This window comes from Motacilla alba, chromosome Z (genome assembly GCF_015832195.1).
Source record: "Motacilla alba alba isolate MOTALB_02 chromosome Z, Motacilla_alba_V1.0_pri, whole genome shotgun sequence".
NCBI lineage: Eukaryota > Metazoa > Chordata > Aves > Passeriformes > Motacillidae > Motacilla > Motacilla alba.
The window spans coordinates 42,613,185-42,679,572 of record NC_052046.1 but is presented as its reverse complement, the minus strand read 5'-3'; the positions used below and the strand labels follow the sequence as shown (position 1 = coordinate 42,679,572).

Below are 66,388 nucleotides of genomic sequence, written 5' to 3'. Positions count from 1 at the left end.
CTAAAGCTGCTGAGGTCATGGTTTTTCCCTGTGCCTGCAGGTGCAGCCTGTTCTTGCTGTACTCAAGTCCAGCCATATGATGCAGCTTATCATAAGATAACTTTTTCATAATGGACTATTTCTTCAGAGTGGGGTGGCTGTTTGTGGCTGTGGCTGGCACAGTATGAATATGCTAGTCCCCTAAATGGATATGATCAGAAGGTGAACATATGAATTCCTGAGGTCTTGATGGCAATTAATTATTATTATTATTGAGCCTTTTTTACTCCCTGTGTCTCTCTCCTGATTCCTAGATGAACAGCATACTTCATCTCAAAAGCTACAGCAGCATCTGGAAACATTTGCACTCCAGTACATCTGCTATTGTCACTAATCTGACAAACTTGAGCATATCATCATGATGTCCCCCTATTTTTCCTGCCACAAGAAACCTGATCATAAATTTAGAAACCCTGTGCTGGGCTTTCCTAACTACTTGTCCAATGCCATATGAATGAATTACCAGGTGACCACATTTATAAGGAAAAATGCTTTCCAACAGCATACTGGGCATGTCCATCTACTTCCAATATAATTCATTAATCTCTTGTAATACCATTGTGAAAAATGCTATAGAGAAGCCTTGCAAAAAATTGGAAAGCTTAGGAGGGAAAGTCCAAGGATGCTCAGGACAGGTTTTAAAAGGAGATTGTTAAAGGCCTCAGGAATCCCCATGCATTGCTGAAGATCACAACATGTGTCTTCCCATAGAGGGAAGTATTTGCACTTCAGCACAGAAGACAGTGCTGGGTGATATGGATCAGGATCAGCCAGGATGCCAGTGGTTTGCTTGGCCATCTGAGCACAGTCCTGGCTCATGTTCAGCCAGCTGTCAACCAGCACCTTGAGGTGCTTTTCCATCAGGCAGTTCTCCAGCCACTCTTCCTCAAGCCTGTGGCACTGCATGGGGTTATTTTAACCCAAGGGCACAACCCAGGACTTCACCTTGTTGAACCTCATACAGTTGGCTCCAGCCTATCCAGCCTGTCCAGATCCTTCTTCAGAGCCTTCCTGCTCTGCAGCAGATCAACACTTCTGCCCAATTTGGTGTCATCTGTAGGCTGACTGAAGAAACACTTGTTCCCTTGTCCAAATCATTGATAAAGATGTTAAACAAGAGTGCCTGAATACTGAGTCCTGGGGAAAAGTGCTTGCCAGCAGCTGCCAGCTGGATATAACTCCATTTGCCACCACTCTCTTGGTCTAGCTCTTTAGCCAGATATTTACCCAGCCAAGAGTGCACCAATCCAAGCCATGAACAGCCAGTTTCTCCACGAGAAAGCTGTGAGAGATGGTGTCAAGGGCTTCATCAAAGTTCACAGAGACAGCATCCACAGCCTTTCTCTCATCCACTAAGTGGGTCATCCTGTTGGAGAGGGAGATCAGGTTGGTTAACCAGGACCTGCTTTCCCTAAACCTTTGCTGGCTGGGCCTGATCCCCTGGTTGTCCTGTATGTCCTGCATAATGGTACTCAACATGATCTGCTCCACGTCCTCCCTTGGCACCGCTGTCAGACTGACTGGCCTGCAGTTCCCTGGATTGTCTCTACAGCCCTTCTTGGAGATAGGTGTCACACTGACTAACTTCCTGGGACCTCCCTCTTTAGCCATGCCTGCTGGTAAATGATTGAAAATGACTCAGTGACTCCACCAGCTCCCTCAGCTCCTTGGGTGCGTCCCATCTGGTCCCACGGACTTGTGCATGTCTAAGTGGTAAATCAGCACATGCTGGATACTCAAGAAGAAATTATTTTTATCCCTTTTTCTAAATGTTCCTTTCTCCTGTAGCCTGCTCCTCTTTACAGACTTCTGGCTTACTACTTCTGCTTTTAATTTTGTACAGGTTGCATGGAAGCATATCTGAAACTGAATTGCTGGAATTTAAGTATTGATGTTTGTGATTTGTACTTGTGTAGTCAATCAGCTAGTGCTCTTGTCAGTGTTCAATCTGGCATACTAGAGCCAAATTAAAATTGATAGTCATTAAGAAGTCAGGAAGGTAAGCACCAGTCAGGAAGAGAACTTCCTCCTCAGTTTCAATGCAATATCTGTAGATGACAGTCACAGGGACAACACATTGCCTTGCACAATGCAGTCGACTGCTGATAACTTTTCTCTTACTGGAGGAAGCTCCAGGTTCTGAGAACAGAATATCCAAGATGCAGAACTCCTGGGAACTGAGCAAGAGTTTCTGTTTTGCTTCTCCCTGCTGCCCCCTGTCCTCAGTATAAATTTCATCATTTAAAAGTAAGTATATTGCTAAAGCTTTTTTCTTTAAAATCCAGATCCTTGAAGGGAACTAATCTGTATTTATGTAAGTAATTAGTGGCAAAAGATTCTTATTTTTTGAGTCACTAAATCCCTCGCTATTTCCACTTTTGCATCTAATGCTCATCTTTGAAACATTAAGAGGTTTTCTGGTGAGGAAGACTTTATAACCAGAAGTTTCTAATTGCTAGCTAACAGTTACATGCTCTGGCAAGATCATTAATCTTTCACTTACCAGTGGAAATATTTGTAAGTCTAGAGATACTTAAATGTCCGGTATTTGCTTTTTCCTCTTTTACAAATGATTGCTGAATCAGTTTGTCTCGTACAGTTGAGTGGATTTGACTAGAGAATGAACTTGATTTATTTGACATTGAGACCAGAAAGAAAATGAAGGATTTTTTTTTTCTGTGGGAAATGGAGGATCTTGAAAACCAAATAACAGTGAAGATTGAACAGCTCAAGTGGGTTGGAATGATTGAAGGTACAGTTAAATATTTATCATTTGGGTTTAAACCTCTCTGAATTTTATAGTATCCTTAATTCATAAAAAACAATTATGCAGATCAGTTTAGGAATAAAACTGTTTAGCTAGAGACTCAGAGAATGCTTTATCAATTCTTTAGCAAGGACAACAGGGAGAAAGATATCAACTCACCAAACCCAAAATATTAAAGGCTATTGAAAGAAACAGGAATTTCCTACTATTCTCTAGATGCAGGAGGTTGCATAACAGTTATGGTTTTAAAAACTTATAGCTATTATGCTTATGCTCAGGTAACATCTATAACAAAATGCTGAACCATATTTCAGAATGTCAGAATTTGGGGAGCAGTGAACCTCCAAATAGTCTCTTGTCTGCTGGTTGATTGGCCTGTTACCTATGCAGCTGTGTCCATATGGGGTGGTAGCTCATAGCTCCTCTTGTAAAGGACCTTGAGGTCCTTATTTTTAGTTCAGAGTTCTATTAATAGACCATATCTCTGAAGGCAGAATGTAGCTGTGATGAAATTGACATTCAAAAGACTGTTTTCCAGTGGTTCCTGGGCAAGAGTGAAGTTATCATTCAGTCCTTAGGATGACCATGCAGAATCTACAATGTAAGAATGGCAGTGCTTGGTCTGGTGATAACTGACCAAGCAGCGATAAGTGACCAGCAGTGACACTGCTGCTCTACCTTATCCTCCTTTGTGCAGGGAGACTGTCCTGAGTGATCTCTAAATGCCATTTCCAACCTCACACATTCTGTGTGTGAGTTCTGATAATGCCCATTTCTTATAGACTGGCCCATTAGAATATGGTGCTTAAATAATTTGTGCCTGATATATCTGTGTACAAGAAATAAGCCGGTCAATGCTTGAGCTCTTTGGTTCTAGGCTGCAAGATGTTTGAGCCCAGCTCTGAGATCTTTGATTTCTCCATGATTGTCAGGGACCAAAGTGAAGCTGTAGTTCTCAAAATTATCTTTCTTACTGTTTTCAAAGACAGGGAAAATATTTACTATTCTCCAGTACTGGGGGACTTGCCTGGTCACCATGATCTCAAAAGGGCAATAGTTAGGGAGTAGCCTGCAATGGCATCAACAGACTTTCTCAGCATTTGCAAACAGTCTCATTCACAGACCTACAGAATCAATGTAGCTCTTGTGCTCTGAGAAACTACTGGAAATATTAGTTCTCAATGTTTCTGTTTCTAACCACTTTATCATAGTAAGTCTTAAATTAGAGTAATTTTGTGCTTTATTTTCCTACTTTGTGCTTTATTAATTTTATTTACTATTTTTCTGCTTTGTTTATGAAAATGTGTTGCTTTGTTGGGTTTCTAATAATTTCTTTGTTTATACCATTACTATTAATGTTCTCATGCTGACCAGTTCCTTTTCACTGTTAGAAGATCTAAAGAAGATAAAAAACCTTCCTTTACCTGAGATGTTTGTGGTTCTTTTCTGTCAAGAAGTTCTCAGATTCTGTTCCATGAATTGTTTCAGTGAGGAAATACATGTTTCTGGAAGCTAGATATTCAATTTACCCATGTTCACAGCATGCTTTTATTTGAGTGAAAATTGTGAAGACTAATGCATGTAAAGCTAACTTCAAGACTCTTTTAAATGCAGTTTCTAGTTCTCCTCAAGTCACTCTCTGAAATTCTGTAGTTTGACCACAGCTCACTGACTGCAATGCAAACAAAAAGTTTCACTTCTCTTCTAATATCCAATGTTTTATTTCAGAAAAGGCACTCTAATTGTGATATTAGATGCTGTAGTCACTGGCAAAGCTTATATTTCAGAAACATCACTTGTGGCTGACACACACTTTAATGGTATTGCCGAAAGCATTAGAACTGATGTTAGGTGATGAAGCTGAGTAGAGAGCAAACCACTGCCTGTGCTCTGAGGGTCACAAATCTTGTCGTAGTGGGTCTATTACAGTAGATTGTTGTGGTAGGCATGGTTGTAGCATCTTGCTTAAGGTGCCATCTTCTAAAAAAATTCTATAGTAAGAGAAAGTCAACACCTATACACCATGGCCTTAATGGTTTTCCCAATTTGTAGTGCTTGGTCTGGAAACACTCGGAAAAAACAAGCCTACCAAACAGGAAAAGAAGGCATATAGCTTATAATTTCATGTACATTCTTATAGTTTGTTACTTTTTCTTCTGGCTACTTGAACCCCAGTTCCAGGGGTCAGATAGGAAGTCCCATTACTTTCTACAACACACAACAAAGCAATTTGTGGTTAAACTGGAAAAAGAATTTATATTTCAGATAGACAAGATGCACTCAAGTAACTACATAACCCTTGAACTGAAACAAAGCAAATCTAAAATGCTGACATATTTTCCATTAACTCAGGCTTAGCATCTGGAAAACATAGCTCCCAGAGCCAAGCACAGCCCCTGTCTTGGCAAATAATAAAAGCTCAGTAGTTTGTAGGACATGGAAGGCTTCTGCCATATCAGATAGCCCATTTCCAATGGCATTTTTAGACAAGGTGGAAGATTGTCTCATGGCTCATTTTTTTGTTGGAAAGGAAGAAAGAAAAGAGGGAAATATGCAGGTATTTTAAAGGATTACATTGAAAATATATGCCTATTTGGGAAGGTAAAGATTGGTTTGGTGTCTTTAGTCTTTGGACAGGTGAATTTTTAAGTACTTTTCTTTGCAAGTTAAACATTCAGCTATTTGGTGCAAACTTGAACTTGGCATGGGCTTCCCAAGCTTTATGCATGCTCTTTGACCTATGACTTCACACCTTCAGGAAGACAGGATTTTTGTCATGTCGTCGGTCAGTAGTGTTTTGAGCCACCTACAGTTTGATAGTGTGTCTTACGACCAGCTCTCTTATTAAAGCTTCCTCTTCCACCCAGCTCCTACTCACGTTTCCACTCTCATCAGTTGGAAAGGCACCTGTGCGCTTTTGAGGAAAACCTTTCAGTGAGAAGCGGTGGCTTGGAGCAATGCACAGGCACATCCTGCCTAAAAGCCAACCGCCTTTGCTGATCTCACTTTCCTGCTCACAAGTTGCATGAGTTTTTCAGGGTCGGGCACCCAGCCTCTACTCCTACCTCTTCTCTCGGCTGGTGTGCCTTCACCTTGAGTCTTATGTACAGTTCTAGGCACCTCATGTAAGAAAGGTATTAAGCCATTAATGTCAAAAGGAGGGCAGTGAAGACAGCAAAGACAGCTTTGAGGGGAAGCCATTCAAGCAGTGGCTGAGATCAGTTTGTCTGTTCAGCCTGGAGGAAACTTTGAGGGGGGATTGGAGTTTCCAACATCCTCACCAGGGGAGATGGATAGGCAGGAACTGATCTCTTCTCGGTGGTGACCAGTGACATGACCCGAGGGAATGGCCTTAAGTTGCCTCAGAAGTGCTTTAGGCTAGGTATTAGGAAAAGGTTCTTCACCCAGCGGGTGTTTGGGCACTGGAACAGGTGCCCCAGGGAAGCGGTCAGCGCACCAAGCCTGACAGAGCTCAAGAAGCCTTTGGACAATGCTCTCAGGCACATGGTGTGATTCTCAGGGGTGTCCTGTGCAAGGAGAAGAGTCGGACTCGATGATCCTGATGGCTCCCTTCCAACTCAGCGTACTCTGCGGTTCTGTGACCAGGACATGGCTCGGGCCCAGGCCTGTCGGGGGCTCCGGACCCCCTTTCGCCGGCCCCGCTGCCCGGGGGAGGGAAGGAGGGGGCGGCCGGCGCCGTGCCCGGGTGAGCTCCCCGCGCGCATGCGCCGCGAACGCGGCGCCCCCGCTCGGCTCGGCTCGGGCCGCGCTCGGCTATTTCCGCCTCTTTGTTTTAAACTCCGGGCCGAGCCCTTTAAATCCTCCTTTTTTTCTTTAAAAAATTTTCTTGGGAAAGGGAAGAGGGGCCGGTGTTTCCCTCCGCCTCGCGTTTCCGACTCCTCTGCCCTGCGGTGGCGCTCGGAGAAGGACGGGCCGGGGAGCGAAGGGTCGGCGGCGGCGGGGGAAGCCCCCGCTGTAGCCCCGAGCGGCGGCCGCGCCACCCCCCCCCCCCCCCCCCGTCAGGTCAGTGTGGGGCCGGGGCGGGCGTGGGGGTCCCGGCCTTGCCCCGCCGAGGGGCTGGGGGGCGGCCGAGGGGCTCGGGGGCGGGGCAGGCCCGCCGCCCTCCCGCCCGCCTGCGGGGTGTTTGCGGTGTGGGCTGCGGGGCGAGAGGAGGGGGCGCGGGGCGTGCGGCCCGAGGGTCTTCTCGGCTCCCACGGCTGAGGGGGCTGCGGAGGAGCGGGCCGGGGCTGGGGGGGCCGCGCTGGAACTTTCGGGGCGGGCGTGGGGTGGTCACAGGTGGGGTGGCGGTTTTGGGGGGGTTCCTCTCCCGAAACTGTCGGGGAGTCTCCGTGGGCCAAGGGAGCGTCTATCCCTGTCTTGGTGCGTGTGGCCACCACGGGGGAAGGTGGCTCTCGGGTGCTGGGGGAAAGGAAACCCGCACACCCCCGCCCCACCCGTTCCTACCCTCGGGAGGAGTTGCCGCTTGTGTGGAGGGGCCTGGGCAGGGGACAGAATCCCCCGGCTCGGGGAGAAAGGGTCTCTTTGAGTGGAGGGGTGAAGATGGCGTTTCCAGTAAGGTGGAGATAGAGGGGACACGTCCCTTGGGTGTGAGACTTCAGTCGTGCAGGTATGTGGTTCCAGTACTGTGTATCTATGATATGAAGTTGTGAGAAATAGGAAATGAATTGGTATCCATACGTAAAGTACAGGGGCTTGAAGTGTTTTACTGCCTAAAGTCTGTAGTCTGTTTTACAGTCTAGAGACAAATATACGTATATGTGCACACACACACGCATACATGTGTATGTGTTCGATATTAGGAAATTTGGAAAGTTTTCTAAACCACTGAGTTCTAATAACTTGTGGTGTCACATTTGGCCTTTTAAGTTCTCACTTCTAGCCTGAAAGTGTTGAGTGTTACTTCAGTGTCCTGTGCGGAAAGTTTTGTGTGTCCCAAAGTTAATAGGGTTCAAAGGAGGTTTGATTATTGAGGGTTATCAAGTGCTTGAATGTTCTTTTGCTGCTTCACATATTTGCAATTTCTCCTTTTTTTTTTTTTTTTTTTTTTTTTTTTTTTTTTTTTTTTTTTTTTGTTACAAAACTCTGCAGGCTTTCTGTCAGAGCAGTTTAGGCTATTAGGCTCTTCCTGCTTTCTGTATGAGATGCATGACTCTGAGAAACCAGTTCAAGAAATTCTGGTTTATTACCTCTACATCCTCTGGAATGTTCTGAAAATATTTTCTTTGGTGTTTTTCAAAGTAATGATGTATATTTTCTTCCAGAGTATCACAGAAGAATTAAGTCTGTGGATGAAAAGCTTTGAATTAAAAAAAAAAAAAAAAAGAAAGTTGAGATGAGCCTTTATGTTTAAGGAGCATCCCATGTATGCGTCCTCCGTTATAGATTGGTTTTGTTTATACAGAATGAACAATTAAGCATGTGGTAGCTATGTTGTTAGGAGTTGTTTTAGTACTAGGTACTGTGCTGTTAAAAGATTATTATTAGTTATTTTGGGGTAGGATACTTGTAAAGTTTTGTGTTCGTTCTTTTAGTGGCAGATCAGATTAGAATCTCAGCTGTGGTACTCATCATGTGGCTCGTAAAGGTGCTCTGAAATTCACAATATTCTTTCATGACAAGGGGAATAGAAACAGAAACTTTGTACCCTTTGAGTCGCATTACTATTTCTTTTGAGGCTATACTTGTAGACCGTTTATAATGTGTTTAAGGGAATACAGAAGCTGTGCAGAACCCAAGATTCGTGGTGGAAACACATTGGATACATTAGAAGAGGGTCAGGCAACTTTCTATAGAAAGCTTGGAAATAAAACATTTCATAAACCAGTTTTTGAGGAAAATCTATTGGATTTGTTTCTATGGGCTGATCTGGGTGATTTGATCTTGTTACTCTGCTGTCATCATAGAAAATCAAGACTGAACACTTGTAAATATTATAATAAAGTCGACTTAGAGTTTTTAATTATCCTAGCCTAATAGTAATGTCAAGAATGGCAGAAATTAATTACTATGGTGTGAAAGATTTCTGCTACTAAGAGTAGTATGGCATTTAAGTAGTACAGCATTTCAAGTACAGCATTTAGTCACTGCAGCTGTCCTGCTCTTACATCTCCTGTCCACTTACATGATTTAGAGGGGGTCATCTCAAAGCTTTTTATTTGAGATACAGGTAAGTTTTCTTGTCAAGAACCATTCTACATTTAATTTAATAGCTTTCATTTCTTTTTTGCCCCATATGGCCATTTAATCTAGGTAGCATGGTCTTTTTAGCTTTTGTCATGTAGTGAACTCCCAGGACTGAAATAATTCTGGATTAAATTCCTGAACTCCTAAGGTGACACGGTGAGAAGTGGAAGCATTTCCATTGAAACTCCTAAGTGGAGCTGCTAAGCTCTAAGCGACAGAGTGGATGTGGACATGATGCTTTGAAATGCATGCATGTCGATAGCCTTTCACTCTACAAGTACTGTTCTAAATTACGATACTGGCTTACGAGAAAGTGTAAGGACATCTTGTCTTTTAGAAAAGAAATATTTTCTCTACTTCTTGCTTTGGAACTATTGTCGTTTGGTACATGTATGTAGTAAGTCAGTAGTTACTAAGTGGAAGTTTCTTTTGATAGTAGCATTTGGAGATGCAGTTGATTTAAGACTGTCAGCACTCCTGAGAGTTTATTTATCTAAACCCTGGTCTCTTTTTGTCAGTGCTGCTAAAGATGTTTAGTGATGTTTAAACTTCTCTGATTTGCTGGGATAGGTTTGCTGTCATATTTAAAGGAAATGGGGAGGAAAACCTTCTCAGGTCAGTTTGACTGCAGTAGGTTAGAAGCCAGGCAGAAGGTGCCCATGTCTTCTGGCTTACACAAGACTTACTTGGAAGCTCTGTCTTGAAGTAGTTTTGGGTTACTTACACCACCCTTTTTAAAACACAAGCTTTCTGTATTAGATTGCAAGTTTAGGTAGTATTTGAAAGTCTTACATGCAGTGCAAGAGAAGAAAGAATCAGGCTATTCTGTGTTAAAAGCAATCTTACCTATTGTGATATGTAGCACATTTTCATTCCAAACTGAAGAAACACTATAAATAGTGGTTTGTTCTATAATTGCTCTGAAGAGCCTAGAGAAAACTTGCTGCTTTTATCAAAATTCATAGAAACATAGGATGTTTGGGTTGGAAGAGACCTTAAACATCATTTTGTTCCAACTTCCTTGCTGTTGGCAGGGGCACCTCCCACTAGAACCAGTTCTCAGGGCAGCGTCCAAATTGGCCTTGAACACCTCTAGGGATGGAGCATCCACAGCTTCTCTGGTCACCCTATTTTGGTGCCTCACCACCCTTACAGCAAAGAATTTCCTTGCAGTATCTAATCTAAACCTCCTGTCTTTCACTTTAAAGCCATTCCACGTTGTCCTGTCAGTAAATGCTCTTGAAAAAAAAAAAATCCTTCTCTTTTCTTGTAGGCTCCCTTCAAGTACTGGAAGGCTACTATTAGGTCACCCTAAAGCTTTCTCTTTTCCAGGCTGAGCAACCCCAGTTTGCTCAGCCTTTCCTTGTAGGAGCAACAGGTCCATGTCCTTCCTGTGCTGAGACCCCAGAGCTGGATGCTGGTTAGACCCATGTGGGGTCTCCCCAGAGCAGAGCAGAGGGGCAGAATCCGCTTCCTTGCCCTGCTGGCCACTACCAGCAGCCCCAAGTCCTTCTCCCAAGGGCTGCTCTCCCATCTGTTCATCTGCTGGCTTGATTGGCTCACCAAGGCTTCCAGATCGGGATGCAGCTCTGAGCTCTTGCTCGGGAGTCCCTGAGCTTGGGAATCCCCCTGTACATCTTGATCTAGTGCTCACCCTGACACTTACCTCAGTCACTGCTGGTGATGCTGCCTCATTATCTGACTGAAAATTGACTTTTCTCAAGTTAATTTTACTGAATAAGTGCATCTATACTTAACAGAATATGAAATTGAAACACTCAGTGTGGTGGGAACTAATTGGACTGAAAACGTTATGTGCTACTGATAGTTTGACTGAAGTTTGTAGAGACCTGAAGTTTTGCAATCATACTGAACAGCCAGCATTGTAGGAACAAATAAACCAACAGTGAGTTCTTCAATGACATTATTTTCTTTCCACATCTGCCTTTTCTTTTTTTCTCTTTAATCAGAAACAATACTTTAGACTTGGAACTTCAAACTATATGTAGGAACTTAAGGGTCTCTTTATTCCTTTGACAAACACAACACATACTTTTCAAAAGTAGGGGGTGGTACAGATCATTAAAAGTAGGGGGAATGACAAACTCTAGTGAGCTCAAGTTACTTGTTCTTTGTGCCAGAAAATGACTGTTCTCACAGTTATGACTGCCTCCTTCAAATCACAATTATAAGTTGATGGAGCCAGTGGGGGAGATTTTTGAGGAGGTGGGGGTGAGAACTGGAGTAAATCAAGGTATGTGTGGTAGCATTACAATAGTGCAGGGATTGTAAGTAAGAAATATGCAAAAGTGATAATCAGTCTTTTTTGTAGTTTTGTTGCCAATAGAATAACTTACTTAAACTAGCTCTGACACTATTTTTCATCTCTGCAAAGGGGCATGGAGAAGACTTACTCTCCCTGTAGACATCTATATCGGATGATCTTAAGAGATAACTATTTTGTATTCTGAATTTTTAACTGACAGTAACTTAGAAATTTGTCTACATTAAAAAGGTCTGTGTTCTGGCAGCGGTAAGGATCCTTCTGCTTTGATACTGAGACTGTCCTTATTGCTGGAAACTTGCTTTATGAATAGCATTAAGTTTATTTTGATTTAAGACAGAAAGCATTCTGTGTATGTTTGGTGTCAATGAGAAAATGCTGTGCAGTACCTGACTAATTAGGAGAGGAAAAGTTAATTTTTTAGGTTCATGGAATGAGTTTGATGTTATTTACTAACTTGCAAATGGCTGTTTTGTCAAGATTTTCCCTTAAGAACTTTTTTTCTCTCTCTACATAACCAGACAGCATACAATACCTTCTCTGGTTGATTATTATCCAGTAACATCACAATTATTATATATAATGCAATTTTTGTGTGAATTATGATGATATTATACTTGTACAGGTCATCTTTGTTATTCTTTTGCAATATGCATGCAAACAAAACAGTTTTTGTAATCATGAATGTCATTTTTTCATGCAAATGTGTCAGTGCAGTGTTTGATGAATTTCCAGGGAGTGTGTTGTGCTATTCAATTTTTTCTGGTTTGTCACCTGAAAGAAGAAGCTGAAAGATACAGTACAGCTGGCTAAGTTATAAATTTTTTATTTATGAATAATTGTATGTGACGCTTACTGTTGTATTTGAACTATTGAGTACACAGATTGGCATAATAAAAGCCACGGGTCAGTTGATTACTTAGTTAAAGGATGTTGCCAAATTTATTTTAACTGATAGACAAATGTTTTTACAATAAAAAATTATTTGTTTTACTGAGCAGTGGCAATCAGTAGAACAGATTTGAGGAGCAAGATTTTTTTTTCAGAGTGACTTTTCCCAAAATTCATTGGAACACGGATACATTTAGAAACTTAAGCTCTGTCTTGGCGCTAAGATCAAGATGGTCTGGGATCTTAACTCCTTCATTTCAGATGATTGTATTTCCTACTTTTTTGTTGCGATAATAACTGGATTTTCTTTCATTTACTTTTTTCCCCCTAATATATAAATTATATTCTGGCACAAGGACTCAGATATTGATTTCAGGATTCAAAATAGGAAGAGGTAAGGAAATATCTTATGTCCTGTGTAAATGCCTAATCATGCATGCTGCTAAAAGTATATATGCCCCTGTTCCTACATCCAAGTATTTACATTTAGGAACATAACTTCTGTTAAATCTGTGTCTTCTAAAGATACTTCTAATAATATTTCATCACTTTAAGAAGGTGCTAACACACTGTATTCAAACCCATCTTCTTAAGGGTTTTCTTTCCATCTTTGAGTTAATCCTTTCCTCTGAGGTCTGAACCCCGCACCAGTGTACAGTGTTTGCCTGATTGCTTCTGTCTGTACTTAGGAGAGCCCTGCAGCTGCAGTGCTGTAGCAAGTGATTAATCTTTCTTGTTTTAGCATTGTACTAGTTGGTTGTTTACTGTCTGTTTTTTAAGCTTTACTGAACCTTTTTTAGGAAAAAGCAAGCATAACTTGTTAAAAGCTTGCTTAAAATATCTTATCCGCATGTGCAAGTTGTTCTTACCACCTGCAAAAGACTACACTTCTGGAAAAGTTCTTTGGTGTGGAAAGTGTAGTAAAAAATTACACTCTTGTGTGAAATCCATGGCCTTAGAGAAAAATATTTACCTTTTTTAGTAACGTTTGCATGGATTTATTTAATTTGTTAAATGAAGTAAGTAATTAAACTATGTTTTCCTGTAGCACTTGCCTAAAACTAATTGCAAAGTAGACTTCCATCTTAAATCAATTTATGCTTTAAGATCATGCTTTCTTTATTGGGTTGCCATAAGATGATGATTACTTCACAGATATTTAGTTTGAATATTGGTAAAATAAAGTTTTCTGATTTATGCTTGTTCTCAGATAAATAACAGATGGACAATATTTTTCTATTTTCCCTTGAAAAATCCACATGTTTTTTTTCTGTGACTGAAATTACTGTGGTAATAACATATTTTACCAAAAGTTTCAATCTAACTATTGCTGAGTAGGGGGAGTTTAACTGAAATGCTTTTTAATAACATGTATTCTTGTTAATAGTAGTGTTAGACCTGGTAGCACCAGAGTCAGTAGTTTATTTGCATATCAATTTATTAATTTTCTGTTTCAAGTCTTGTACTTCTCTTTCTTGATTGGCTAGAATGAGGTAGAAATCTCTCCCAAGATCAGGTTATTCTGCAACAATTTCAGAAGACTTCTGTTTATATTGGTAAAATACTTCATTTGTCATTCTTTGACCATTGGTCACAGGAAAAGTAGCCTAGTATTGGTAATGGCACCACACCAGGTAAAAAGGACTCTGGGGGGAGCAATTTTCTTCACTTTCTTGGTTGTGAGATTCTTTTAAGTTTTGATAAAAGTCACCAGAGCTGATCTATGTGGTATTAAGTAAATCTTGGCGCTTCAATATTTCATTTTACTATCTTAGAAATACAAAATTTTTAATGTAACATTTTACAGATAATCTTAGATACTGCCACTGGAAATTGTTTATCTAAATCTGTTCAATCTGTAGCAGTTATTTAAATCATGTAAGGCTATTTTGTCCAGACAATAATAGCTCTTGGGTTGTGTGATTATAATTTTATGAATAAAAATGTCTTGAATTTGGACAAAGTTTTGCAGATACAGGGAGGATAATATTTTGTTTTGTTTCCCATTGGTTTTGGTGGTTTTGTTTTTCTTTTTTTTTGGACAAAGATGTATTTTACCCTGGCCTTCTTTCTAATTTACTGAATTTATCAATGCTATGGGTTGAAAAGTCCTAATTGTAGGACTAATTATTTATATAACCTATTCTGTGATCAAAATGTAAATCAATTATGGTCTTCTTTTGCAGCTTCCCTTAGGGAAGAGAAAGTACGACCTGTCCCCATTATTCAGTTCTGCTCTCCATCGCTCCCCCAAATGGGTTAAATTACTTTCATAGTGGAACTTGATGCCCATTTCCAAAGCCAGTTCTCTGTCAGAGCATTTGTTCTCCAATCACAAGTATTAGTTGCCAATGAATTGAATTTCTGGAGGTTGTTTGGAAAGTGTCATAGTTTTCTTTTTTTTTCCTTGATATTTAGTATGGGAAATCTAGGGTATAAGTAAATGCGAAAAGTTTCTGGAGTCCTCTTCTGTAGCTTCCATTGTTAGGCCTGATGATACCATATTCACTGTAAGAGTGAAGACAAGAGAAAAATGAGCTGGTTTTGCTTCTCCCCCAGATTCCTAAGCCATTTATGGCTTCCCATGAGTAACCTTTTATTCGACTTACTCATCCATTATCACCATCTGCAGAGTTTGACAATTTTAGCATTCAAATGGAAAAAAACCCCAAATTCAGCTCTCTTCTCCCGACTTCAATCCAAAAGCAAAGGAATTTTTTAAAAATTTTTTCACTGAAATCACATCTTTCTAGTATGAAGAGACCTACACATGCTAAATTCTGAGAACAGAAAGTCTTTGAGATGCCGAGCATTTGCTTTGTGAAGATCGCTGAAGACATGGTCGTTTCTGACCTTGTCAGCCAAACTTTACTGGTGTATGCTTGTTGTGATGAATGTTGTGTTCTGAAGAATGGACGGAGGCAAGTGTCAGTGTGGGTGTCATCTATTAAAAAACTATTACATTTTTAATAAAATTGGTAAGTTATTTTGGTTGTCTCTTATGGCATAGTTAAGTCACCAAAAGAAGGTTTTCATGAATTGCAGAAAAGGACTAAATTCAAGCCTAGAGATACTACTAGTAGGCTGCAGTAGTTAATAACTTGCAGTGAAAGATTTTATTTTCTTTTTACTGCATATCATACATCCATCTGGCATTTGAAATTTGTTGTAGGAAGCAATAGGGGTGTATGAAAGTGATTTGGCTTTAAGAAATTCCTGAGGGTAGTTTAAAAGTAAACCTTGAATACAATTATTAAGATAAATAGCAGAGATAATGTTTATTTATTTACTTATTCCTTGCATGCACTGTCAGACTCTGTTTAAGCTGAGCCTTTTTAGACAATAGTTTATTTCTACAGTTTTTGAACAGTTTGTGTCAATGTGCAGCTGAATAGTTTTGGGTGGTAATGGCTGTCTGTTTGAATGTTAATTATCAATTGTGTAAGTTGAGTGATGTTTCTAATGATGGATACCTTTTTATACAGACTAAGCAAAAAGATAATTATAAAAAGCTGTAGCTAATCAATGACTTGACAGTTCTTTCTTTGTATGTTGCTGCTTTCTGATCTTAAACTGTGGATTAGAAAAGTTTATCAGTATATCAAGAAATCATTATGTCCATCTGAAATGCTGTCATGACTCCTCACAGCAAAAAAGCCATTTTAGTAATTATTTTAGTCATTCTTTGTCTGCCTTCATTCTAGTTTTCCACATAGGTGTTTTTACTTCATTTCACTTGTCTGTTAGTGCTGTCTTTTTTACTTAAAATTGGCAAGGGGTAGCTGGTTATTTGGTTTCTCTTCGGACTTCTTTATTTTCACTAACAATTTCCCATTATCTATAAAAGTTGACATCCATGTCTTGTTTTATGAGATTCTGGGTAGTTTTGTGCAAAGATCTAAATGCAAAACATGTCTGCAACTCTTTTTTGGATGAAAACTAAACTACTCCAGAAACTGTAGAGTACCATTACCAAGACTGGGTAAGAAAGAGCAACTTAACTTTTGCACTGCTCAAGTATGTGTTTTCTATATTTGTGACTCCAGAGAGACAGCCTTCTGTCTGGCAAAATGATTATAGGCAAGGCTGGAAAGGGAAACTTCTACTAGCTGGATTATGACAATCTTTTGTTAATGTTGCAGCAGGTGCTGAGGTGCTTGTAAGAGAAACTGGTAACCACTTACCTTCTCTGGGATTTGGTTAAGCAGCTGGTATTTGGCAATTTAGCAAGTGTTTCCTTGGCTACTCCTTCCTGATTAAACTACAACTCTTAATGAACTAAGGGAAGGAGATAGACTATCATTTTGGCAGATCTTAATAATGTATGCTGTTAAAACAGCTCCTGAGAATTCTGTCTGTCAAGCAGGTTGGTGGATGTACCTCTTTTTACACCTGCCTTTTTTCCTGAAGTTTCTCCTTGTTCTTCTCCTATATGAAGACTGTATTGCCATAAAGTTGCCTTCATCATTAATTTGTGGTAGTATCTGTTAAAATAAGCACCTGATCTGTAAGAAGGTTTTGCTTCCAGGTGGTTGTCTCCAGCAAGGGGAGTGGGCAGTTCCAGTCAGTATTTCTAAAACTGCATAAGTGAGTTTGTCTAGGTTCTTACACAAGTGAAGCTAGCCTCGGGTGAGATTTTGTTGCCTTAGTAATTTAGACCTTTCACCTCCTGCATACTGCCAAGAAAATTTTCTCCATTTTAAATAAACCAGCAAATGTCACATCATGGCAGTGATTAGATCACAGCAAAGAATTCAGATATAAATGCTGAAGCCTCTCATGCTGTTGTTTGTCCATTGTGGGCAATGTTCTTCATTTACACTGACAGACAAAATAGTGATGGTGTAATGGTGTCACTCTGCTTTTTGGTCAGAGTTTGAGGAGCTGTCTGTTAGTGACTTTGATGCAATGTTTGGAACGATTGATATTCTGTATTTACTATCAGGACTTCTTGAACTGTGACACATTATTGGATTATGCAAGGAAAAAAAAAAGGTAACAGTAAAACTTTGGAAGTCTTTTCTTTCTGCAACATTTACAGTGAAATATAAAACCAAACCCAAAACCCACAAACCAGCCAACAACCTGAAACAAAACAATCAAAAAACCTTAAACCAATACCCAGCAAAACAAAAAGTTTTGATAGCTGCAGATATTTTTTTCTGTGAAGTATCATTTCATTGTGGAAGATAATGCCTGTTTTCAAAGTGCTAGACATTTAACTTTTTCCCTTTGTTCCTACATGCATGCAAAACACCAGATCTAATGATGACAAAGAAATAAAAATAAATAGAATGTGAGTGCTTTAAAAGTATCATTCTTTCTACAAGTGTAAGTTTTCAAATGCTGTTATCGTGCTGAGAATATTTTGAAATGGAAAGTGGAGTAATTCTCATTGCTGAAATCACTCAGACTTGGAAGTGTAGTAGTTGTTTTATATGAGCGCACATAGCAATGTAAAGAAATTTTAGAGATGCCAGGCTCATGTCTCTGTAATTATTTCATTAAGCCTGCCACAAGCATGAGTGGAATTTTTCCTTCACATAATGGGACCAATCCTGAGTACAAACATAGTAAGAAAAATTCAGAATACATGAAATGTGAGAGACATGGCTAATGAAATCTGGTTATGGATGTCTTCTGTGTTTTGATAGAAGATACTTTGAGATCTCTGTGCTGTCTGCTGGTTCTAATGGATACAGCACCTAATTGCTGAAAAACTGTAAAGGCTAAAAAAAAAACCCTCCTAGGACAGCTGGGTTAGTAGTTTAGGGCTGCTCTTCATGGTCCTATTTTGATTTAATATGGTAAAAGTGGTATGTTCATCATGTCAAAATAAGCTCAGATCTTAAATGCAAGAGTTTTGCTGTATTGGAAGGATATGGGTTTGTGCTTATTGGATGAGTCTAGGATTTTTTATGCCCTTAGTCCTCCTTTGTTCAAACTGCTGTTTTTCACTTTCCTTTTTATTACCTGTCAATGTGTCCATTTCTTTCCTAATTCCTCTTAGCTATTCCTTCTTCTACTGCAAGCCTACATGTTTTTGTCACTCTAATGACAGCATTCCTTTTAGTCTGTTTATATTGAAGGCTATTATTTGAGTGCAGTTTGCATTGGTACAAAGGGAGAAAAAGAGAGTTCTGCTAAGTTTGATTTGTCCAGGTTGCTGGTTTTTTCCCTGCCTTTGTAGGGCTGACAAGTTTTTATTCATTGCCCTTGATTCTGCAGAGGGCAGATGGGCCTAAGGGGTTTTTGTACAGCTGAGGAATAGTGTCTCACATTTTTTGGATAGTTCTGCTGCTCAGTTGCAGGCTGATGGAAATGGCTTTTGGACCTTCACTGCTGGCTATCTGCTGTCTTTCATGGGAAGTTCATCACAGGCCATGAGTGGTACCTGAATGGAAAAGACTTAACCATGAGAAACATGTGCAGTACAAGGCCTGTAGGGTTGACACTGAAGAGGGGTCTGCTAGAATAGGAGTGGATGCTGCTTCGTGACACATGCAATCTCAATAATAAGTGATGATTTTTTCCTGGTATATTATTTTGCTTGCCGTGACTGACAAGTGTGGCTTTATATCAACTGTTAATGGATTAATGTATCATTGAAATTATTTGCAGGTCTCCTTGTTAAAAAAGGGAAGCTTTTAATAGTGTATTCTAGCATATATTTAACAAGGAGAAATCTTCCAGTCTTTGTAAATAACACATCTTGTAGTTTAACTCCAGCCAGCAGCCAAGTAGATCCCTGTATTATCAACTCTGTTCAGCACACATCCAAGACATGGCCCCATATTAGCCACTGTGAAGAAAATTAGCTCTGCCCTACTCAAAACCAGCAGATTCCACCCCTTACTCCATACCATTTGCATCATGCTCAGGTCCAGCACTATTCCATACAAGCTCATTAAACCACCATTCCCCTTCCCTCTCTTTGATAAAATACCTAGATGTCATTCCTGTTGTCTGTGGACCACCCCTGAAAAATGTCCATCATATATCCTTTGATTTAATTTAGTCCATGACTTTGGGCTCTATCTGTTATGGTAGTCACTCAGGACAGGAGAGGAGGTGCGTTGCATACAATTAATTTAGTACAATTACCAGGCACCAAAGCCAGCTCAGATTGTGTCACTGCTGTGCTTGGATTTCTGGAGGGCTTCTCCTCTGTTGGTTTGAGTAGTTTTTGTTATATTTATTCCCGCAACATAGAATTCAGATAATGGATTGTAACAATTTAATGATATATCCATTATAATCTTCATACCTGATCCTTTTGGGTTTATAGGGTGTAATGTTGCAGTGAAATCCTCTTCTTGTCCCCAGCCTAGCTGCATGGGGGTTCCTGTTAAGAGTCCACTGTTAGTGGAGTCCACATCATAAGCCTTCCCAGGGCAGCAGAGACACAGCCTGCTTTACCATGGTCTTCAGCACAGGCTGCAAAGGACTCTGTGCTTCCCCTGCTCCAGTGTGGGGCCCCACTAATGAGAAACAGTTGTTCTTGAACTTGTCCAGTGTGGGTCCTTGCCATGGGTTGCAGTTGTTCATACACTGATCCAGTGAGGGTCCCCTGTGGAGGCACAGGTCCTGCCAGTAAGCCTGCTCTAGCATGGGCTTCTTACAAGGTCACAGCCTTGTTAAGTCATCTGCCTGCTCTAGCAGGGGATTCTGCATGGGCTGCAGGTGGATCACTCCTCCACCATGGAGAACACATCACAGTCTCTTCAGCTCAACTTCAGGCCAAAGTTCAACCTGTCAGCACAGCAGCACTATCCTGGCCATATGCCAGCCCAGGTATATCGATGTGGTGTTACCAAAGTGTTCCCAGGCATAATTCAGGAAGGTGAGAAGCAGTGCAGCAGTACAGAAAGCTGTGAAAGCAAAAAGCAAGCACTAGCAAGCACTAGGCTCTTAATACATGTCAGGAAACAAGCCCCAAGGCAAGCACAGGAGGCAGCTGTTTACTAGCTGAACAGTACTAAGAGCTAAATATCCAGTCTAATACGTCCCAATGGAATCTGTCATTATCTTGAACCCTTTGTGCCTGATACCTGATGCAAAAAAGGACTGTCACGGTTTAACCAAGCCCCACGCAGCTCACCCACTCCCCTGGAGGAGAAGAGGGAAAAGAATTGGAAGAGTGTACTCTAAAAAAACTAATGGGTTTAGATAATGACAGTTTAACAGGGAAAGCAGAAGCTGTGTGCAGAAGCAGAGGAAACAGGAAAACAAATTCACTGCTACCCATGGGCAGTTGTTCAGCCATCTCCAGAAACAGCCCCATCACTTTTAACTGTCATTTGAGAAGACAAATGCCTTCACGCCAAATGTTTCCCGTGTTCCTCTTTCTTCCCCCCACTTAATACACTAAGCATGATGTCACTTTAACAATTACATTTGTTTTGGGAGAGCAAAAAAGATGGAAAATGTTTTCAAAACCAAAGTTTCAAGACTTCAAGTTAAGAATTGAGGGAATTAAATGCTGAAGGAAATGGAGGACTGAACAGCTGTAGGTGGAAAGAAAAATAGCTTTTGTGTTCTATTGGTTAAACTCCTGCTCTAGTATTTAATGTGAAATAAATAATATAAACTATTTGTTTGTTTCTCATTGCCAGACATGAGGATTGTGTCTGGGGTAAGAAAACTGCTGCAGCAAGAGTTCAAAGGAGACTTCGAGTTTGTTGTATCATTGCTGCAATTTATATCTGAAAGAGCTGAATGTCAGAATAATGGGAGAAGCATATGAACAGAGTGCATCTTAGAGTCCTCCCAGGCTTACATGAACAAAAGAATAATTTTGCAAGGCTCCTTTATAATTTGAATTATATGGTACATGGATAGCTAATTTTATGTAATTTACTGTCTGTACATTTAAATCTACAGACTCCAGAATACTTGCTAACCACTTGCAGGTTACAGAGCCATTCTAACCACATTTTTTTGTCATCTGTTGTAGCAGCACAGAGGCAATTATTGGGCAGATCAGTGAAATTGAAGGCTTTAGTCACTTAATTTTTTTTAACCAAAGGATATGTAGTTTCTCAGGCCCCGTCAAATCTTGGGATTAATTAACCATCAAGTGCTGCTATCTGGGCTTAATCTACATGGGAATGTGAAAAAGTGATTGTTGGCAAAATGTGTCTTCAGCTGAATTGTAGTACCTTCCTGCTTCTTACCAGCTGGTATCTTCTGGCCTGTCACTACATATTTCCGTTTTAACAGCTGTTCTGATACTGGTCTGCCAGTGTACCTGGACCAATAAGTGGAGTCAGTTGACTGAAAACCTGAATTTTTAAGGACCTTTTAATAGATGGCAAGAGGAATTATGACAATTACATGAAGATTCTTCCTCTCTATTTCAGAAACAATTGATAGAGAAAATTGTTGTTTCTGATAGAGATCTGTGATGAAAGATATAAAAATCCTAGTACTCAGGTTATCGTACAGCTACTAGGGGTACACATTTTTCTTGTCTATGTTAATAATAAGTGGTTGATTTCTGGGCTTATAGAATTACATTTAATTTCTTATGTAACTAGATGTTTTTATTGTATGATTAGGATTTTTCAACAACGGAAGTTAAAAAATACATGTGTAAGTAGAATGAGGAAGGCAAAGATCACCAAAGCTTAAAGATTTTGAGGAGTTGATGGCACAGATCCATAAGGATTCTTGCTTCTTCATGGTAAACCTTTCGAGCCCTGATTTTCTTGTCTGGATGGAGTCAGAGCAGTCAGTTCAAATGTACGCCATCAGATTCAAATGACAACTGAAGGTCATTTGTTATTTTGAGTTGTCCATCTGTTCTGCAGAGTTCTTCATAATGAATGTTACAGTCTGTTTCAGCTGTGGTTAAGACCTTAAATTCTCTGAAGTGCATGGATATTAAACATTCAAGAAGTGATGTGAAATCAGGTAGTAAAATCTCACTGAAGATTTGTTTTTTCCCTTCATGAGATTGAGGGCTGGTTTTGATCTCAGTTTTAATTACTGGAAGTCAAGGATCTCTTGGACTGCATGAAACAAAGTGCTTTTTTAATGACTTGTAGTTTACATCTCTAAATTCTCAACGTGTAGTATGCTGGAATATATTTTTCTAGTGTATGACAAATGTCTCCATAACATTTTGTCAAGACTTGATCTGGGATAGCACTCAAGAGTAGTCTTTTCTTCAAAAGCCAGGAGGCCTCTAGCAGTGATTTTGATTTCTGATAATGAGCCAGATTTTATTTAGAGAAGGTCATAGTGGTTTCATCACAGAAAATAAGTTCACTTCTGCCATAATGCTTTGCTTTTATAATATTTTAAGACTTTGGGAACTTTGGCACTCTAAGACTGCTTCCCAGTTTTATCCATGGTTGTAAATAGATGTTGATTGGAAATGACCTCAGCACTAAAAAAGGAAATAGCAGAATGTAAAGAGTAATTTGAATGTAATTAAATCAGTGTTTCTTTGTCAGAAGTTGGAAAATGTTTAATTGGATAAAATCTTGCCAGACAGATGTTTCTATTCAAGCTGTCTTGCAGAAAATTTTATCTTTTGTTGCACAAATATTTTTCTGTGTCCTTGTATTTGTTACTTTGTTCTTAGGACTGTGTCAAGACCTTGTCATGAGCATCTCATGGTCTAAACAATTAAGCTTGTTTTAATTGGAAGAATGGCCTGGAAAGCACCTAAATTAAGAGTTTTGAAGGAAGTGGTTTCACAGACTGAGGAGCCAAGCTAGTGGTGTTTTGCTGCCAAACAAATTTCAGTTTTCACCATGCAGTGCATCCTCTTTGCTTGAGCGTTCTCAAGTTCTCCATTAACCTTCCTGTGAATAAGTGAATTTAGCAGTCCTGCAGAAGACCATCCAGAGATTTGAGTAATTCCCAGAGCATCTCTAAGCTTTGAAACAGCATTACCGGTCGGGAAGATACTGTCTTAATGTGACTCTTTTAAGAGGTGCTTTGAACAGTACAGTGGTGAAATTCTGAAGTCTGCTAATCAAGACAAGCTAGATGTCAGTTAAGGAAACATTTTTTCTAATGTAAAGTGCCACAAAATATTTTTCTTGCAAGGAATTTTATGGACAATGTAATTTATAAAAGCTTTTCTGAGTAAAGGTTTCATTATCAAAATTTTATTTTAAATGTATACCTTACTAGTGTGTATAACTTTGTGTACATACAGGTATTGTACAATAAACCACAAATACAATAGTAAGTCCATTTGATTTTTTTAGAAAGGCACCAAAATAAAAGCAAAGAAAAACTGTGATATTTTAGAACTCTGAGACCATTAAATCACCATTTCTAGTTGGATTATATTACAGATGCTTGAGATTCTCTTAGGTTTTCTATTACCAAATGAAACATTTGCTTTGAGGCAGTGTTTCCTCATTTTACTGTTGTAGTTCTTCTTTGTTTATGTTGCAGCTGCCTAAATCTTACCAGAATGAAATGGAAATGGCTTGCATTACAAAAGCATGATTTCATATAGATACATTAAATACTTTACTTACATTAGATACATTACTTGCTGTTAGTGAAAGCAACTGTGTCAAAATGGTTTCTGTTGAGGGCAAGGTAGTGACTGAGCTGAAACACAAGCTGTAGGTGTTTGCATGCGACAGTCAAGTGAGTTATAAAAACCATGCCCTCCCTATTAAGAGATGAGCACAGAAGTTGCAAAGAATAATTCTTTGTCCTATGACTATTTATATTTAATACCTTTTTTTGTCCTGGAGATGGTACTCAGTATATCGGGGTGTGTAAAAGAAGGCTATAAGATTCTCGGTAATAAATTTAATCCTCTTTCTAAATGGGCTTAATAGTGGAATAACTGACATTATAGTAAAGTATACATCCCTGATTTCTGTGATACTGAGTACAAGCACAGCAAAACAAGTACAAGACACCAAGTTTTAGAGGTGTTAGGTTGTTTTCAAAACCTTTTTGTCTTGCCCTTCTTTCCCTCTGGTTTTGTGCTGCTGACTCTTGCTCTGCCCACTGCATTACTTGTCTCAGAGGTTAAAAGGAGTGAATGATTCGAAAGGCTGGAGTTGAAAATGAAAGAATCACATTTCCCTTAGCAGCTGGCACTGCAGGTACAACAAAACTTAGAAATTTTTGTGCTATTGCAGTAGGGCCACCTCATATGCTGTCAGTGTGAGTCTCCAGATACACTGCTGCTCATTGCAGATCTTTTGCCCAGACACTTTTCATCCCAAGATACAGAAATTCAGTACTAGGTCAAAAGCTTGTAAATCTGATCCCAGTAATTAGGGTCTCATCCTAATGCAGTCAGTATCTTGCATCTGAAATTTGGCTGGCTAGCCAATTGCCTTTATCCTGCCTGATGAAGGAAATCGTGATGTGGAAAAGGCATGTTTAAATTATAGGAATTCACAATGCTAAATATTCCTGTATTTTTCTGCTAGTATGGTTACTGCCATTTTAAATGTCATTCAGGAAACCTTGAAGAGCATAATCACCTTTTTACCCCCTGTATTGAGGTTTACAGTCTAGCTTTATGATATTAATACATAAGACCAATATAGTTTAGGAATACTGACTGTAGCATACTGGTTTTGAGATGACTACTTGGAGACACAATAGTGAACCACTGTATAAACAAACAATACACCAAACCCTAATATCTTAATACGCTTTAGTAAAATAATAAGAAAAAAATAGCCAATCTGAAAGTACTCTGGGAATTGGATTTATCTTGTGGTTTGTACATTTTTGGCTAGCTATAGGAATACATGGTCTTTATAATTAATGTTTCTCTAGGATGAATGTATTTTCCATTAGTCAGCCCCCTTTTTTTAAAGCCTTTTTCTTTTGTAACTGCAGCAGTCTTTGGATTAATTTCAATAAATTTTGAATATTGATTTTAAGACAGGATATAATTTTACAGTGAAATCTGTATTGTGACTTACAAGCTCAAGTAAAAGCACTGCAACTGCACTTACTGTAACTTTTTAAGTTAATACTCTTATTGAAAGAAAACTGAAAATACCTATAAAAATTCTCATATTACTTTATGTTCATTATCATGTTTTATTTCTGATTAGAAATGCCTGCCATCTGTTGCCACTTGAAAAGCTTCCTATTGATGAACTGTGGGAATGTGATCTCTTCCATAATAACAATTCAAATGTCTTGGGTGGATGTAATACATATTTATCCTTTGTCTGACTCTTAAGAATGTTGAGGGAGTGAAAAACGTGGAGGAGGAAGGATATGGGGAATAATGCACTGGGGCTGACAGTAGTGATGGAGGTGGGAAGCAGTCAATAAGTAGGCCAGCATGTTGCATTTAGTGTGTATGTATGTACATGTTCCTTACTTCAAAAAACTGCTATTCTCTTATTTTTCACTCTCATTGCTCTTCTTGCTAAACAGAACCTTTCAGAATGCCAGCTCTGATTTAGTATTGGTGCTTTAGACATATTAATATAAGACAATTTTTAATCATCATTGCTTGACATCAGGAAAATCTTAATCTTTAATTGCATTGCACTGTGTTTGTTTTTGCCTTCAGAGCTGAAGGCAGCTAATGCCAAAATCTGTCTCCAGCTTCCTATAGAGAGGCGGAGTGCTTATTTCTCTGCTCTGTTGAATTCCCATTTGTACATTTTAAATGAAGTTTCATTTTCTTTCCTCATGATGTAGTCCTGCAGCAAAACTCTGTAGCAGCCTTCTATAACAAAGATTTGGAGAAGTTACAGGTGGTCTTTGTGGGAGGGGTTAAATAATAGTTGTGCTGCCAGTCAGAGTTGAGAGTATGACATAATTTGCATTTGTTTTTCTGCAGCTGGCATACTGAGATGAAAAAAACACTTTTATTGCTATTTTCCTGTGTTTGCTGTGACCTTGCTGTATTAAAGGCACCATCTTAGAGAAACTTTAAAGTCTGAAACACTGTCTGGATCATTTAGTTAACTTCACTCTCCCCCTGTCTTTAAGTAAACAAACAAGGTGCCTTACTATATTTCTACATTATCTGAAGTGTAAGAGTATTACAGATATTTGGTAACACTTTTCTAAAGCTCACCTAAATATAGCTCTTAGATAGTTTGCACATGTGTTTTCTTTCCAGTGTATATGTAATTTAAATAACTCTTTCTGTTATCTCCTTATCGTGTAGGTAACAATCATATAGTCCTCTCAGATCAGGATGTGATAGGTGAATATAGGAAAGACCAAGGGATTTTTTTACTCACACAGTGTTCTGATACTTGGTCCAGTTTCATGTCATTATTCCTTAATGTCTTCATATAGAATTGAACATCATTATTTCAAAAGATGCTTTACTTCGTGGCTTACAACATTGCATTTAAGGCAGACAGTAACTATTTAAGTTGTCCCATGATACACTCTGGATTAGTCTCTGTCTGATTATGGCTGCAGTAAATATTGTCAGTGTTTGGAGCCTGTGCTTTCACATGTTTGGACGGAAGGTACTGTCCATCTGTCCATGTGGGGTTTTTATACTGTTAAGTCTTGGCATCTATGAATTCAAATCTACAATGAATCTGATGAAACTCAATATTTATTGAAAATGAAATATGAATCTTAGTGCAGGGATTATGTCTTTCTTCTTTGAAGTCTTATGTTATTAGTAGGTGAAGATGTAGATGTGTTTTTAAAGTAAACACCATGTATAATAACACTCTAGTCTTGCCATTTTTCGGAAAAATAGGTATTTATTGTCTTTAATTAATTTTATTAGAGGAATAATGGTTACTTACTTGATTTTCAATGTATCTTCCTTAATTTAATGCTTTATAAGCATCTGTTGTCAGTTGAAATTTTAAAGAACTCTTACTTTGATGATTTTGGTATTTGCTTATCTCTTTGACTGCAAACACATTGATTAGTTTTGCAACCATTTTTAGTTAAATTTAACAGGTTCCCTTCATGGTTCAGGATTCTAATGCAGTCAAATCATTTTTATAAAAAACTCCAAATCTAAGCAATGTATAAAAGAGAATACTGAAATAAAACCTTACATTAAAATGTCATTGTATTCAACACATGGGATTGGTATTAAACAATGTCTAGGCAATGAGATTTTTCAGATATTTGGCAAACTGAGATTGAATGGCTCCTGTTGTTGTTTGTGGTGATCACTTTGTGTGTGGGAAATTAAGTTTATTTTTAATATATTTAACATTTTAATAGTATTTATGTCTTACAGATTTTCTGAGGAAGTTAATTCCTGTGACAGCTGGGAGGGGGTGGTGTTTTATATTCGTCATTTCATTCTTTAGATTTAAATGACAGAAGATGTTACCAAAATTTGTGCGAAGGGGTGTGGTACCTAGTTTTGAGTCACTCAGTCACTTAGACTTCAACTTCATTGCTATTTCTCCTGTCTTAAAAGAATTCTTTCTTTTCTTCATTATGCCTTTCACTAATGACAGGTACGATAGAAATTTTGAACGTCTTTGCTGCTTCAACAATTTACTGCAGGGCCTGTTTTCATGTTCTGTGGACACGTGCTTGATGGAGAAGTACCAGATAGATCAGCCTCTCATTGTACCATAAAAGAAAATATGTGATGTGCATAAAGAGTACATGGGTAGACTTAATGCTTCTATGTCCTGATTGTTGCTTCTACTCTATTTCCCATATTTGTAACAGTTTTTACATGTAATTTATTATCAGTACTGTCTTTTATTTTAGATTGAAATGAATGAACTGTGTGTAAAAGTGAGTGTGTTTTGCTTTGGGGTGAACTTTTCTTAAGCCACCTTAATGCAACTATTAGTAATGTTGTGAATATATCTTGAGTAGTTTTCTGTTTAACCAATTAGTCAAGTCTTCTTGAAAAAAGAGCCAGGTTCTCTTGAGTGTAATAGATCAAAGAAATAAGAACTACATGGTCATTTTCAAGGATGTTTTCATGGAAGTGGTGTAGTCACACCACTTCTTTATTTTTGTGGTGTTATCACACCACTTCTTTCTTTTTTGAAGACTTTGTTTTGTATTACCTGATAGCTGACATTACCATTAATCATGATCCAAGTTCTCTAAAATAACATGGCAGACTTAATTACAAACAAGTTGGCTAAAAATCCCATTATTTGTGCTTTGGTTGACTTTTCAACTCGTTGTCTTTTGATTGTGAATGTGAAATGGGAATTGGCTAGTGAATAGTAAGATCTTCTAGAGTAAAAATCTGTCTAGCATAAAGCTCATCACTGAATCAGCCTCTTGGGTAGCAAAAATGAAGATCAAGTTATACTTCCTATGTATAGAAAATTTTACCACAGAAAGGTTCAGATAGAGTTTGAGTTGTCAGCTAGTTGCAGGGAGGGAGAAAAAAACATTTCACTCATTTGTTTAATTCCAAAACCAAGACTGCAGATAAAAAAAACGAAATTACAAAATCCAAACAGCCTTTTCAGTTACCAGCTTACACAGTCACTTTCAAACTAGGATCATAGGCTTTGGTTTTTAAAAATTTTTCTCCAGTATTCTTGTGGCAATAGTAATGCTCTTGTATAAATTAGTAATTTTAGTATGTCTGTATCTAGGGTGTTTTTGCTTGCTATGTGCAAAATAAGGTGGGAATTTTGTCCTTGGTTGGTTTTCTGGGTTTTTTTCCCCTTTTTTGATTTCCTCTAAACTGGACTTGAAATAATTAAACTTAGACTTGGGGAGTATTGTAGGGAGAAAAATGTGATGGTCTAGAGCTTTAAGTATATACTGGAGCAATATTAATTGCTCCAGTTTTTCTTCTCCTATCACCTTCTCTTTTGCTTAGTTGTGTTCTCAGGGTTTGTGAATGTGTTTGGTAAGCATTGTTCTTGGAAGCAGTACCTCTGTCGCAAGCATGCAGTAATGAGAGTTACTGGGAAGAATTCCATTAACTTTTCTGTATCTTATAAAGTTATCCCTGCTAAAGAAAGTTCCTGGTTTATTATGGAACAGTGAAATGTCCCAGCATCCCCATCCACCTTGTATTGGAATATGTAAAAACAAAATAGATGTGGATGTTAGCCTGGAGTTGAAAGGCATGGTGATTTTCTTCCTAGTCACTTCATGAAAGGTAAATGCATTCTGATAACTTTTATATAGGCCTTGTATTGACCTAGTTTTTAATCTTGATTGACTGACCTGATCTCCTTCAGTGACAAGGTGACCCGCTTAGTGAATGAGGGAAGGGCTTATCTTGTTTGTATGAACTTTAGTAGAGCCTTTGGCAGCATTTCCCACAGTATTCTGTAGAAACTGGCTGCTTAGGGCTTGGACAGGTGCACTCTGCGGGGTAAAAAGCTCTCTGGATGGCCAAGCCTAGAGACTGGTGGGAAATGGAATTAAATCCAGCTGGCCATTGGTCACAGGTGGTATTCCCAAGGGCTCAGTACTGGGGCTGGTTCTATTAAATGTTTTTATCAACATTTATCAACTGTATTAGGGGATCAAGTGCTTCAGTCAGCCTGCAGATGACACCAAATTGGATGGGAGTGTTTATCTGGAGGGCAGGAAGGCTCTACAGGGTTACCTGGACAGGATGGATTGGTAGGCTGAGGCCAGTGATATGAAACTGAACAAGGTGCAGTGCCATGTCCTGCTCTTGGATCAGAACAACCCCGTGCAGTGCTACAGGCTGGGGGTAAAGTGGTTGGAAAACTTCTCCAGCAGAAAAGGACCTGGGGATGCTGGTCAACAACAACTGAACATGAGCCAAAAAATGTGCCCAGGTGGCCAAGAAGGCCAATGGTGTACTGGCCTGTATCAGGAATAGTGTGATGAGTGGGACTAGGGCAGTGATTGTCCCCCTATGCTCGTCACTGGTGAGGCCACAACTTGAGTTCTGTGTTCAGTTCTGGGCCCCTCATGATGGGAAGGACATTGAGGTGCTGGAACAAGTCCAGAGAAGGCAAAAGGAGCTGGTGAAAGGGTCTGGAGTGCAAATCATATGAAGAGTTGCAGAGGGAGCTGAGGTTGTTTAGTCTGGAGAAAAGGAGGCTTGGGTAGACTGTCTCACTCTCCACCTGAGAGGCGGCTGAACCCAGGTGAAGGACAGTCTCTTCTCCCAGGAAGCAAATGATATAAGAAGAGGAAGTGGCCACAACCTATGCCAGGTGAGAGTTAGACTGGATATTTGGAAACATTTCTGTGCTGAAATAGTGGTCAGGCATCAAACCAGGCTGTCCAGGGCAGTGTTGAAACCCTGAAGGTGTTTAAATGATGTGTATATGTGGCATTAAGGGACATGGTTTAGTGATGTGCTTGGCTGAATCCATAGTTTATAGTGCCAGCAATTATAGTTAAGTGAGTGAGTGCTACTGACCAACCAGCCAAGCTCACCAGCATAGACAGGCGTGTGTCTGTTAAGGGGTAGATGGGAGGAACTGGCGGTTGGGGTGACCGAGTGAGTCTGGATGACTGCCAGGGACACAGCAGAATCTGGAATTCTCCATCGTGAAAATGATGGTGAAGGTGTTGTTTTAATTTATTTTGTTCTGTTTCAGAGCAGTCCGGGTTTTTTATGTGCTCAGTTATTAAGATACAGCTACTGCTTTATTGAAGGTAGGGTACTGGTGCCATCTAGTGGTGTTAGGACATTCCCAGGAATGAGAAAAACTACTTGTGAGGAGTCCCGCTGAGATGTGAAAAATTGCTGGCATGATACTAAAAAAAGTACATGGATATATCATCTGCGTTAGCATGTAGTCATTCTCTTAAATTAAGTCATAAAAATCTGCACATGTACTCATAACTAAGTTTGCTACAGCAAATTTAAATCTTTAATCTATTTCTGCTCAACAGAAAGGTTTGTTTCTGGTAGTTACTTTTATGAAATGGTGCCTTTCAAACACAACATAAAAGAGTTTTATTGGAGCTTACGAGATTTTAAAATTCATTTTAAAAGAAAATATCTTCTGTTATGCCATTTTGCTAAACTTAGCACAAACTTCTCACTGCTAATGTTTAAAGTCACTGTGCTCTTTTATAAGTCGCTTATATATTGTTTAAAAGTAAAAGTTCAACAACATACATCTGACAACGGTTGAAATAAAAAACTTTGGTATCTGAAGCAAAAGTAACCACAGTACTGTTTTCTTTGTCTGTCTGTTGAAATCGTGTCCTGCATCTTAAATTGCTTACCTGAGGTAATATCCTCATAATTCTTCAGAATACTACTGGCTGTATTGACATCTCCAGCAATGGAAGTCGGACTATGACTGTTTCTCCAGTTCTCTTGAAGTAAATGTCTGACTGATAAGTATCTTGTCCTACAACGGAAAAACTCTGTAAAAGAGAAAGGTGCTTTATTTTAAGCTGGTGAGGCTTTTTAATTAATTTCATTTAGCTGTCACTCTTCATCAGTTGCAGGTCACCATAATATTAAAATAAGTTACTTTTAAATAAATTTCCTTACGGAACAGAGGTCTGTTTGTTCGGTCATTAACAACTTCTATCTTTCTATTGCAACTGATTAGAATAACAGACTATTTTTGTTTTAATCCATGTAGTTGAAAAAGACAAATTCTGTACTTGTATCTCTTCATAATCTCTGACCTCATGACCATACATTTTGCTTGCATTGTGATGGAAGGGTGAATTAGACTTAGTGCTAATAACTAATTGCATTAGTTCTCTCATTATATGGTTGTGCTCACAATATCAGGAGCCATTTTTTAATTCTGTTTTTCCAGGCCTGTTCAGCTAGTACAGTTTGTGGAATAGAAACAGCTATTAAAATTGAACACATATCATAGTACTTAAGAATTTAATGTTAATATTTAAATTAATAGCTAAAATGTTAATTTATCAATATTTGTCGGTCATCTTTGAGAACAATGAAACTGATTGCCATAGCAAGGGCTGTATTCTTTGTCTGCGCTTTAATTCATCTCATTAAAAATCTAGGTTTGTCTAATGAGTGAGATGTGTGACTTTCATGATCTCAGAAAAGTGAGATGCTTATGCCTGATGTAAGCCACACAGTCATAAGCATCAGATTTGAAATTTTTCTTTTCCACACTTAGTTTTGAATCTGAACAAAGTTCTATTGTTGTAGTGCTTTTTTCTTAATGCTGTGACTTGCTTCACCTTAAATACACTGTCCATGTGAGTTGAGGTATACCTGTTGCTTCCAGTACAGTTGTCATTCAGCTTTTGGTGCTGTATGACTTTAGTACCTTTCAGCAAAATTATTCAACTAAATTGTTATTATTTGCTACATTTAGTTGTTTTTCTCAGGGTTTTCCCATTGTGGGCATTACCCTTCTGGGTTTTTTTAAATGAATTAACATTATTGTGCTGTGTTTCAGCAAAAGAAAAATATGCATGCTTATTCTGTTGAAATAGAGCAAAGTTGTAATGGTTTGAAAATCTGCCATTCTATTCAATTCTGAATTTGTACCTGGTAAGAATAACTTCCTGTCTTCTTGTACCACAAAGCTAGGTGGTACAATCTACAGTTACGGTTTGATAATCTGACAAGTTGTTAATAGCAATCATAGCGCTTAAGAAATTCTTTAAAGAAAACACTAATACTGACTTCTAACTTATTACAAGATAAGTACAATGATGCACTTGCCCAGTCTCCAGCCCCCATCTAGATCTAAAAAGGAACTGAATTTCCCTGTTGTTAGCTTTCATAGTGTGTCACTATCACCCTGTAACTAGAACTGGAAGAATACAGTGATGATTTAGGACCAATTTGGGTGGTTTTTTTTGTCACAAACTGAGTGCCACTTCCTTTTTCCACATGAGCCAAAGTGTAACCTTGTCCTCTTCCAGCAGTAGTGAGGGAAGATGCATGACAAGGAGTTTTGGAAGACTTGTTACTCGAGTTCATGTCGTGATGTGCTTTTGGGGTTGTGATACGCTTCTGAACTGGTTTCTTTAGAAGCAGAGTGACTGCTCTGATCTCCACATTTTGCTGGAAAAAGAGATATTTTAAATAACAAAGTCTTATGGAATTTATTCTACTGTATGAGAAGCTTTGTGTCCTCAATGGGGATCTTTTTTGTGGATTCCAACAAAAGAGCATCTCCTGCAACTCTGCATTGCTTTCAGTTAATAGTAATTTTTTATTTTTAATTCAGTCAAAGAAGTTTGCAGTGAAACTGCAAAGAGATTTTTATTGGTATTGTTCTGAAGTTTTTGTCAAGTACTATCATTAACAGCTTGTTTTGTCATTATTTTCATAATTCCCTTAGCAATATAACAACAAAATCAGTAACTACAGCCTATGCCTTTGATTTTTTTGGAGCAGGAAGATGGAACTAGTAGTTCTCTTTACTTGTCACTGTAACAGCTGAATCTTCCCTGTGTGAATCAATAAAAAAATTGCTTCTTCTGTCAGACTTACCTATTCATGTGAGATTGTATCACCTTTAACCAAAGAATAAAGATCTTATTTCTTATTATTTTAAAAAATATAATTTATTCTGGCAAATAGCTAGAGATTCTAGAAATACTAGTTATTTCCTTGAAAGTATTTTGGAAGATTAAGATGCAAAGAGCAGATTACTTGAAAACATAGCTTGAAAACTGAGAATGCTGCTCATCTAAATGTGCATCTTCAATTCAAAATGTTTTTTTTCTTACAGACTTTCTAGTCCATAGGTTGTTGTCAAAGAATTCTGCGTATTTATTTGGTTATTTTCCCTGTCATTTTTGAAGATAATTAATTTCTTTTTATTTTTCCATTGCATGATAACAGGACTTCTTAGGACTTCTTATTGAGCATTTTTCCTTGTTTAGTAGAAGACTGTGTTAAATCTTATTTTTCTTTATTTTTCCTGGGGATGAAAGTTTTTCCCCCTTTTCTTGCCTACAAGTGCTTCTCCCCCACTGTTCTCTATTAAATTAATAGAGAAACCTAAACACTTAGGTGAATTTAGTGAGCTGAGTATTTCTTTGTGGCAGCTGTATTTTGAGGAATTTTAGATGTTAACTTTCAGACTATTTTTCTGTCTTTTCAGGTCTCTGGATGGCAGACTCTGAAAAGAAATGCTGTTTTAAGAGGTATGCCTCATGTAGGCCAAAATATTCTGGACTGGTTTCTATATAAATGATAAGGCTGTACTTCTGAGGAGTCCCTCTGCTGATCCTCTCTGTAATCTTGCATGAATAATAGTTTCAGTGCTGACATCTCTCTGAAATGTGAGAGCTTGTGTTAAGATATGCTGGCTTGTCATATCAATTTTAGTGGAGAGGCCTGTAATATGTTGCTTAACTTCTTGCTTGATCATCTTAAGAGAACACTGCCTTAGTGGATGAAGGGGATGAAGCACAAACAAAACAAGTCAGCTTTCTGAAATGTGCATGTCCCCTTTCAGCCTCTTATGACTTTGTGTGTGTATGAGTTTGTTTGTTTGCTTGTTTTTTAATTGGGACTATAGTCCAGATTTTGTAAATGCCCTCACTCCCTTTTTGGTGTTTTGTAAGACATCCAGACAGGCTGACACCGTGCCAGCAGTGTGGTTTAAAATAATGTCAGTTGGATCCAAGATGAAGAAATACTAATGTTTTTGCAAATTATCTTGTTTTCATGTTAGCTGAATGTTTGGAACATTTTCTGTGTTTGTTTGGGGTTTCATGTTCCAGCACTGAAAGAAAGTTTCTCTTATCTCTCCTTTGTTGGTATGTTGGCTTGGCAGCTGTTAAGAAAACTGTCTCTTCATAATTGAATTCTTCTACCAGGTCTTCCATCCATTTCAAGCAGATGTGGTGGCATATGTTAGAAAAGTAGGCTTTGTCTTTGTAAAAGATTGGTGTGAGTATTTTCTTTTTTAAACTTTTTTAAACAGGATCTCTCAATTATTAAGCACTTCAGAGGGCTTCCTATTTCTCTAAAGCAGTGCCATGCTGATTTGTTCTGCCTCCAAAATAATAACCAGGATGAAGTACTAGCAACTTGGGTAAAGAGTGGCTCTTCAGCTATTGAGTAAGATTTTGGTGTAGCTCTTTTTTATGCAGTGTTTACAAAACTCTTTAATTAGGGAAGATGTTATTGCTATTTTCTACACAACCTGTGGACAGAAATCAAGATGAGGGTACTGCACCTACTCTTGGAGGTGCACACTTGTAGAATGAGAGGCATTGTACCCAAGTTGCAATGCAGGAGATTCCTGTGAGACAGTAGGAGCATTTTTTGCCAGTGAGGGTGGTCAGGCACTGGAAAAGGTTGCCCAAAGAGGCTGTGGAAACTTAATTATTGAACATTTTCAGAGTGAAGCGTGAATAGCCCACTGTAACTCTATTTAAGTGGGCCTGCTTTGAGTGTAAGGTTAGATTAGAGAAGCTTGGAGAGGTTACTTCATTATATCCGTAACATTATCCTACGAATCTATGCAACATGTTGAGGGTACGCTTTTTATGAATTTACATTTCCTGTAAAAATAGTCGAGGCTCAGGTTGGTGTGTCTTTTTTAGATGGGCTTTTGGTTTTCTGTTGTGGGGTTTTTAGTTTTTGGGTTTTTTGGGTTTGTTTGGTTGGTTTTGTTTTATTTTGCTTTGCTTTTCTTTGCATTTTGTTTTGTTCTGGATTTTTTTTTGGTGGATTTTTTTTTTTTTTTTGGTTGGTTGGTTAGTGAGTTGAGTAGAGTTTTGTGATTATAGAACTGAGGAGTGACTTCTGCTTATTCTGGCAACATGGTTTTGAGGGAGAAGAACTGTGTTTTGGCTCCAGTGTTCATTTGTTGACTAAGTACAAAACAAGACTTCACATTTTTTTAATCAAGTGTCACAGTTCAGTTAGTGGATTGAAAGTTTCAAAGTTATCTACAGTTCTTAAAGTTTGAGATTGCTTGCTGTCAAGCAACTAACTCAATAGGTTACTATTTGAGCAGGTAAATTTCAGAAGAACTAACAGTTTAATTTAGAAGAACTAAAGAACTTCTGGTCTCTGTTAAACTCTGTTTTACAGAGATATGCCTTTCTTGGCTTTGGCTTTCTTAAAACTAAATTAAAGTATGGTATTTTCTCTTGTGTGCTAACTGCCGTGGGGGTTTAGTGGGAGCCTGAGGTTCACAGTGTTCAAATGAGCTATTTGCTAAGGTTTGGAAAATGATACTGTAAATGTTTAGGATTTGGTATGTCTGAATTTACCTGGTTGTATATTGGTTGGTAGCTTTCTGTGAAACTTCTTCTGAACTTGACTGTGGTCCTGTGATCCATGCTCAAGAAGCTCTTGAGCATGTGTCTTCTACAGTGCATGATGGGTCACATTACAAAATAAGGCAAATGTAAATGCTCTCTTTTAGAGGCTTGCTACGCCTACTAAATCCTGCACATTCTAGTGAGTCTCTGTAAAACAAAAAAGTAAGTGTCAATTGGGAGATATGTTTTTGGTTTGATTTTATATATATATATATATGTTTTTTGGCAAGAAGGTATCAGCCTAGGTTGTGCTTTGGAAAAGTAAACATATCTCCTATTATTGGTTCAAGCTGGTGTGCATGACTTTAATGTCACCCTGATTCTGTGTGTTTTCTTTTTGCAGCAGCCAGTTTTAGATGTTGAGCTCATGCTAACTTCATTGAGTTGGTGTCTCTTTGATTGTCTAACAGTCATCAGCAGCTTGAGATCAGTCAATATAGTAAGAAGTTCAGCTTGTTTAATACATGGATAGGCAGAGGTAGTAAATTCATAGGATCATATGATGATTCAGGTTAGGAAAAGATTATGTCCTTCATGTGAGGTTACCTGTAATAGGACCTGAGGGAATGCCATGATGTGTGTCAGGGAAGGTTTAAGTTAGGTATTGGGGAAAGGTTTTTCCTTCAGAGGGTAGTTGGGCAATAGAACAGGCTCCCCAGGGAAGTGGTCACAGCACCAAGCCTGACAGAGTTCAAGAAGCGTTTCAACGATACTCTCAGGCACATGAGAGACATTAGGCATGTCCTGTGCAGGGCAGGATTTGGACTTGATGATTCCATGTGTCTCTTCCAATTCAGGATATTCTATATTATCCAGCTGCTCAAAGCAGAGTAAACTGAGGTCAGACCAAGTGGCTCAGTGTGTTATCCAGATATCTGTCTGTGCTTTTAAGCTGCACAGTTTCTTGGGAATACGTAATTAGACTTGTGTGGTTTTTGTTTTCAAGGTTAAATTACTTGTTTTGGAGGTATGCAAATTCATTCTTAGCTTTCTTTTCAACATATAGCTGTTTGAGAGATGGGAAGATGAGTTCTGTGAAAGAGGTCATCTGGAATTCAGATTTTAAAAAATATCCCTTTTTCAAATGGAGGTTGTTTAAGGGAGACCTAGATTTGTCTGGAAAATAGAAAAATAGCTTGTGTGATTCTTAGTCAAATTTGATGTTTAGGATGTTGTGTGGTCTTGCTGTTTAATTCCAGTTTGTATGAGATTACTGGCATGTATTTTGGTGGGATGATAACAACTTGGCTGTCTTATATGATAAAAGTGGTGCTTCACTTTTGTTTGGCACTAGGCTGTAGAAACATGGGCATCTTGGGATGCCTTCCCAAGAGCAGATGGGTGGTACAAGTAGTGCTAGTGCCTCTTCTGAACTGATAGTGTATTCCAGATAGGAACATGAAGGACATCTGTATTAGCCACCTATCCACATGGAGTGTTTCTTCTTAACGATTGTGAGTAGTAGCTTAGCTTTGTATTTCCTAGTATGACTGTGTATCGTCTTCAAATGCAATAATAATGAGAAAAAAATAGTTGATGATGAAATCTGCAGTTATGTTATTTACTTCCAGCCGAAGTGATACAGAACAGGCAGGTGATAAATGTGGAATTGCTTTACATAATATGGAATTACTTTATGTTTTTAATTAGTTGCTATGATTAATGAATTTAATTTCTTATATGAGGCTGTAATATTAGTGTCTCTATTTTTCTTTATATGTGTCATTAGTTCTGCTAAAATTTTTTTTCTATTTCCCTCTAGGAAGCAATTCAAGTTTTCTGCAAAGTCTGAGCATTTATGTTATCTGACTGAACTGACATCTTGGTAATATGCCATTTTTTGCGAGCTTCTCTCTACCTTTCTAAATAGATATGAAGTGGTCTGGCCCTTTTGAAATTTTATTTTTATTAATTTAAAAATTTTTTAGTGAGTCCTCTTGTTGTAACAGGTTAACTGTTTTGAAAAGCAAGAGAGGCATTCTAAGTTCTTTTTTTTTCCCAAGACTAGAGCATATGGGTCACAATTGCAGGCTTAAATAAAGTCTGACACTGATAGCATGCTTACAAAGCCAGTTACCTTGAAAGTTGAATTGTTTATTGGAGATTTAAGGTGTGCTGAAGCAACCCTGACTGGATCTATGCATGAACAGAGAAGAGATCCTTCTCCTGTTTTAGTAGCTCCAAGAAGGCAGCATGGGACAGGCCTTCTGGAGAAATCTCCTCCTGTAGGTTTTATCACCTTTTGAGGTGTCTACTGCCCTGGAAAGGCCTCTTACATTTCTGTTGCTTCTTCCAATAGTTCTTATTTTCAGTCCTTCGGACATCTAATGAGAGCGACTTTCTGTCCTCCTTCAAAGGTGTATGAAATTTTCATAAGGTTGATTTGATAGGCATGGTCTTGATATTTTAGAATATACTCATTTTTCCAGTACCAAAATGTGTATGATTTTTTTCCTATTAAGTTGGAAGAGTGTGTATTATTCTTGATATCATCTTTTTTTTTTTTTTTTTTTCCCCTGGCACAATGGGCTTTATTACTATTTTGTATTATTTTTGCCTTTGTTGTATGGTTCAGTCACTGTTCTCATAATATTATACCCCATCTGAATTGTTTTGTTTCTTTATTGATGATTCTTCTAATGGCAACATTTATCTCTACTATTGGGAAGAAAAATTGTAATTTTTTTTCTAGGAAATAAACAACTTCTTTGCTTCAGATTTCGCTGTTAAGTCTTTGGCTCTTCTGCCTTAGAAGTGCGTGAATTTCTGCCTGTGGTTGTCTTGAACACCTTCTTCTGAATTCCTGTCTAGACAAGCAACTAGTTGTATTGATACTGCCTTTTTCAGGATCTGTTTAGGCTAATTTCACTTATGTCTGTCATGAATTGTGTTTTTTAGCATGCCCGCTTTCAAATTAACTGGTGGCTTGATGCCATCCCTTGAGCTCTTGAAGAGTGATATTGAATCAGCACCACAGAAACCTGCATACCTCATGTAGTAGCGTTTAACTGATGACCTCATGCACTAACGTGAAAGATTTTAATGTGTGTCTGGTTTTCAGAGGGTTAAAAATAATTCTACAATTAGGAAAGTAATTCAGGTTCTGAGTATACGTTTCTCACCTATTTTGTCTACTGCAAAACCAAGCTGCTCTTTTATTCTTATTTAATGGGAGGTTACTGGATTTATAACTAAATCTCAAATACTATAAAATACTGATTTTTTTTTTCCTCCCATTGTTTACTTCTCAATCATGAGAACTGGAAATCTTCCTAGTCTTTTTTGTATAGGACAATGCAGATTTGAAAGGGTGGGTGTTGGATGTGTTTCTCCACAGTTTACAGTGGAACATTTGCTACTTCTCTGCACTGAAATAGTTCAGATAGGTGTGGAAGTCTGTCGTTTGATACTTCTTTTTTCTTAGTACCACTTCACTGAAAAAGTGAAGTGGTACTAAGACAAAAGGGAAAAAAAAGGTGAGAAAGTTAAAGATCAGACAACCTTGTTGCCGTGTTTCAGTGTGAAACTTAGGGAACATGTGTCACCATTCGAATTCTGAAATGTTTTCCAAACTGAGCTAGATAAGAATCAGTATTTGTGAGCCAGGGATAGTAAAATCACTTTAAAGGAGAACAGTAATTTGGTGACTTCTGCAGTACGAGAGCCATGTATAGGAGGCTGTAAGCAAGTATAGCCTGCTCTGTTAATTGACTAGAATGCTAGTCAAATTCTGATAACAGTACAATTTTGAAAATGTTTTGAAAAAAATAACAACAGCTGTGTTTAAAATGTAACAGTTTATTTGTAAAGGCATGGGTTTTGTGTGGTGTTTTCTCTCTAGGCAACTGGGGTTACTGCAAAAAAAGTTTAAATGAGCTTTTTGATTTTTGATTTCTAATTTTTTTTCCTTTTAAAGATGCTTATGCCATCCCATGCTCAAAAGAAAGGAAAAATGTCTAGTTCAAGTTTTAGCACAACCAACTGTTCCTCTGCCAATGAAATGATTTTAATCTTTAATGTAGTCTTCAATTAACTTCTGTTTAAATAAAAGGGATTTTGGAAGGTTTGCTCTCCAGCTCCATTATTGAGAGACAGATTTGAAATTGTTTTAACATAGTGACACAAGGTAAACACTTAAAAGTGTGGTTAAACTGAACAGCTGCTTTGACTTTTCAATTGTCAAAACACTTTTGAATCTGAAAGTCACCTACTTTGAGGATTTTATTCCTCCGTATTTTGTGAGTTTTCCATCATTACTAGACTGAATATGATGACTCAAGTTACCAGGATAGTAGGGTTTCACCTTAAATCTGAGTCTGTTGGTTTGTAAAGGAATTTATTAGTAGCATACTGGAAGGGCCATTTTCTATGCTCTTGCACTACTGACTTGCAAAATAGTGTAGGGTTTACATTGTTTAGTTTCTGTGAAGTGACATAAAAGTTAGTGCTACCACTGTGCACACACATCCGTGTACATTGTACGAAAGTCTGAAGCTGGGTTAACACAAATTAATAATTTATTCCCAAATGACTACAGCTGTGTTGTTTCATGATACGTCTCTTCCACAGACACCAAAGATGCTAACAAGGAAGATTAAGCTTTGGGACATCAATGCCCATATAACCTGTCGTCTGTGCAATGGATACCTGATTGATGCTACTACTGTAACAGAATGCTTGCATACTTGTAAGTAGAAGTATAAGTAAATTAAAGTTGCTGACTTGGTTTCTGTTTGCTTCTGGTTTTACTGTAATGGTTTTCTGTTGAAATTTCAAATAGCTGTTGTGCATCAGCCAAAAACCATGTGCTTTACTAGACTGCTTTTCTTTAACAGATAATTTGCTTTTTTAACAAAGCAAATGGAGGGAACATTAAAGCTGTGCTGCATAAACTTGAAGCCATATACAATTAGTGGTAATGTAACTATTCAAGAATGCAGTCTGTCTTCATGCTAAAGGAATGTGGAACACCTAGTTCTCTCTTCTGTGACAGTTGATGCAGCATGTGTTCTCCTCCTGAGCCTTTCAGATGTCTCTCTCTCGTGTTCCTCTGCAGAAAACAGAGTAGTTTATCAATAAAGTATGTTGTATTGTATTCTAGAAATAAGCTTGTATTCCAAAGCATTGTGATAAAAGTAGTTGTTTGTTGATAAATTACTCCGTGAATTTCTATTTTCATGTAAGCGAAGGATGACTTAAAACCTTGCAACCCATCCCATGTTTTAAAATTATTCTGCCACAATATTTATGTTTATTCTTATAAAGCTAGTAGGTTGTTTAATTGGCTTAATGACTTAGTCCTAAATTTTCTTGGAAGGCAATTATTTGATGACTGTCTTTATCATAAAACAAAAAGTGTTAGCAGACTTCACCTTTTTTATCTGACAGGGGAAGGGCAATGTTCATGATTTGTCAGTGATTATGTTTTTTATTATATTCCATTGAGAAGCTCTGTTTATCAGCCTTGATGAATTTGTTGCACTTGCCACACTACATGTCATTCTGAATATCCTCACAGAATCTAGGATAGTAGAAGGGTTTGTTCTGTGATTCCAAGAATTACAGAATGGTTCTAGAATCTATATTCAATCACCTGGTCATGGGCAGGGTCAGCATCTACTGGATCAGGTTGTTCAAAGCCCCATATAAACTGGCCTTTGATGCTTCCAGTAAAGGCACGTCCACAGCTTCTTTGGGCAACCTGTGCCAGTTACTCTCACAGTAAAAATTTCTTTTTTAATATCTAATCTGAACCTATCTTCCTTCAGTTTAAAGCCATTCCCCCTTGTACTGTCAGTACATGCCCCTGTAAAAAGTTCATCTCCATCTCTCTTGTAGTGCCTTTCAACTTTGGAAGACTGCTTTAAGGTCTCTCCAGAGCTTAAAGCAGAGCTTCTTGCTTCCTGTCTCAATTTCCATAGTATTGTTTTCAGAACTAGACTTCTACTTAGTTTTGCCCAAATTTCTTTACTACTGCTAGTTAGAAGAGTGTATCCAAAATGAGTATCATAACAAGTTAACATGACTGACAGAGAGCTAGAGAGAGGTCATTTTTATTATTCTTTAAAAATAAAGCAAAACTTCACAAATACCCCTCAGCTGATATCATCCACACCATCTCTTATATTTGCTTATGGAGGAAATACGTAGATCCACAGCTCTATGACGCTTGCTGCAAAAGTCAGGAAATGTACCTTACTACCTTTTCCTGCTGCTTTTTCTGGGATTTTCTTTGGCTTGTTTCTCCCTTATTTTGACAATTTATATTTTATGAATACTACTTCACTCTGTGCCCTGTAGAATTAGACAGTGTCTTGTCTTTTTAACAAAACTTCATACATGTTGGCATTGTTTGTACTGTGTAAGATAATGCTAATGATGTAGGTTTGTGGAGAAGCATCCTTGCAAAATCCACCATGAAGTTACCCTGTCTGTTGAGATAGTGAATTCTCTTCTACTCAGAGCTGCACATTTTTCTTACCTTTTCAATTTTTCTCCAATTTGTTGATCTTTAGCCATTCAAAGACTCTTCAGTAGTAAATGAAGTTCTTGAGTCCTTTAGTGAAAGTAATTTAGAGGACCAAGGCCAGTCCTCTGGAGGAACAGGGCAAATTTTTGTGAAACTGAATTTAGGAGAAAACAAAGTGTTTTCGCTTTCTTTCCTACTTATTTCTGTGCTGTGGTTTTAGTTTGTTGGTGACAGGTAGGCCACTAAGTCAGTTGCTAACTTCATTAGTAGTAACTAAAAAAAAAGTCAAGTCTTTTTTTAGTTTGCATCTGTTCCTTAGATTAAACTTCTTGGCTAGATGATATATGCAGGTCTTGCTAAACTTTGTGTTTATAATGTCAGTTTTGTGTTTACATGTGAAAGCTGTCCTTCTATGTTATGAAAGGGAAAACCTCTCATTATGAAATGTATCATCTCCTGAATGCATCAGGATGGTAAAATGTCAACTTGAACTAGATACAGAAATGAAAAAAGTCAAGAGAAGTGAAACTGTTAAAATAAAAAAGTGAGCATTAGCCTTGCCTGTTTCTTTCTGATGAAACATCTCTGATGTGTTTAAGAAATCAGAAAATGTACAGCTAAGTTCATGTCCACAATCAGTGCCTGTATATCTGGGTAAACAGAGATCAGAGATACTGTAAAACCAAAGTAATGGAAAATTCTAGAAATAATATTGTTTCAGACCATAGAATGATTTACATGTCGCTTGTCCATTACTCCAAAGACTTCTAATTTCAGGAGAGTTTATAATCCAAATCTGGCCCAGAAAAAAAAACAAACTTAGATGGCTGCAGCACCTTTCATAAGCCATCTAGTGGCATTTGTTTAGACGCTGGACTCAGAGTGAAACCTGCCAGAATATTAGCTAACTTGCGACCAGTTCATTTTAGGAAGAGTTAGTGTTTACATAGTCCAAGCTGGAAGATGTACTAACATGGGATGATGTTTTAGATATCACAGAATGCTTTGGGTTGGAAGGGAGCTATAAAAGTCACCTAATGCATCACCACTGCAATGGGCAGGGGTGTCTTCAGCTGCATGAAGTTGCTCAGAGTTCTTGGTGAAGCTGTGCTGGCTGTCTGGAGTCACCTCCCTGTCCTCCACGTGCCTTGGCACAGCTTCTAGTACTCCATTATCTTCTCAGGCACAGAGTTAGGGCAGACAGGTTGGTGATTTCCAGATCTCTCCCTTTCTACCACTTCATAAAAGTAGAAGCAATGTTTCTCTTTTTCTAGTCACTGAGGATTTCACCTGACTGTCAGGACTATTGCTGTTAGTGGCTTGGCAACTACGTCAGCCAGTTTGAGACCCTGGGACACATCTCATTAGGTCCCAGAGACTTACGTGTATTCACGTTCCCAGGTGTTCATAAGTCTGATCTCTTCACAGAGTAGAAGAGACTTTACACCCCCATTGCCTCCTTTGCGGTTCATCTATGCAAGAACTGTGGGAGGAGAAACTGCTAGAGAAGACTGAGGCAAAAAAATTGAATAACTCAGGGTTCTTCTTGTCCATTGTTACTGGTTTGCCAGTCATGTTTATCTGGGCATTACACATTCTTTGATCTTCTTTTTTTGTGACATACTTACAAAAACCCTTATAATGCTTCATATCCCTTGCCAAGTTCAGCTTCAGTGATTTGGCTTTTCTGACCCTTCCCTACCCAAGTTAGCAACATCCCTATACTCTTTCCAGGATACCTGTCCTTGCTTTCTCTGTCAGATTCTGTTTTTATTGACTTGGTATGAATGGAGTTTGGCTTCACTTTTGCAAATGGGTCTACTGTTCCGGCATTCTGCTGGAACAAACTGCTGTGCGAGGTGAGGCTTTGTCTAACCTCTGCCACCAACAGTGCTGTCATCCTAGGTGTGTAAATGCAAAACACAATGCAAAGTTATAGTACTTCATTTACTGTTACTTTTTTTTTTTTTTTAGTCAACAGGTAATTATGTAATTTTACTGTCTTCTTGTTTGAGAGGTAGATGGCACTGTAGTTACAGAAATCCTTTAGTTTTGTGTGAAAAGTGCATTAATACCAAGACGGCATGAACTAGTGCACTTCAAGAAAACCTCCCTTCTTTTCTCCATACCTTTTCAGTTGTAACTTCAAGTGAGTGAGGATTTCATGTAGTAGTGTATTTTATGAGTACTGTTTTGGGGCAGGAGAGGAGAGTGGTGTATAAATAGTTTACTTTGAAAAAGATGGATGATTGTGTGTATGCATATAGAAATGTGCAGCTTAATAGTGAATGACTACTTCAACTCCTTGCAGGACATTTTACTAATAATGAAGGTCTGTGACAATATAATTTTTTTTTTTTTTCTGATGGAAGTTCAGCTGTAGTATACTCTGTGAAAGTTAGAATTAAAGTAACACCACTTTCAGAAAGATATCCACTTTCCTGCTTTGGAATTCTTTTTGTGTGTTGCCACCACACACACTTGTTCTGTAGATGACCATGTTTAAAGCAAATATGTTTTGTTTAGTATCTTAATGGCAAATAGTTCCTGTAATGTCATCCATGCAAGCTGAATGTTGACCTGCTAGAAATTGTTCTAGTAAATTTTGAAGTGAGATTTTGTATTGTGTACTGTGTTAAGGTTTTTGATAGGTATGGATGCTTTAGTTCTAGTGCATCCTTTCCTTGTATCAGGAAAATTTATGAAAGGTACTTGAAACTGTATTCTGTAAGATTAGACATCATGCACATATGATGTAGAAAAATGAACTTAATGCAAATTTCAGTAATGTGCATTCTGTGACTGTATAAAAGCAGACTTCTGTTATGCTACTTTTATTCCTTTTTAATTGTGAATGTCTTTTTCACTAGTCTGCAGAAGCTGTCTAGTGAAATATTTGGAGGAAAACAACACCTGTCCAACCTGTAGGATTGTTATACATCAGAGCCACCCATTACAATATATTGGGTAAGTATAAAAGCAGAAGTGCAAGTAGCTTCACTCTAGACTGGTTCATCCCCTTTTATACAGTACAGCTTCTCTCAGAATTTTCATTCTTGCTTAGCATGTTAAACATTGAAAAAGAAGTATGAAGGAGACTGAGGAGGAGATACAGGATGTAACTTCTGCTATGAGTTTGCAAGGCGTTAGCATGGCGGCTTGTTCCAGTCTTACAAACAAGTGAACTATACACTCAAATGTTTAATTTCTGTGTGTTTTTTAACAGGATATAGTAATTCCTCATTTTGTATGCTTGGGTTGTAAAAATTATATGAAAAATATGTAAAAATTATATTAAACATTTGTAGGAATTACACTTCTACAAAATTTTCAAAAATTAGTCTCGGTTGAACACTGCTTTTCAGTGTCTGACAGTAATAAGAGAAATAATTTTCAGCTTTATTTTTCAGTTAATCTTTCAAAGGTCTGCTTAGGTCATAGGAACAGATAAGAATGTCATAGAATCATCATAAAATGGTTTGGGTTGGAAGGGACCTTTGAGATCATCTAGTTCCAGCTGCCCTGCCATGAGCAGGGACACCTTTTACCTAGACCAGATTTCTCAAAGTTCTATGAAGCCTGGACTGACCTCCCCCTCCTTTCTGGGGATAGGATATGCACAACTTCTCTGGGCAACCTCTTCCTGTCTTGCCACTCTCACTGAAGATTTCTACTTATTATCTAACCTCTATCTGTCATCTTTAGTTTAAAACCATTCCCCCTTGTCCTATGACTACATGATTGTGTAAAACATCTATTTCCAGCCTTCTTTTGGGTTCCCTGCATGTACTGGAGGGCTGCTCTGAGGGTTCTGTGCAGTCTTCCTTCTCCAGGCTCAACAACTCCAGCTCTGTCAGCTTGTCTTCACATGAGAGGAGGTCCATCCCTCTCGTCATTTTCATGGCTTTCCTCTGGACTCGCTCCAACAGGTCTACATCCTTATTTGGGGGCCCCTCTGAAAGCAGTGGTCTAGGTGGGGGCTTTTGCAGGCAGAGTAGAAGGACAGAATCAGCTGCTTTGATCTGCTGCTGACTTTCTTTTAATGCAGCCCAGATTGCAGTTGGCTTTCTGGACTGCAAGTGCACATTACCAGGTCATGTTGATTTTTCCATTTGCCAATATCCCCAAGTCCTTCCTCTCAGAGCTGCTCTCAATCACTTCTCTGCCCAGCCTATATTTGTGCTTGGGATTACCCCAGTCCAGGTGCAGGACCTTGTACTTGGCCTTTTTGGACTTTGAGCTTCACATGGACCCACCACTTAAGCATTCCTTCCTTCCAGCATGTCCACTGCCGCACACAGCTGAGGCAAATTTGCTGAGGGTCCCCTCAATCCCACTGTCACTGACAAAGATGTTAAACAGCATCGATCCCAGTACTGACCCCTGAGGGACAGCACTTGTGACTGGTCCCCTCTTGGATGTTGAACTGTTGATCACAACTCTTTTGAGTGCAACTATCCAGCCAACTCTTTATCCACCAAGTGCTGCATTAGTCAAATCCATGTCTCTCCAGTTAGGGACAAGGATGTTGTGCAGGACAGCATCAAATGCTTTGCACAAGTCCAGCTAGATGCCATGACTCACCCTTTCCTCATCCACTGTCTCTGTATCCTCATCATGGAAGACCATCAAATTTGTAAGACACTGTTTGTTCATAGTGAAAGCCATATTGGCTGGTGCCAGTCATCTCCTTATTTTCCATCTGCATTTGCATAGTCAAATTGCATCTTCACTAAGTATCTTTGTTGGGTTTTTTCTCCTTTTCTTGTCAGAAAAGAGATTCTCTTTCTTTTCCTTGAGTCCTTTCTTTCCATTTTACTCCTGCTGATGAAAATACATTGTAATGATGTGTCTGCATTAGCTGTTGCATATCAAGTAGTGTTTTGTCTTCCATTATAAAGAACTTGTTTATTCATAGCATTTATCAATGCGCCTTTCTCACTGCTGTAACAATTTCTGAAGCAATGGTTTTAGCAAATGAGTCTGATTGCACTTTTACAGAAAACTGTCTATGTTCTATACACACTTACATTGCTCAAGCTCATCCTCATTCAGGAGCCTGAAACTAAGTATGCTGTCTCCACATTTATATAATACATTCATACTTCTGTATGAGTGTATAATTAAAGGGACAGGTACGTGCAAATAGGCAAGAATGAATAAATGACATGTAAAACAACATGTTTGCCTTGGTTCAAAAACCTGGTTTTTGTGCAAAAAAGGCCAGGAAACAACATGATATTGAGAACAGCTAGAATGCAATTTGTTACTTGTTTTTTATTGTTGAGTACACTTCAATTTAAGTGAGCTGCTTAAACTAGTTGTTAAATACTGCCCCATCAAAACTGAAACAGACTTTGTCCAGCCTACTTTTGGATATATTTATTTACCTTTTTTAAAAAATAATTTACAGTCCGGAGTTTTACAAAGTGTTTGAAAATAGAGATTTAAATTCCTGTTCATCTCTGTCTGTCTCAAAAATAGGTAAACCAAATGTTTCTCTTTGTTTACATTTCTAAATACTGTTAAATTGCATCATAGAATCTTAAATTCTTTGGGACCTTAAAGATCATCTGTGTGATCTAGTTCCAACCTCCAAATTGTCACCTCTGATTTAATGGTGATGTCTTACTTCTGTATTTTTGTTTAAATAATTTTGGCAGTGTGTTTATAGTCCATAAATGACACTTCATCTCAGCCTGTACAAGTGGATTGCTACTAGTGAAAAATGACCTGAATTTAGGATAAATTATATTCTGAATGTTGTTATACTGCTACTTAGAATATTGCTATTACTGTTTGTAAATGTCCTGATTTGTCACCATTTCTGTACTTGCTTGCTGATCTCAACTGCTGTGAAGTGCTCATGTCAGGTGATGAGAAGCCTGAGACTACTCTTGTAAGCCATTTCTATTCAAGTCTGATTCAGGACTTGATACTGCAGACACTTTTGAGGTAGTGACATTGCAGCAGCCAAGGCAGACACTTGAAATGCTTCTTATACTATTTCTTTATTGGAATTTAATGCAATACTTAATTTCTTTGAGACTGTAACTTATTTTAGATTAGAACAGGATTTTTCTAGGTGAGGTGGGGATTAAAGTTTAGAATCTTAACGGGCCCTACTCTTCTACTGGCAGTGGGATTATTACCTTTTCTTCATTTGAGCCACACTACCTCTACAGGCTACTTACCTACATAATGTTTCTCACAGTTACTTTGTCCTTTTAATAAAAAAATAAAATTTTGTTTGTTGTGTTTTTTTTTCTGTGAACTGTTCTCATGCATTTTAGAAGATCCTAGTAAAGATAACTAATCTAGAAATGTGAGAAATTAGTCTATAGGGGTGAGAAACAGGCTATTATAGATTCTTTTGTAATAAAAATGATTTTATCTCTAAGTTGGAAAAGAATTTTAGATTATTACTGACATACTTGTCTTGATGCAGGGGGACATACTCAGTAGGGTGAATCTTCTACAGCCTAGTTTTTCGCAAACTTTCATTTGTTTTCTGTCTTAGCTTGTACTTTTTCATAATTTCTTTTGTGTTGCTGTTTTTTCTGGTTTGATAGAAATACTGATTGAGAAGTAGAATTCTTCTTAGGTGATTTTAGAGATTTTGCATATGATTAGTACTGGACTTTTTAAATAGAAATATTTTCAATCAAGATCGTGAACTTCAGCTTTTGATTTTGTTTTTGGTTTTTTGTTGTTTTTTTCCTTGCTAGTCATGACAGAACAATGCAAGATATTGTTTACAAGCTTGTGCCAGGCCTCCAAGAAGGTAAGTTGCGGTGTGACCTTTTTAAAGGTCAGTTTGCACATATTCTATGACATTAAAAAAAGATAGAATGTTTCAAGTGATGAAAAAAGGGGTGAGGGGCCAACTGAGAAAAAATACAGTGGAAAACTAGACTCTTTCACTTGTGTAATTTTTAGCAATTAATTTAATTTCGTACCTGTACTAGCAGCAACTGAGTGTGGGGGTGGTGGGAGGCAGTGTAGGATGTTTCTTCCAAAAGCAGTATTATGTGAAGCAGAATAGTTATTCAGCTTTTGAATGTTGCCATACTGTAACTCTAATTTGTTTTTGTTAAACTGTATACCTACTGTGAAAGCTTTCTAGAATTCTCAGAAGTAAAATGCAATTTTAAAATGCTTTTAGTTTCTGCTATTTTGAGAGTTCTTTTTTATTAGAGAACTTTCAATTACTGTTTTCATAATCCTCTTTGACACTAGATCTGTTAAACCAAAGAAATACTTTATAAATATTGCTCAGTGGGTTTTTTTGTCTTAATGTATGTTATACTTTCATTTAAATAGAGTATTTTAATCTATTGAAGCTTCTTTTTAACCAGAGCATTTTCAAATATCAGTGTGATTAAACAGATGCATTAAAAATTATTTCTGGGATATTGAACATCAGAACTACCCAAATGTTCAAAACCCAATGTTTTGACTGAAATATGATCATATTCAAAATGGGGGATATTCAAAATTAGCTACAGGATTTTAAATTCCATCTCATTCTAGCAGTAATAGTATAATAGTAATTATACAGATAACTTTATGCTTTTGTTCTGAAAAATAAGATTAGGCATAACTTGATGTGAAAGGAGAGATAGAAGACAGTAAATAATGACACCACCACCACTTGTTGGCAGTCCTTAAGTGGGAAGGGATTTGGAATAACTTCATAAATATTGCATTAGAACTTTATTACAGGAATTAATATTTGCAATTTTAAACAGCGGAAATGAAAAAGCAAAGGGAGTTTTATCACAAACTGGGCATGGAAGTTCCAGGGGACATCAAAGGGGAGACATGTTCTACAAAACAGCACCTAGATTCTCATCGAAATGGTAAATAGTCCTTTATTTATTCTGTCTTTGGTGGGTGACGTATAGTGAGTTGATGTGACATAAAGTAAGTTGATGTTGAAAGTATGTGCCCAGTGGGTATATTACAGTCATAAATGTTTCCTAACAGCGAGGAATAGAGTCAGCATAGTATTGTTGCCTTGTCCCTTATTTCTGCACAGAATTTTTAGTTTTAGCTGTTAATAGCATGTCGCTTGTGGCAAAGTTGGTCTCCATTGTTGTAGTGCCTACATGGGGACTGTGAAATTACGCAGTTTCTGGGCTGCTAGCAGCTGAACTCCATAGGTGTTCTTCTCTTTCATGTCACAGGCTGTTGGCTGCAAGTGTTGCTTGAGCCGATAAGCACAATTCGGGAATAGCAAAGCTTATTGTACACTGCAGTCCTGAAACTTGCTGTTTTAATTGTATCAGCACTATAAGGTGCTGCTAAGTATATCTGGGGTTTATATATAAAAATAATATATATTATCCCATATATCTGGGTTTTTTTTACTAAGGTGAAACTAAAGCAGATGAAAATATAAATAAAGAAACTTCGGAGGAAAAACAGGAAGAAGATAATGACTACCATCGAAGTGATGAACAGGTGGGCTCAGAGGGCATGTTCTAGTTTTATCTTTTGTTTCAGCTGTTGTATTTTGGTTAGGTAACTTTGGTAATCTAACAGAGAAGAAAATAAGCTTACTTCAAGCTACTTTTTCTATTCTCTGATACAAACACGATGCAGTTTGGGCAATGCTTTTTTGTAAGCATGAGGTTTTGCCTTTGGGTTTTGGCAGGAATAGAGAATACATTCAAATCTTCATGCAAATGTCTTTATAGTTTTGCTTGTTTATGAATCTTCAAAGTTTGCTGTCAAAACAAATGCATGTAATTTTCCACCTTCTATGGCAGCGTACCCCAGTGTTACCATGTCACATGAAGCTGAATGTGTATTGATAATGATGAATTAAACCTCTGGCACTGTTAACACATTCGGTGCAGGTAGCTCAGGGTGCAGTTTCAATGAGAGCTGCAGGCTGAGCTCTGGATGGGAGCCCGAGGCAAGAGACCATGAACTGCCAACCCATGGCACAGGAAGGGGCACAGGGACCTGGGGCACAAGCCTGGGGACTGGACACTGATACACAGAAGCAGCTGAGACCCCCAGACTTTAGTGCTGTAAGGGTATGAATGCCCAGGGGTTCCAATGTTCAGGGCCCCTTCTCAGAGGCACCAGCTGGAGCTGTTGTTATTTATTCACTGCACCACGATTAAGCTATGTGAAGGACCTGGATGTCTGAAGATCTGCTGTGGGAAACCTGGGCTTGAGCTGGTGAGGAATCCTGGTCTGAATGTGAGTGTGAGGGGTGTAGCTGTGACGGGGCTTCAGTCCCAGCTCAGGTGGTGTGAATGTGACTGCCAGAGTGGCTCCTGGATGGTCAGACAGATTTCCTTAACAGCACTCTTACTAACTTATTACATATTTTGTTTTCAGCCTTTAATACTAAATCAGTGTTAGCCCTGTATCATAAGAATATCATAAAAGCAAGGAAGCCCACTGTTAAATTTTAAACACAAAGCTTGTTTGAAGGTGAAAATTCCCTTTGGTATAAACAAGCCATTCCTTTTATGTTTTCTGGTTTTGCATGTTCAGCGTAACTTTAGCTTGGGTTAATTTTCTTCTCAGTTGCCATGTAGGAGAACTTCCAAAGGGATTGTACTATCCTCCTAGTGCAATACAAACATACATCACAAAGAGTTTAGACTGTAATGAATAGCTGGATGGGAAAAAAGTGAGAATGAAATATTTGTCATATCGTTTGTATGCATTCTTTTTAAACATATTAAAATTAAACTAGATTAGCAGTTGCATTGACAGTAATAAATTATGTTAGAAGCAATCATTAAGAATTGACAATGGTTGTCTTACTGTTTTCTTGCTCTAGCTCTTAACATATGGTCCTCTTAAGCTATTGACAACCTATGAATTTGGACTGAAGCAGTCTTGTTCTGACATCAAACATTACTACTTGAACGTTTTTGTCTTGTTACTTACCACTCAGCTTATGAAGTCTTAGAAAATGTGGTTTTCTTAGTAGCTGTTTCAGTTTAAAGAACACTAGTACTGTACTTCACTCTATTGGATTAATAAAAGCTGCACGTGGAATACATAAGATTGCAGAAAATTGTTGCAGCCAACTCTTGATTTTTTGCCTTTTCCTGAAGGTAAGCATCTGCTTGGAGTGCAATAGCAGCAAACTGCGTGGATTGAAACGAAAATGGATTCGTTGCTCCGCACAAGCAACAGTCTTGCATCTAAAGAAGTTCATTGCCAAAAAACTCAACCTTTCTTCTTTTAATGAGGTAATATTTTAATTTTTAAAATAAGTTTACAGATATGAAAACTTGAAAGGGGTGGGTTTGTTCCTTTGCAAAAGGATGTCTTTTATTCTGATTTTATTTTCCAAAAACAGAAGCATACACTGCTTCTTGAATTATATGTTATATAGTGATTTTCTTTTCCTTTCTTGGATCTGTACAGGACTTTCCACTTAGTTTGCAGTGATTCTTTTCATGTGGATTTATAAATAGTTGAGCAAAAAGGCTTGGTTATGTGCTTCCACATGTGTTTAAATGGACTCTGGCAAGATGATTTGTTTGATATATTGTAGTTGAGTTCATCTCCAGCATTTTAGGAAGTTTGCACTCTACAGGGGCCAGACAGAAACCAACACTTCAACAGTGAAGCCCAGTTGAAGAGAAAGCACCACAAATATGTTGTTCTTTTCTGTCCTCTTAGTGAAGCTCAATCTGAAGTTGCTGCCTACCACTACCAAAGTGTTACCAGATGCCTACTTTTCCCTGTCTTTACAGGGTATAATGGGAAGAATTTAAGTTGAAAGGTACAGAAGGAAAGGCAATACTTTGAACTTCTCCTAGACCAGATTCAAAAATTGAAAGTGGCAAACTATGAATGCAGCCCCTATTTATCACTTGGCTGGATTTGGTAACAGTTTCTGGTCATCTCAGTTGACTCTCAGCTTGACATCTCTCAATTCCATATTATGACACTGATTCACTGAATTTCATTAAGACATTTCATACAAATCAAATCATCATACAAATCAAATAATCTGTTCACAGTCCAGTGTGTCAACACCTTGCTGCTCAAACTTGTCAAAAGCCAGTTTGCATCTCTATCACTTTTCCTCCATAGCTTCTGTACATTTCAAACTTAACACTCTTTCTCTTACGGTTCAAGTATATCCCCAAACTCTGCCAGTTTTCCTGAAACAAAGCCATGTATCCCGTCTTGTCCTCAGCTGGCTCAGAGATGGTTGACTCCTGGCTTTAGCCCAGCAGCTGCATAGCTATGAGGATTGTTCAAAAGGGTTTTTTTAAATATATTCTTTTGGTATATGCATGTGTAAGCCCTCCAATGCAGTGTGCCAAGATGTGACTTAAAAATCTACTTGGTTTCTACTGAAAGAAAACCTTTTCTGGAGTATTGTTTATTTCTTTGTTATCCCTTTCTGCCTTCTTAAAAAGTACATAAATGGTTGTGTAATCGTTGTACTAGTACCAATCATGTAGAATGAGAATTTGAGCATGTGGTTACTTCATTGCTTGATACAGACTATTCCAGGTTTGAGTTACTGCCATGCAACTGGACTGCATGCACATTTAGGTCTTTCTGGGCCATGGGATAAAGCATTGTAATGTAAGCCACTTTGGTGGAACTTGCTATTTTCATACACATTCCCTGGTTTTAGTTCATGTTCAGATATTGTAGTTCAGCTGATTAGTAGTCATATGATCCTCATGCTTTTATGTTGAGATCCTCCCTGTTTTTAATATAAAGATTTTTTAAAACAGAGATAGAAAACAAAAAAATACCTGTTGAGTATCTGTAAAACCCCTGTAAATGTAGCATATAAGTATATGGCAGACTGTTTTTTAAAAAAACCCTCTGTTCTTTTAACAATGCCACCTGACTGGTGTTAGGTAAAAAAAAAAATCATGGTATGCTAAATAACAGCTCTCTTTGAGATATCTGTCCACTTGTTCATGCATTCCACCTTTTTAAAAGCATGTAAAACTTTCAGGAAAGGGCCTAGTACTGCTTGGAAGATAAATCAAACATTCTACATACTACATTTCTTAGGCAGGCATTGACATGGTCTTTCAGTACTTCATGTTGAGAGCAGATATTATCATTTCTTTCCTGGTATGATTTTTGTCTGCAGGGCAACTTCAGGATTACCAGTTCCAGTGTCTTCAGAGAAAAAAAGTCTTGTCAAATATGTAGTAATATGTGAAATATATTGTTTGGTGCATTGGGTCCCGGTGAATTAACTGTCACCTTTATTTTGTCAGCTGGACATATTATGCAATGAAGAGATTCTTGGCAAGGACCATACGCTCAAGTTTGTAGTTGTTACTAGATGGAGATTTAAGGTATGACACAATGATTCAATATAAATCATGAAGTGGCCAAATGTTTATAAAATAGCGATAATTTGGAACCGTACTGCAATATAGCTTTATAGAAGGTACTTTTATAAATATCTACTACAATATCTTTAGATACCAAGTATTTATTTGTTTCCAGTAAATGAAGGAAAGGAGAGTTGAGTATTCATTGGAAGAGAAAAGGAGCACTGTATTAGCTGTCAAATTGTTATCAATTCTGTCAGTGGAAGTAGAAGCTACAAAAAGTATTATTTTTAACTTCTTCAGGCAGTAAGAATGAATAGCAAAACTGAACACTGAGGAAGAAAGTCAACACTGAACAGTCAGTATATGTATACATGGAGTTATTGGAACAAGAAGTTTGTATTTGTAATGCAAAAGCAGCACATTCTGAGCATGCAGTGTACATACACTGAGGTGAAATCACTCAGTGGCTTTGGATGCATGTCTAGAAGAGGTCCTTGTGAGAGGAGAGAAGCATTTTTCTGTCTTGGAATTACATAATAAAAATGTGTTAGAGTCATAGGATAAAGTCAATGGTCAGTGTTAAAAATGCAAAGATGTCAGAAGTGGAATCCTGGTGGAATCTGTTTCATATGGTGTTTCTGAATGACCTGGAAATGGAGTTGAGTAGTTCATTACCAGTGCAGTGACATCATTGTCATTAATTAGGTTAGTGACAGAGTGATGATAAAGTATTGGTAAAGGATGATAAAGGATGAAGTCTTTACAGTTCTGAGTGACAGGTGATTAACAAACACCTGAAGTTGAATGTAGGTATAGCGAAAAGGATACAATACAAACATTAGAGTTTTGTGGTATAGCAGAGAGAACCAAACAGGAGCATCAAATTGATATGTGTCTATACAGTCTACTCTTGACCTGTGAGAGATCTGTGTAATTGTGAGTCATGTAGAAAGCAGAACTGTAAACTGCCCTCCCAAGTGAAAGAAGTGGTGGATGTAAAATGGAACTGAGACATGGAAGGTCCAGAACAAACAAGCTGAAGTAATTGTTTTTATGAGACACAGAAGTCCATGGTGCAGGATGTTGTGGTTGTAAAAGTTTGCCTATTCGTAAAAAAAAATCAATGGATGCTTTCACAGAAGAAAAATCAAATGAGATCTATTAAATGTGAAGTACCACATACTCTAATGCTGCTTTCTAGATGCCCCTTACTTCAGAGAGTTTTCCAAGATAAACAGATCTGCTCCTGAGATAAAGGGGAAAGGGTTCTTTATCACTTGTTTGAGCCCCACAGATAAACTTGCACCTTGTCTTTGTCATGGTGAATTTTTGACAGATCAGATAGCTGCTCTTGTCTTTAATTGAAGCTTTAGTTCATGACACAGAAGTTTTTCCTACTGAACAGATTAGTTTTGGATTTGTTTCTTAACTTATTGGTATTTCTGTCTTGCAGAAAGCACCTCTACTGCTACATTATAGACCCAAAATGGACTTGCTGTAAGGGAACTTTATTGTCCTTCTGGACAGAGCTTTTTGCAGAGACTATCATCTGGCACCTTCTTAGTGCATCACTAATCACATGACACAAACCAGCTGAATAATTTTGGAAGACTGGAGGGCTTTCATAGTGGGCTGTCCTGAATATTTCTTCTAGGGATGTGTTACCTAGATTTCTGGGCAGACAATATTTATACTTTTTTTGTACGGAAGAAAGAAGTTTCAACTCAGCAAGACACTACCAGCATTAAGTTTACAGATACTGAAAACACTTCACAGTTCCATGTAGCTCAGCCTGATTTGTCTCTTACAGTTACACACAGAAAAAAGTTTGAGTGTTGTGGGGTGATAAAAATATGTTGCTTTTGACACCAAGTTGCTTTAGTTACTTCTCGCATTCTGAATCTTTAAAAACTATATTTTTGCAAAGTGTTATTGTCTTATATAGTATGCCTGATTGCATTGGCTTTATTCAAGTTATTCTGTAGAGCATTGAACATACCTGATAATACAGTGACTGGTGATAATTTATTATGCTGCATTGAAAACTTAAGAAAATCTGGGAAACCAGTAAATTTGTCATTTTTGCCCAGTTATTGCTCTCCCTCACCTTGTGTTTTAATAAAGTTTTGATACTTCTGTATACGTGTTAATTTGGTAAGACTAATAGAAATAATTTCAGTTGATTTTAATGTGCTGTGATATATATTTTGCTATGGTATAAATTGCACCACGTAATGACAAATACTCACAAGTGCTAGATTAGTGAATTTCTTAAAAAATAAACATTTCTTATGTATTTGTGGCTTGCAGAAATCAGTTTATAATTTAGAGAGAATTTGCTATGACTAGCTGTTGAAACAGTGGCTCTTGGACAACTTTGGGAGTATTGCAGATTTTTCACTTCACTGATTAAAACTTACAGGCAGCTTTAAATTTCTTTAGCTGTTTTCTTATGAAACCATAGCTTTTTCTGTACTGCAGTTCCAAACTTACATGGGGTGGGGAGGAAGGGGGAGTCAAGACAAGATTATTTTAGCACCTTTTGGCCTTAAATAGTAATTTTGCTTGCATCAGCCCTAATGGATGCAAAGTAATACACATTAATATATGTATGGGTACATACATCTATATACACATATAACTATATATGTTATAGAAAGCACCCTCAGTGGCACTTAGCAGGGCTCACTGCACTTTTTGTAAAGCTTTTGGAAATATTTGACTTTTAAAAAACTGTAGTTGAAAGTGATTTCTGCAAGCTATATCCACTATGTATTGTCCATAGTACAATTGTAAGAACATGTGTCTGGCGCAGGTGTGAAGTCACTGAACACAGTGTATGCCCTATTATTGCCAGCTGGAAATAGTTAACCTAATTTTTGGAAGAGTTTTCCTGTCAGCTGAAAATGCTAGTTGCTATTCCTATTATTAAACCCTGTTATTTTTTGATGAATTGTCTTTGGATAAGAAGCCCTGCTTCCTCTTGCTGTGCGCTTTTGCTTCTTCTGCTAGAAAGTGTTACTTAGTAACCGGAAGCTGATACTGCAAGAGATTTATCTAAGCATTTTAAATATTCTTCCTCTTGAGTTTTCAAAGCGCTACATCCCTCAGCACATTTCCCTTAATTTCTCTCTCTGGAGTCTTTAGTTCTCCTTTCCCAGCTCTGCTGCTGCTTGTGCTTACCTTTGACAACAGGGCTCCTTATTTTTGATTACAGTCACAGATGTGAGTTGGAAGGAAATTAAAAAGAAATTATGTAAGCAGAGAATGAAAGGGAGCCTCCTGAATTGAGGAGATGGAAAGGAGAACCACACAAAGGCTGAGAACATGCTGCTGTCCATGCGGGTGAAAGTCTTAAGATAGCTGCATTTGAATGTTTAGGTCACACAGAACTCCACATCTGGTTCTTGTGTGGTGTTTGTGTGCATGTCTGTGATTCATGCAATCAAATTTGGCTCCGATTTTGTCTTGCTGTTTGTGTATTTTCATCTTTTTCTCTGTCTTTAGCATTACTTGATCTGGCAGAAAAGAACAAACAAGATCATGTGTCTACCATTTTAAAACTTTCCATGAAAGCAGTCAATGCAGGTGGTATGGATGTGTACACAAGCTGACAAGCTGGGCCTCTCTGGAGCTGTTTCTTACGTGATTGTTACTGCTCTAGGGTGAAAAAGAGGCTGGCTTTGCCACTGAGGCCCTGAGAATGTGGATAGGACTGTAAAGGTCCCAGCTCTGTGCACCCAGAGTATACACACAGTGGCTGTACCTGATGTAGACATTAAACTAAAGCTGCCAGACAGCATTCTGATTAACCACCTTAATCAGAATATATATATATATATATATATATATATATATATATATATATATATATATATATATATATATATATACAAACAAAAATATATATACATATACACATATAAATGAGATCTGTCTACCTCAAGTGTGTAAGTGTGTGTACTGCAGGAAACTTTTGTATGACTAGATATTGACGCAGTGCTGTTAAAGTACATTGGGATTTCATTTCTTCCTTGTGTACTTAAGCAACTGAGAAATTAATAACGAACACACAAATTCAGAAGCCTTTCAAATCTATCTCTTGCTGTAACAACTTACAATACAAAACTTATAACTTTATAACCATCTTTAGAATCACTTGAATTTGTTATGGTGCTATCAGTATATAGAAAACTCTGTTTATATGGATACATAAATTCAAGCCAGTATTAATACCTATAGCTGGGGTTTTTGCTTGTAATTGTGTGTAACTGCTTTTGCAATGTGTTTAATCTGCTAAAACTGCACCAGTAAAAAAAAAAAAAAACACAAAAAAACAAAAACAACAAAAGAAAAACAAAAACAAAGAAAACCAAACAAAAAACCCCCAAACTAACAAAAAACTCCAAAGTTACTCAGTTGTTTTTCTAAATCACATGTGATAACATCTTCACTACAAAAATTGCCCTCGGGAGTGGTGTGACTCTGTCTGTACCATATGTTAGTCTCACTAAAAGACCACAGTGTAGAGCGAGGTCTTCTTTGGGTCAGAGCCTTGTTTAATTTCTGTGACACTTAAGAGACAATTTATATCAAGATTATATTGGGTAAAGTAACCCTGATACTGTTAAAAGTTGAACTAAAATTTGGACTTGGACATACATATTTCTTAGTCCTAATGAGATCGTGGTAGATGATTTTGGCTTTTGTGAAGATGCCATTACTGTGAAGTAGTTTTTACAATTTCTTACGCTGGTAAATAGTTGCAGTAAGGAAGTATCTTGTTGCATTATCCTCAGCAGCAGTGAGACTGATGAATCACCTGGGATTAGAGTCTCATTAAGTATACTTTCATTAAAAATAAAGAATTCAGATAGAATATATAATATTGAATTTAAATAAGATTTGGGGGTTTAAATTTTAACTTTATAAAATTATTTATTCTATTTTAAGCCTTCTGTCTTATTTTACCATCCAAGTATTTTTGGTTTTAGTGGTCCAGCTTTATTTACGGGCATATAAATTGAAATAGTAAGATGTTTTTACAAGCTTCTTCCTTTTACATTGAGTTTGAGTAGCTTTCATCTGTATGTTTTTGTTTTGTATGGATAAAGAGCATTACTTATGCTTTTGTGCAATAGGTTTGAAACATGCATTTATTAGGCTTATGTTTAAATTGTAAATGTAGCATCTACTTACCATTACATTTAAAAGGAATGTAGATGGCTTTTCTCACATGTTCAAATGGAGTTTTATTTGGGGCTGTTATTTGGGGGTGGGTGTGTGTGTTTTATGCTTTGTTCCATTTTTTATTTTATGAGTGAAATGGGGGATTTAAAATTTCTGTAAGTACAAGAACTATCTGTCAGCAATATTTTAAAATAAATGATCTTGCAAGAAACCTTAATGTGAATTGTGGAAGCAATCGACAAGACTTGCAGCCTATCTGAAAATGTTTTGTGCCATTGTTAGGTCTGGTATATTTGTGTACCATCACACCTGGGAATATTTTTTTCTATTGTTGTGCAATAGGATACACAACACTGTCACTCAGGAGATATGGGACCGTAAAAAATATCAGACTACAAATATGATGGTGCTATTTTTTCCAGTAGGCTATGAGCCTTTGAAAGCTTATCTGGCTCTTATTGTCTTTATAACAACACAGTTCTAGGGGATTTACAGATATTTTTTTTCTACTAGAAGATAAATATAACTTGCTGTTTTACAGCATTCTGCATATTACATTGAGATAAAGATAATAGGAAAAAGCCAACCAGTCTGTACATCAGTGAGATGAATCTTAGGTACACATTTTGTACAGAAGGCTTTACTGAACAGAAGAATCAAGTTTCTGCTTTTCCTCAGGTAATCACTTCAGTTTGGATGTTTCACTGAAAACATTAATGCAACTTTAGTTAGTCTGCCTAAAGTTGGTAACAGAAATTGTTCCACACATGAGTCTCCCTACATAAGATACAATTAGATGTTACTTGGGTCTTGAGATCCGTTTTTGAAGAAAAAGTTGCAGAAAACAACACCGAAGAGCATGGAACAATGCTTCAATCTCTGCTCTCATTAAAACTTGCAGTCAGGACAAAAATTACCTAGGAACTTGAGTCTTGTGGCAAATCAACAGGTAATGTTTTACCTGTTTATTTACATACAAATTAAAGGTATGACTCTACTATTTGTTCCATGTTTTACCCTACTTAGAGTTTTTTTGAAATCTTTTGAAGCCACAATGACCTGTTCATGTCCTGGTGGTAGGGTATGAACTACTTGTCCAATTCTATGAACATTTACATTGGTAACTTTACTAATAACCTGGATGGTTCCAGAGAAACCAGTGGGATCATTCATTCAAACAGAGGTATGGCTGAAGGAAGAACTCCTGAGTTTTGAGTACTGATATTCCACTATTTTTGTTATTTCTGTTTGAAACGGAAAGTATTGGTTTGATGGAATCTTTAATTCAAGTGACTTATCTGGACAAAAGGAAAGTTTGTTCTTTCCTTCTGCAAACAGGATCATCTTGCAGTTAAGGGACAATTAGCCAGTGCAACCACTAAGCCTTTTATCCTCATATGTGGCATAATAAAGATTCTGGAACTGTCAGAGTGTAAAACCATATTTTTGGCTTAGCTTCATTTAAAAGTTTACAATTTTTAATGCTTTGTGTTGCTGTGTAATTTCTGTACTACTGGTGGCTAGTTTTGTCTGAATAAGCCTTTTGGGGATTAATGCTTAATGTTTTGATTTTATGATAGTGAAGCTTGTATCCAGTGTTTTGCCAATGAATATTATATGCTTGTTAATAAAAGCAGAGAAACTTAACTGAAATGCTGTGAGGCTGAAAGTTTTTGTCCCATTCTCTCCCAGGAACATAAGGAGCTAGCAGTCATTGTAGCACTGAATAAATGCAGTGTGACTGAAACAGAGGTGGTGTGGCATTGCATTGTCATAAAATCTGCCTTTTACTCAGAACAGAAGGATGGCTTAAAGTATAACTCCACTGGCAGTATGTCTGTGACAAGTGTGTGTCAAGTAACTACCAGATAGGAAATAAAATGGCTTCAGTCACCGAGAGGGAAAACAGCATTCTCCTAGTGGCTTTATATACCTGGATAAAAGGTACTTACCTGACCTGTATATGTTCCTTTCTATCTTACCCTTACAACCTTTGAGTTGAGACATTAAGAATGTTGAGACATTAACAATGCAAAACAGATGCTACAGTAGTTGAATTTCTTGCAGCATTTGCATTACATGCAGTAATGCAGATGTGTAGCTTGTGAACTGCTCTACATGCTGAGAGGACAGTACCTTTATTTACCCTCTTGGCTGGTTAGGAACTGCAAGCAACTCTGGGCTGCTTTGAAGTCAGTTTTATTCATACACGCATTTCTTATTTGCACTGATATTTCCCATGCATAACTGTCCTGAGGAAATTAGGCATTTGCCACTTACTAGCTTCATGTAGATATCAGTATGAGAGACTAACTGCAGAAAAGTCCCTTTGCCTGTGTATAGTCACTTAAAATTGAATGAAAATTAGCACTAATTCAGCAAGTCTTACGTGTCTTTATTATAAGTGGTTTTAGTACTTACCTGAACTTCGTACTAATGGTTGCTTCCATCTATCTGTGAAGTAAACAGTGATGGGCCTGGTTCCCTCCCTTTCCTGAACATGGTGTCATTCTAATAAATAAAGAGTAAAAACTTCTCCTGTTTGACTGAAATTCCCAAGCATCACAAAAAGAAATTGTGCTAACAGTTGTGTTTGCTAGCCCTGAAAGCATAAACCTGCCCTGCAGCCAGTAGGAGCTAACTACATTTTTTTTCCCAGAGGAATTACAATATGAAAAAGTTTTCACTGGTATTTCTTACTTTATATGTAACTGATATTTTCTTATTTTGCTGATTATTTTGCTGATTATTCTGCTATTAAAAAATCATTGAGTTCACCACCTATTTTTGTGCAATAACTTCTTCCTTGGGATTAGAGCAGTCAGAGAAAAAAATCCATATCAATTGAATATGTGCATTTAAGATAGATAAATTCAGCTGATTAAACCCAGGTGTAGACATGTAGACATAGTCACTCGGAATTCAATTGGTCACAACTCAAGTTAGGCTTGAGTTAGGCTCAAGTTAGTGTCGCATATGAATAGGGGTATACTGCAGTGCAAATCCCTAGTACCTCCATAACAAGTCCCTGCGCATCTTTAATTTCCAACATCATCCTAGTTTAGCTTTTTATATTCTTGATTTTTTTAGACTTCCTTTTGATTAGTTTTTCTCTGAGCAAGTCAAGCAATGATCTAGCATTACTGGAGAAAAAGGTTTACAAGAGTAGTCTGAAAGATTTGGCTTCTAAAAGGAAGATGTGGTCCACATCTGTATAAATATGTCTAGTCTTTCTCATGGCAATACACTTGCACTTGTCACTGTGTAGAGGTGTTTTACTGAAGGGCTTGAACTGGACATGTCTGTGCTTTGTGTGTTATGTGTAATGATTGCATGTTGATGTGTCCATGGAAATAAGAACAGGACAAAAATGAAAGCCATTTGCCTCAGTCCAAAGACTGATAGGGTGATTTCCATGAGGAGATGTTGCCATTAAAGCCTTGTTTGTTGTTTTATGCCCCTGATTGTAGTTTGCAGTTGTTTCTTCACACACACTTGAAGAAAGTGAAACGTCATTCTCTTAATTCATTCTACTCTCATTCAACTTAAATGAAATTCTTTAAGGCTATTTGTTTGTTTGTTTTCTCCTTTGATACAAAGTTCACTGTCCCTTGCCTGAATCCTTGTTCCAAGAGAACACAAAGGCTCTGTGGGTGCTCCAAGGCTGCACCATATGACAGTTTCCATTGATGTTGGGAACAGAACTGACTGCTGGTGCAGCAAATAATGTCTCTTACTTCTAGTCTTTTCTACTGGTTCTCAGCAGGGTGCACAGCAGAAGTTCTGCTTTGGTGTATTTTGTAATACAGTGTATTGTCCAAATGCTTCTGCTTTCCCATTTAAGCAATGCCTTTGTAACTAGCTGCAATGGATTGTATTAGCATTACTTGGATTATTGTTTAAATGCATTTTGCTGTTTACAGAAGTGCCTGGAAAGAGACTAGTACATTAGTGAATCTGAATGTAAGGTAGAATGTATACCTTGGGGTGCTCTCACACCTCTGGAAAAGATTCCTTTCTCTGCTTTGTGTCAGTGTGACGGACTGCAGCTGCAAGATCTGAGACTTGATGATTCCAACTGAAATGCTCAGCTTTGAGTGTCTCTCTAGATTTTATTGCAGCCATTGCAGTAGGCATTGCTTAAAAATGGTCAACACTGATTTGAAGCACAGACAACGAGTTGTTTCTGGATCCTCTGCCACTAGCACCTCAACAGATCCTCTGTGTTGTGACTCAAGAGAAAACAGGCTTCTCATTCTGATGACTGTCTTCTCTTTCCCTAGAAAATAAGCAGTCCCAAGTCTGTGCATTCTGATATGACAGCGACTGTTTCACCATTTCCCTCTTCAGGAGCTTTTTGAGATTACAGTATCCTTTACAGACAAGGTTGTCTATTCAGGCTCACAAGGTCTCACAAGTAACTTTGCTAGTTTTAATCAGAATGGCTGGAGGCTAAGCAGTTGCAAAGAGATGCTCACAGGACTGTGATGGGCACCTGGGGTACCTCACATTGCCTTCAAGAAAGTTCTCAGATCTGAGATTGTAGATGGGTGCCACCTTCAGCATTTTTCATAGCTGATTGGCATCTTGGTACTGTTTGTCAGATTTCTGAGGGTCCTTCTTAACAAAGTATGCTTTCAACTTGCCTTGGGCTTCATCCTCTTTCTTCATTGGCTTTGGTGGGTTGACTGCCTTTGTTACTGCAGTGTGGGAGCTGTTCCTGCTGCATATGACAAAGCCTCATCTCTCCCTCTTTCCCTGTTCAGTTACTGTGATCTGTGTTGCCCATTTGATGTTGCACATCGTGTTGTAAGTGGTGCGGTGACAGTTCAGCTCCCTGCTTCATGCTGGGAGCAGGAGCCAGTTCTGTTGGTGCTGTTACAATCTGCCCTTGTCATGGAGAAGCAAAGAAAACTGTGAATAAAGCAGGACGAACTCAAAGGTTCAGTTATTCCCAGAAACAAGAATAAAACCAAAACAAGGTTAGACACTAATAAAAAAAAAAGATATATTTTATTTAACAGTAAAAGAGGCAAAGAGAAAGAAAAGTAGAGAAAAGTTAGAAAAAGCTAAGGTTACTTTAAAAAGTATAGTATAGCTCACCACTGCATGGTTGCTACCTTTTTTTGTCACTGATAAATTTTTGGTTGGGGCAAAGCAGTTTGTGCCTTTTTTATCTTATTTTCTGCCATTTGAAGTGTCTTATCTGCCTTCTCCAATCTTGGGAGCAGCTTAGCTGGAAAGCAGCCACCCTTCCTCCAAAGTGTAGGCACGGTGCCCGATCCCCATGGTCAAGATCTCACCACAGAAGGCAGGAGCAGGGAGATGGGGGGTTTCCACAGCTCACTTGTGACTTGGATCCAAGGAAGAAGGATCAGAGGGCTCTTCTCGAGCTGGCAGCATTGCCTCCTGGGGGCCTTGGGGTGTCTCACAGCAGGCAGTGGTGAGTGAGGGAAGGCAAAGGTCAGAGATTCTGCCCTTCTCTTTCTTCTCCACAGTTTTGCACAGGTATAGTCTTCCTTTTTATGGATCTCAAGCTGGGCTGTTCACAATCCATCCTGCACATAGTTTTCAGGTGTTCAGAAGAGATTTTGGTAAGCAGATGTAATAATGAAGCACTTTTTGTAGCCTTTCTCCTAATAGCAGGTTCTGCAGACACAGGTACTCATCTTAAAAACTGTCTACTGTTTTCTGGATTTTGTGCTGGAATTGGAGAGGAGGCTGATTTTATTACTAATCAATCACTATCCATAATTCATGGAAGAGGTAAGAACTCTGTGTAGACTAACACACTAAGTGTCTGGAACATACATAATGTAATTATTGTGGCTGTGGATCTGAAAGGACAGCCACTGTTACATAATTGATGATAGACTTAATTTAAAGTCAAAGAAAAAAATGGAATTCTGCAGGAAATTCTGAAGGTCATCAGGAAGAGTGGGCTGACTGAAACAGTGAAGTCTTAGTGCTAAGTCTAACAGTGCTTACACAGTGGAATAAATTTGGGCTTCACAGGGGTTACTTGGGATGTCTGAGAAGTCTATACACTTCTGGGTGCAAAGTAATTGGAAAAAGACACAATGGAAAAGAGAGATGAGTTGGGAAATGCCTGTTTCAGT

General features: G+C 38.0%; 1 protein-coding gene across 4 annotated transcripts; it reads left to right on the top strand.

Moving 5' to 3' along the window:
• The first annotated feature begins 7,415 nt into the window (after positions 1–7,415).
• PCGF3 (polycomb group ring finger 3) lies at positions 7,416–61,916 on the top strand. 4 transcript variants are annotated; one of them, XM_038123988.1, is made up of 10 exons: positions 26,972–34,172; positions 38,071–38,133; positions 40,878–40,995; positions 45,648–45,744; positions 49,506–49,561; positions 50,529–50,639; positions 51,155–51,243; positions 52,866–53,003; positions 55,017–55,097; positions 56,533–61,916. In XM_038123988.1, the coding sequence occupies exons 3-10, from the start codon at positions 40,887–40,889 to the stop codon at positions 56,578–56,580; spliced, it is 729 nt and encodes a 242-aa protein (XP_037979916.1). In that variant the 5' UTR covers positions 26,972–34,172; positions 38,071–38,133; positions 40,878–40,886; the 3' UTR covers positions 56,581–61,916. The 4 variants fall into 4 exon arrangements, with proteins under 4 accessions (XP_037979920.1, XP_037979916.1, XP_037979917.1 ...); XM_038123992.1 differs by lacking the exons at positions 26,972–34,172; positions 38,071–38,133 and adding an exon at positions 7,416–7,433; XM_038123989.1 differs by lacking the exon at positions 38,071–38,133.
• The last annotated feature ends 4,472 nt before the right edge of the window (positions 61,917–66,388 follow it).

Coding starts and splice junctions, on each gene's coding strand:
- PCGF3 (XM_038123992.1), top strand. CDS start 40,887: ATGCTAACAAGGAAGATTAAGCTTTGGGACATCAATGCCCATATAACC. Junction 50,640..51,154: donor CCTAGATTCTCATCGAAATG/GTAAATAGTCCT, acceptor TTTTTTACTAAG/GTGAAACTAAAGCAGATGAA. Junction 53,004..55,016: donor ACCTTTCTTCTTTTAATGAG/GTAATATTTTAA, acceptor TTATTTTGTCAG/CTGGACATATTATGCAATGA.